The sequence below is a fragment of the Vulpes vulpes genome, chromosome 5, assembly GCF_048418805.1.
Source record: "Vulpes vulpes isolate BD-2025 chromosome 5, VulVul3, whole genome shotgun sequence".
Classification (NCBI taxonomy): Eukaryota; Metazoa; Chordata; class Mammalia; order Carnivora; family Canidae; genus Vulpes; species Vulpes vulpes.
Window position 1 is genome coordinate 76,358,122 of NC_132784.1, and position 72,089 is coordinate 76,430,210.

The 72,089-nt window shown below is 34.4% G+C and overlaps 4 protein-coding genes and 1 pseudogene across 4 annotated transcripts; 3 read left to right on the forward strand and 2 right to left on the reverse strand.

Annotated features, from left to right (window-relative positions):
* The first annotated feature begins 5,011 nt into the window (after positions 1 to 5,011).
* Positions 5,012 to 5,948, forward strand: LOC112911992 (olfactory receptor 4P4-like; annotated as a pseudogene).
* Positions 5,949 to 16,990: 11,042 nt separating this feature from the next.
* LOC112912014 (olfactory receptor 4P4-like) lies at positions 16,991 to 17,974 on the forward strand. Its single transcript, XM_025988741.2, has one exon. The coding sequence runs from the start codon at positions 16,991 to 16,993 to the stop codon at positions 17,972 to 17,974; it is 984 nt and encodes a 327-aa protein (XP_025844526.1).
* Positions 17,975 to 30,294: 12,320 nt separating this feature from the next.
* On the forward strand, positions 30,295 to 31,236 carry LOC112912013 (olfactory receptor 4P4-like). Its single transcript, XM_025988740.1, has one exon. It carries the CDS (start codon positions 30,295 to 30,297, stop codon positions 31,234 to 31,236), a length of 942 nt encoding a protein of 313 aa, XP_025844525.1.
* A 3,544-nt stretch (positions 31,237 to 34,780) lies between these two features.
* On the reverse strand, positions 34,781 to 35,719 carry LOC112912012 (olfactory receptor 4P4-like). Its single transcript, XM_025988739.2, has one exon. The coding sequence runs from the start codon at positions 35,717 to 35,719 to the stop codon at positions 34,781 to 34,783; it is 939 nt and encodes a 312-aa protein (XP_025844524.2).
* Positions 35,720 to 49,925: 14,206 nt separating this feature from the next.
* LOC112912011 (olfactory receptor 4P4-like) lies at positions 49,926 to 50,858 on the reverse strand. The gene has a single exon (XM_025988738.2). The coding sequence runs from the start codon at positions 50,856 to 50,858 to the stop codon at positions 49,926 to 49,928; it is 933 nt and encodes a 310-aa protein (XP_025844523.2).
* Positions 50,859 to 72,089: the final 21,231 nt, after the last annotated feature.

Genomic DNA, 72,089 nt, shown 5'->3' on the forward strand with positions numbered 1-72,089 from the left:
CTTGATTAGTTGACCCCTTTATCATATGACATGATTTTTTTTTACCTATGGTGATATTTTTTACTCTTAAATTGTCTTTGATAATTGAAAAGCCTTTCCATCTTTCATTGGTGTTAGCGTTATTTATTTTTTCCATCCTTTTACCTCTAATCTATTATTTGTATCTTCATATGTAAAATATATCATTTTCTGTTTCTAGAGTATAGTTTGTGAGACTTGTTTATTTGTTTGTTTTTGTTTTTGTTTTGCTTTGTTTTGTTTGGCCTTTTAATTTTATTGCTTGGATCATTTCCATGTAATGTGATTATTGATAAGGTTTAGTGTAAGTCTATCATCTTGTAATACCACCTATTAGTTCTATTTGTAATCTTTTTGTCTTCCTGTGAATCAATTGAGCATTCTTTTTTTAAAAAAATATTTTATTTATTTGAGAGAGAGAGAGAGCAAGAGAGCAGCAGAGGGAGAGGAGGAAGCAGGCTCTCCACTGAGCAGGGAGACTGATATGATGTGAGGCTCAATCCCAGGACTCCAGGGTAATAACCCAAGATAAAGGCAGATGCTTAACTGTCTGAGCCACCCAGGTGCCCCTCAAATGAGCATTCTTATGATACCACTTTATGTATAGTATAATAGCTTTACAATAATATCCTTCCATTTATCTCCTTCTAATCTTTATAGAATGTTGTTTTACATTTCACTTCTACAAAAGTCTTGAAAACTTGTTATTACAACAAAATTATTGTTGCTATTATTATTATTTTGTTAATAATAACAATAACTGTTGTTATTATTTTGGAAATCAGCACTGTTATCTTGAGCAAGCTATTTAATCTCTGAAAGATTCCTTTTTCTTTCTTTCTTTTTTTGCTTTAGGAAATAGGGACAATAATTGGCACAAAAATGATGTTTTTAAAGAATTAAATCAGGTAATGCACTTGAAATACTGTTTTTTTCACTTGAAATACTTAATACAGTGACTGACATACGATAATTTAAAAATTCGTATAAATATTTTGATTAGTCTACTAAGTGAATTGCTCTGATCTAGATGGGATGCTAAAAAACATTGACTTTTCTGAAGTCACATGAATATGTATGTATATAGATTTTCTGTTCAAGAGCATCTCCTGAACACCTGAATTTCAGTGCACATGATTCTGAGTCTATATACCTTGCAGCACTGCAACCACACAAAGGTTAAGTGTCTGGTAGTAATTAGAATAGAGCTGTATATATTTTGTTGTTTCCTAACTTCATTATCTGCTCCAATATTTTTCAACAAATCTGAGTCCTTTTCCAACCTACCAGTAGGAGTGGGAAATTTGTTTTAATTTTTAATTTATTTTGCTAATTTTTTTTTTCTTTTTCACAAACTAACCCTTCATTGCATCAAGGACAGTTAATTATTATTGGGTGTGGCTTCTGGTACAGGAGAATAGTGGGGTGACAGGTCAATGACTTGTTAACTAGCTGTTATGCATCTTACATTTCTTTGGTTAATGATTTTTGTTGGGACTCTGAATATCCCTCTCTCTGATTTCCTTGCACCTTATCCTCTCTAGAGATAGAGATTTCCTTCCAAACAAACCATTGTTCCCTTAAGGGTTACCAAGTTTCCCTCCTGCTTTTCAGAGGAAGAAATTCTCTGGCAAAATTTCTTTAGCTACTCTGGATCTGAATAACAATAGTGGCCTCTAGAGGCAGAGTGCCCAGAGCTTGGCTAATGCAAAAGTGGAAAATAAATTTAAAGCCTGTTAATTCCTAGGAGGCTAGGGAATATAAACTTGGACAACTGATTAGTGTTACTTGCTGAGGATATTTTGAGAAATACTTCTGGGAAAAACTATTTAACTTTTGAATTAAAAAATTCTTACGATCTCCTCTCACTTTATGTTTGGTTTGTGGAGAGAGAGTTTCCTGCAGGCATAGACCTGAAAGACCTGACTTCTAGGGCATAGACATGCAGGATACTTTAGCAGATAATTCAAAATGCTCTTGTTTACTTCTGAATATGAGGAGGTGTCAGGAAATTATATCGGCATTTAAAATCCTAGATCACTTTCTTGTGAGGTGATCACATATTTCTCTGTGAATCAGAATAGTTTGTGGTGGTATTTATATCTTCACCAACTTTGGGAAACAGTAGGACTTCCATTCCTGGAAACTCAAGGAATACTAATAAGATATTTTTAAAGAATTTACTGAGATTTGTTTGAATCACTGCTTTCTGGGCTCACATTTTCAGATGTAAATACCAGTAAAAGGTTAGCTAGCTGCATAAGTAAAGGGGGCATATGTATGACCAAAACATTTTCCTGGGTACCTGAAAACTAACTTGAAGACCATCCACACTTGATGTTCAGGTAATTGTCCTTATAATCCTTGTTTTAGGCTCACTAGATCTATTTGACATTCCATTATTTTAAGGGTTATACATTCTGATGTGGTATATCAAAATTTAGTAAGAGCAAAAAATGTGCAATACTTAGTTTTGTTGTGTATTACAAAGAGAATTTTTGTTTCTGAAAAACACACATAAAATCATAAAATTTTTAGGTTGCCAGTGACCTTCCAGCCTCCATTCTTTGAACAAATTCTCATCTTTCAAATCATCTTTTCTAGATTCATCAGAATCAGGTAAAGTAAGTTTGTAGTAAGGCAGATGCTGATTATATCAATTGAAATGTATATATTTAGTGTTTACAGACCCTAGTTGACCTATGGGAGAATGCAGTTTTGCATAGCTGGTGGTAACTCATTAGGGGGGACCATGACTGTTAAGCAATACTTTTTTTTTTCACTTGAAATACTTAATATGGTGATTGACATAAAGTAATTTAAAAATTGACTTTTTATTTAATTTTGGTAACATGAAAAAAGATTACTTATTTAAAATTAAGTGTTTAGAAACTCCTCCAGGTAACCAATGATTTCACCAGATCAATTTTATTTTGCCACCAAAACCTTATCTGTTGAAGTTTGTTCCACTTGTCCTCCTAAGATCTCAGCTGCAGTTTTGCTTTTATTTCAAGAAATTTGATTCAGAAGGTATATCTCTGGAGGACAATTTACTTTCAAATCCTTTCATTCAAAGACAGATGAACATAAGGAAAATATATATGATTGTTACATATACTAAATTTTCCCTGGCAAGTTTGTTTCATAAACTCATCCTTAGGTGATGTTTCTAGATCACAGTTATAGAGGTTGAAGCTCAAGATTAGGAAGGTTCAATGTCTTGTACCAGTAAGAACTACTTGTATGAATGGAGAAATCCAAAATAGTCTTGTTTATTTTTGTTAAAATTTCATTATAAATGGTAACACAATGTAAAATATATAAATCTTTAGGATTAAGGTGTGGCAATTAAAAAAAAATAAGGTGTGGCAGTTATTTAACTTCACGCTTGATGATGAGCTCCTCTGATCTGCTTAGATTTGGATGTCAGCTTCTAAATTAACCATAAATATCAAGATTGAAACCAAAAAGTAGCCACATTTTAGTTCAGATTATTTCACTTGATAATAACATCTGAATACTGAAAGCCTTTAGGCTTTAAGGAATGTAATACATTTTCATAAATTAGCTATTTTTTGCAGCTACAATTGTAGATATATGTGAGATATATATATATATATATATATATATATATATATATATATATATATATATAACTAGAAGAAAAACATTAAATTTGGGCAGCCTGGGTAGCTCAGCGGTTTAGCGCCACCTTCAGCCCAGGGCGTGATCCTGGAGACTCAGGATCTAGTCCCATGTCAGGCTCTCTGCATGGAGGCTGCTTCTCCCTCTACCTGTGTCTCTGTCTCTCTTTCTCTCTCTCTTTCTGTGTCTCTCATGAATAAATAAATAAAATCTTAAAAAAAAAAACACATTAAACTTTTTGAAGGAGTTATAATTTGTACACAATTTTGAGGGTAAGACCTGATATCTTCATGGTAAAAAAGGAGACTAGAATGTCTTCCATTTCTATTAGTGTTTTTTCTTTTTAAATTTACATTATTGTTTAATGGTTATGGAGTTTATCTTAAAACATTCTTTTACACTAAAACTTAAATAAAAGATAAACATCTTTTCAAATTATTTTTCAAAATTTTACTGACAAAATATCTACATTTTGCTGTAATTTCAGCTCTTTTTGTCTTACAGCAAGATTGGCTTTTCAATCTTAATATATAGCACCCATGTCACACCTACCTTTGTATTTCAAAGAATATTACTTGCAATCCTGATCACCCAACTCACAGTGTAGGCGAATGTGTCTTTGCTTTTTTTTTTTTTTAATGCAACTACATTCCTTGACTTATATCTACAGTCAACTTATGCAGATGTTCTATATCATACTGGGGAAATGGAGCATTACCTAGAATGAAAAACTTATTATGAATAAAGAACACAATGGAAATTATGAGTAAAATAAATTTCCTGCATTAAATTAATTCCACTAACATCTAAATGTTATAAATAACAGTAGAAGACCTTCTTTTTAGAAAATGTAATTTTAAATAATTATACTTTCAAAATTTAATCAGTGCATTTTTAGTATTACCAATATAACAGAATATTTGAAAAAAAAATAAAATCATAGTAAAATCAGGGGTGCCTCAGTGGCTCAATTGCTAAGCTTCTGCTTTCAATTCAGGTGTTGATCTCAGGATCCTGGGATGAAGCCCCACTTCAGGCTCCCTGCTCTGCTGAGGAGTCTGCATTTCCCTCCCACTCTGCCTCTCCTCACCATTTGTGCTCTCTCTTGCTCTCACTTTCAAAATAAATAAATAAATAAATAAAATCTTTAGAAAAACAATCATAGCAAAATCAGTTATGATTCTCAGGGGGGAAATATAATAATATTGATTTATGACTTAGCTTCTGTGATTGTTGAACCAACTTTATGCTTTGTTAGTAATTTTTATATGATTGTAATATTGTCAGTGTTTTCATCCAAATTGTTTTCTTTTCAGATACTCAATTATTTGTGCATAGCACACAACTTATGGAGAGTCAGAGGAACATCTCAGAATTCATTCTTTTGGGCCTTTCCTATAACCAGAACATACAAATATTTTGTTTCATTTTCTTCTTATTTTGTTATGTTTCCATCTTGGTGGGAAATCTTCTAATTCTTGTCTCCATTCTATGCAGTGGCCTTTTTTACCAACCAATGTACTATTTTCTCAACCACTTATCCTTTATGGACATTTGCTACACCTCCTGTGTGACACCCAAACTGATTGGTGACCTACTACTGGTTAGAAAAACCATCTCTTATGATTAACTGTATGTTACAGGTCTTTTCCTTGCACTTCTTGGGAATGATTGAAATCTTCATCCTTACAGTCATGGCCTTTGATCGCTATGCTGCCATCTGCAAACCTCTCCACTACATGATTATTATGAACAGGACAAGATGCAATCTCCTAGTCTTGGCTGCTTGGGTTGGTGGGGCTGTCCATTCTTTATCTCAGTTTTCTATGATAATCTGTTTGCCCTTCTGTGGCCCCAATGAAATCAATCACTACTATTGTGATATCTTCCCTTTGCTGAAAGTTGCCTGTACTGATACCTATGTCACTGGTGTCCTTGTGGTTGCCAATTCAGGAATGGTTGCTTTAGTAACTTTTGTTCTCTTGTTTGGGTCTTATGTTGTTATACTATTCACTTTAAGAAATTACTCAGCTGAGGGAAGACGCAAAGCTCTCTCTACCTGTGGGTCTCATATCACGGTGGTCATCTTATTTTTTGGGCCTTCAATCTTTGCCTACCTCAGACCTCCTACCACTTTCCCCGAGGACAAAATATTTGCACTATTTTATACCATCATTGCTCCTATGTTCAACCCCTTAATCTATACTCTGAGAAATACAGAGATGAAAAAAGCCATGAGAAGGGTTTGGTGTCAAAGGATATTTTCAGAAGATAAACACAATTGATTTGTCCTACTCAATATGCTAAATAAAAACTTTATGCAAGAGCAAAATTGGACTTGGAATCAGAGAGGTCTCTATTAGCTTTCAGATCATTGAAATCAAATCACTTTATGAATGTCAGAGATGATGAACTGAGGAATTATGAGTAAAGTGACTATTTTACTAGTGGAACTGAGATTGGGTAAGGGCATATGTATATTTAACATATGGCTAAAGGAATGGTGGTTATGTCATATACAGTAGGCAGTTTTGAAGTTGTGAAGCTGATTGTGAATTTTAACATTCATTTGCATGTGAAATTTAAACATAAAGATTTGACAACATTTTGGCATTCTGTAGAAATGAAGAAGATTAAAATGGTTTTCAGAAGTTAAAAAATATTTTTTTTTGTTATTGAAGTTTATTTCCTACAGAATGTTTATCTAAATCTTATGTGAAATAAATTATGTGATGAAAAAAAAATCCACACAGATAATTTAGTTCTAAACCAAAGAAAAAGGGAAGGTTATACTTGTCCTCTGGGACTGCAGCACCCACTCCTACCCCATCTCCCTTGAATTATCATAGGCAGGGACAATGGAACAAGCGGCTATTTACATTTCTGTTATAGTGTTTATTACATCACAGATATTCAGAATGTGAAAAGAAAAGATGAGAAAATTAATAGATCATATCCCTTTCCAGTACAGCTCACTTAGTTGAGGGAACTCAAGACTACATTTGGGAGAAACTGCACATATCAACTTGCCTTGATATGTAGACATGATAAATGAATTCCATTTCCATCCTAATAGACAAGGAATAAGGCCGATTGAACTCTTAAAAAATAAATTTTCCTTTAGCATAATTCTTGTATTCATTTTTTTCCTCTTAAGGCAAGGTATAGTCTGCTTGAGGACTCTCTTTCCCTCTCCCTCTGCCTCTCCCACTTGTGCTCTCTTTCCCCCTAAAATAAATAAAATTTTAAAAAACAATGAGGGGGAAGGAAAGGGAGAGAAAATATAAGAAATGAAAATCATAGCAAGTTTATGTGAAGAAGAATTATATAAATTACAATTTAGGCAAATTATTAATAAAAAATAATGTTGTGCTGGCTTACACCACATCACTAATATCAAGTAGCAAGAGAGTGTAGCAATGTCTAAGGTTTTGAGAGAAAAAGAATAAGAATGATAAGTTTTACTCTTAGTCTTATTGTCTTTAATTTATGCAAAAAATAAAAAGACACCTTCATATCAGCCTAATATTTACTACCCACATGTGCTCAAATATTTTACTTTACTGAAAAATTTCATACCACCATAAGTGATGAATTGGTATAAAAAACTTAAGGGAAAGTCAGAATACAGATAATTGGTATATTTTGTCTTCATCCTCAAGAGCCACCTTTAGTATCACTTAAGGAAAAGAATGAGCATCAAATCAGGAGTCCTTACACTTTTATTTGCATGGCAGTCTACCATTTTTTAATGACATGAGTCTGGTCAAATCAACAAACATCTATGCATCGTATACTCTTCATTTACAATATAAAACTGATAATTAAAGTTATTAATGTCAATTATAAAATGATAAATTGAAATGCATTTGAGATATTGATTATGGCTAAGATACATGGAGTAGTTATTGCTTAAGATATCAGTCATCTATAACAGAAGTCATATAACTATTTCCATATTTTTTTCTAAATGCCTCTGTATTCATGATGTTTTTTTTCCTGACCATCTTCTTGAAGAAAGGAACCCACAGAGAAGATAGCATGTTTTTTGAGAAACATAATTTTTTAAAAGATTTATTTATTTATTTATTCATGAGAGAGACACGGAGTGAGAGGCAGAGACATAGGCAGAGGGAGAAGCAGGCTCCCCACAGAGGGCCCAATGAGGGAGTCAATCCCGAATCCTGGGATCATGACCTGAGCAGAAAGCAGCCGTCTAACTGCTGAGCCACCCAGGCGTCCCGAGAAACACAATTTTTAATAAATTCTCCCAAAATATTAAAATTGATGCTTAACTATACAAGATAGGAATTAGCAAATACATATTTAATTAACCTTTGGAGTTGCCCAGATTCTATCCAAACTTAACCTATACAAAATATATTTTGTGAATAAAACCAGCTAGACTTTTTTCTAATATATCACAGCAGTATTTATGAGGAGCATAGTCTTCTTTCAACAACTTTCCTCCTGCTGTGCTTTATGAGTTAATATTCATTTTTAAGTCATAACCTATTTATGTTACATTGACCTCTCAAATGCTACTCTATTAAGACCTTTGTATTGAAATCAATTCCAAAGATGCCTTTAATTCCCATTTTGATCAATAATATGAGCAAGAAAAAAGATGTTATTGATTAATTGTATTTCTCATCAATGTCAATATGCAGAATTTTTATGAAATGTTTGTATTGTATCACCGAAGACCCTGAAATTTTCCACTAAGGTATTTTCCATTAAGAATTTAATGCACACACAAAAAATACTATAATTATAAAATTAAGGAATAAGAAATTCCTGATAAGAAGTCATAAAACACATATGATGTCCAAAAATGTAAAAAAAAAAAAAAGCAAAGACCAAAAATCATATTAAAATACTCCATCTACATTGAATGTAAATATTGCTGGAAGCAGAAGGAGAGAAATTGGTTTTATCTTGTCTTTATGCCTATTTCAACAGTTAGTGATACTATGATGACTGAAAAAGTGGTTTGAAAAAATGCATATGTATATATACATGATATATACTAATATATATACTATCTAGCTACAGGGATACTATGTTTGATAAACTTTTTAAAATTGACATTTTCGGGATCCCTGGGTGGCGCAGCGGTTTGGCGCCTGCCTTTGGCCCAGGGCGCGATCCGGGAGACCCTGGATCGAATCCCACGTCGGGCTCCCGGTGCATGGAGCCTGCTTCTCCCTCTGCCTGTGTCTCTGCCTCTCTCTCTCTCTCTCTCTCTGTGTGACTATCATAAATAAATAAAAAAATAAATAAAATTGACATTTTCTAAAAAGCCAGTAAAGGAAGATGCATTTGGATGTTTGCACTTTGGAGGATGATGAGTTCTTAGGAGCAAATGATCTTCAGTGGTGAGGAACTTTACTAGAAAGATTCAAAGGTAGGGGCTGTAGAGCAGAGCCTGGAGATGACCACATGTTTGGGAAATCAGAAGCTCAGAGGGGATCCCATGGACGTCCTGAGCTGAAAATAGGAATAACTGTGAAAACAGGACCTAGACTAGAGAAGGCATCTTTAAGCAAAATGTCAGAATGTCTTGAATAAGGTTTTAGTGGGGTAACCTAGGTCAAAGGGTAGAAACTTTCAGATATGAAAAGAATCCTGTTCTGAGGATGCCACCACAATATGGAGACTACAGCTAATAATACGATTTTGTATCCTTCAAAGCTGCTGAGGGTAGATCATAAGCCTTCTCACCCCACACACAAATAGTGGTTAATTATGTGAAGTGATGGTAATAATGCATTATTAATAATTCCACAATGTATATGTACATAAAATCATCACATTTTACACTTTAAATATATATGATATATTTGTGAATGATTCCTCAATAAAGTTAAAAAAAAAAAAAACAGATTTCCTTAGGAGGGTGGGGAAAAGACCAAACCAAATGAAATACCTAGACTTGCTTTCAAGTTAATTCTTTGAAGGCAAATCGAATATCACATTCTACCCTGGGCAACTACAGTGCCTTAGATATGTCTTGCCATGTATTTTCCCCATATTTAATTAATGAAATAGAACACACAAAGAAGGGCAGTCTGGGTGGCTCAGCTGTTTAGCATCACTTTCAGTTCAGGGCAAGATGCTGGAGACCCGGGATCGAGTCCCACGTCAGGCTCCCTGTGTGGAGCCTGCTTCTCCCTCTGTGTCTCTGCTTCTCTCTCTCTCTCTCTCTCTCTCTCTCTCTCTTGTCTCTATGAATAAATAAATAAAATCTAAAAAAAAAAAAAGAACACACAAAGAAACTTGTGTGTCTGTGTTTGTATGTGAGAGAGAGAGAGAGAGAGAGATGGGGGCCAGGGTGGGGGAGTGAACTGAGAAGGAAATATCACTGTAATCTCCATATGAATAAAAAATTAGAATACCGCTATCATCTCTAGAGTCAATCACCCTGTCCTCACTCCTCCCCTTCCCCAGAACTAGCTATTCTTTTAATATTTATCTGCAATCTCCTCCTTGCCTAGTGATCTTAGTTAGGCCAAGCATTTATCTTAGCTATTACAGAGTTTTCTCCTGAGTAAAATAAGAACACAATGAGTTCTTGTAGAGATTAAGCAGGAGTACTTAGTGTATGACACACAACAAACTCTCAGTATGCATTTGCATGATTTATTCTGCTCACACAACAAGCACATTGGAAATCAGCTCAAACTTTACATGCAGGTATAAAAATTTTGGGAAAAAATAAAATTTTTCAAATGCAAATTTTGTTCAAACACAAGTTTTCTTTTTCAAATTACTTTTTAAAAATCTTCTAAACCAGGGATGCTTGGGTGGTCTAGCCAGCTAACCATCCAACTCTAGATTTCAACTCAGCTCCTGATCTCAGGTTCATGGGATGGAACCCTTCGTCAGGCTCTACACTCAGTGGGGAGTCTGCTTGAGGATTCTCTCCTTCTCCCTCTGCTCTTCCTCCTGCTCATGCTCTCTCTTCTCTCTCTAAAAATAAATTATTTTTTTCTAAACTAAAAGTAATATGAAATAATACTAAGCTTTATTCATTTATAATTTTTCTAGAAATTATAACTGGAAAATTAAAAAAAGATAAAACAATTTTCTTAGAAAATACAATAAAGACACTTTTTGAGGAGAGATGAAGACCTTTGGCCACCAAGAGGGCCAGGGTTGTCCTACACTCCTGTCAGTTTATAGAGATTACAGAAGGGATAAGGCCCTTAAAGAAAAAAGTTCCCCAAATTTGTTTTCACTGCAAGATTCCTTAAGTGCAGGGGAATTCAGTCATTAGGGCCCAGGAGGAATTTCTAATGACAAATTCCTAAATCACATGCAATATTAATTGTGGCTTGCACACTGTTTATAATCCAGATCCTATTTTAGGGGCACTTGGTCTGATAACTTAGATCTAAAGGAAATCTGCCTGGTGAACTCATATTTGGAAAGGTAAATCCAAACTACTTGGAAAGAACAGTCCATGCTGTAGAATAAAAGAAATGTCATTTTAGAATGTATTCTCTATTAAGTATTAATTAACCCCATGAGCTTGGACATCTCTAGAAATAATTTTAATGATGAAAATACAGATTGTGATTTGATCTCTTTGGATATAAAATTATTCCACTTCACTTCAAGCTGTCACCCTAAAGGTATGGCTTCTCATACCTTTGTGCGAACATTGGTTAAGTGGTGTCAGTTGTCTCTAAAATAATACAAGCTTTCTTTCTGTGATTGGCTAATGAGTTATGCTCAGTGAAATGTGAATTCAAGAAGCTGAAATGAAATGCTCTGAACAGTAGGTGAGTGACCAGAATTTCAGTGAAGAGAGAGAGGACACTGGAAGGAAGAAGTAGGAATGAAGCCACAACAAAGTAGAAGAACAATGTATGGTAAATTATTTCTCCTCCCTTCCCATTATCCTGCGTGACTCTGTGATATCCACTAAATGTATTTTTTGCCTCCATTGTATAGCTAACAGACTGAATCCCAGTTCAAGTTACATACAGGCATCTTCTCTGATTTTTATAGATTAGTTTGTTTTGAGGTCGGGGCAGTGATAAATTCAGAGAGCTGACCGTTTGCCTGGTGGCTCAGTTGGTTAAGCATCTCCCTTTGACTTGGGTCATGATCCCAGGGTCCGGGGATTGAATCCTATGCCTGGCTCCCTGCTCAGCTTCTCCCTCTCCCTCTGCCTGCCACTCTCCTTGCTTGTGTACTCTATCAAATAAATTAATAAATCTTAAAAACAAAACAAAACAGATGCCCATTGAGAGTGTCATATGACATTCTAAAGAGATAGGCACACAGTCAACAGGAAATGATGCTTAGGTGGATAGCAAATCTCAAACAAACAAACAAACAAACAAAAAAACAAAAAAACACTTTTAGGACTTTTGGGGTAAAGTTAACAAAGTATTGATTAAGCAAAAAGTGATTCAGGTTACCAAGAAAGTGATAAAGCCAAAATTCAAAGGACAAATAAACTCCCTGCAGTAACCACTATCATGATTACTGATCCCTCCCTCCTCCTTCAGAAAAAAAGAAAAAAGTGCCCCAAGAATTAATTTAACTGAAGACCCTACTCACATTACCAAAAAATTCAGATGAAAGTATCTCAAAACTTGACTCTCTGTTTACCTTATCTCTGTTTATTTTGTTGCCTTCCCTGGTTTCTGGGAATCAATTTCAAGACAAAAATTTCCATTATGGAGTATATTATTTATAGACCATTTGAAATCATTGAAGTTTTTTTAAAATCATTTACAAACATTTACTATTAGTTAAATAAATGGTGGCCTATATTTAACAAGAGGTAGAACAAAGATAAAGTAATTAGAAATAGTTATCAAGTCCCTACCATGTACTGGGTGACTTACACATTTTATCCAATTAATTCTCACAGCATTGTCAGCAGGTAGATGTACTCGCCAGCCATATATTTATCCACTGCCAATATAGTGATCTGAGAAAAAAAACAGTACATGCCAAAGATCATACAGATCAGAGAGACATGGCTAGAATTTAAATTTGTGCAACCATTTCTTAATATTTCAAGGCAGAACGTAAGACAGTCTCTCTGTCCTTCAGGAATTTAGGATCACAAAAATTAAGAATGTATAGGGTTTATTTTGGCATAGATTAAAAATGGTCAGTTGGGCACTCTTAAGTACTGAGAGTATCAAATATCTGTTGAGTACTCACTAAGTGTCAGTAACTATGGTAAGTACATAACATTTTGCTAAGTGAGACATGTTGTTTCAGATCTTGACTCTACTAATTAGGTCAATGGTCTTGAACTAATTACTTAATTTCTCCATGGCTTGGTTTCCTTTTTTATAAAATGAGCTTATTAGTAATATTTACTTCTTAGAATTATTGTGAAGATTTAAAAGTTTTTGCTAGGCACGTGGGAACATTCAAATTGTAAGCTAACATAAAAATTATTAGACCTACTAATAGTGTAGTAAAGTAATGGAATGAGGCCATATATTCATTTACAGCAAAGCCATAATATAAACCCAACCTGGTTCACCCCATTATGTTCAAGGTTTTTCAGAACTTTAACAATAGCAGAGAGCCCAAAGGCTGTGCAAGATCTTAACTGAAACATATAAATTATCAAGACTAGATTTATCCTTTTTTAAGATAGGGACCCTAGAACAAGTGAATGCAAGTTCCTAAGCTGAATGAAGAGCTATAGCAGAGAAGAAATTATAATCTCTTTTGTCTAACCACTCTTCTTACAAAGGGACAATTTGTGGCTGTAATAGCACTGTTCATGTCTGAGAACATGACAAGCTTCAGTGCTTTTTATTCATTTATGTGAGCATAACTTTCTCACTCTTTATAAGTGTGCTACATATGCAGGATAGAGGAGTCGATTGAGTTTGTGGTTTTGTTTGAGTATTTTTGTATTTTATAGACTAAGAGAGTTTGGCTTAATTCGTTATCTCATTCTGTCATCTGCATATCAAAATTAGAATGGCTGAAATGGTTTAAGGACCATAATTTTGGAGGTTATCTAGTTTTGCATGAAATAATTAGGTAATGAGAGAAAAGGAGTTTTTAACATTAAATTTATTTTGTCACTTTGATACCATGTCTTTTATGTATGAACTCAGGCTCTAGATTCAGAAAACTCTGGTTTCAAATTCTATTTTGCTAAATACTAGTTAAGTGTTCTATGTATATTTTATCAGGAAAGCTTCAACTAATTTTCATTTCTGTAAGGTATTATTACCCTTGCATGTGCATCAAACTGGGCTTAATACCATATTCATTTAGATAATATTTTTTCAGAAGTACTCACAACTATTTTTAAATTTGAAACTCATAACTCTGATTTATTTAGGCAACAAATAACTTGTCTATATTTTAGACAAAAGTGTTGAGGGAAATGAAGTTCAGAGTTCACACTTAAAATTGATGACTGAGTCAAAGGTAAAAATTAGAAATCCTCTTGCACTCTGAAATTGAGAAGCTAGAGGAGTGCCTGAGTGGCTTGGTAGGTAAAGCATCCAACTCTTGATTTTGACTCAGATCATGATCTCAGGGTCCTGAGATTGAGCCCCAGGAGCCTGCTTGAGGATTCTGTCCTTCTTTCTTTGTCCCTCCACCTTACTGTGCTCTCTCTCTCTCTCTCTCTCTAAAATAAGTAAACAAATCTTTAAAAAATTAAGTAGGATAAAGTTTAAAGGCTAGAAATATAGACAGTAGTCTACACTTGGTGAACCACACAAGTTTGGAGACACTGAAATGAAAAAAATAGGGAAATTAAACATATTTGTGGACTTGAGAATGGAGAAAATTGGAAATTAAGCCCCATATTTAGCAGTATTGTTTTGTTAGGAGGTTAGACCACACATTTATTTAGTTGGAAAAATAATTTGGTATCAAATGAAGACAGAATGACTGGCTCTACCTGCATACTCTAACAACTAGTTTCTACTGAGGATTAATTTCATGTATGAAGCAAAATTTTCTTGTTTAATTTTGGGAGAGAGAAAGAAGAAAAACAATTCAGGTGGTTGTTTATTTCACCGCATATGATTAGAAATGGTTTCATTTATGTCCATCCAAATGAACAAGCAATTACTTTAACAATTTACCAAACCAGGGGATCCCTGGGTGGCGCAGCGGTTTGGCGCCTGCCTTTGGCCCAGGGCGCGATCCTGGAGACCCAGGATGGAGTCCCACATCGGGCTCCCGGTGCATGGAGCCTGCTTCTCCCTCTGCCTGTGTCTCTGCCTCTCTCTCTCTCTCTCTCTCTGTGACTATCACAAATAAATGAAAAAATAAATAAATAAAATAAAATAAGAATTTACCAAACCAGTATTTTAAGTATTATTTCTAAAAGACTGTGTATTTACTTATAGGTAAGAAGAAATTTACATAGTGTCATTGGAAGCATGAAACCTAACTTTTTAATCATTCTTTCTAAGTTAATTCTAAATCTTAAAATTGTACCGAAGAAATACATTCACTTGTTTTAAGGCCCCATTGCAAAGGAATTTTATATTTGGTGGGTTCTTAATCTCTAAAAGAGAGTAATGAGGGGAGGATTTAATAATTAATTGATGAGAAATTATAACTATAAGATTCAGTCAGAAGACATATCACAAATTTTAAAGAAAGATGGTAAGTATTGGTGATGCATTTTGAGGTCAAAATTTATAGAAAAAATAATTCAGTCATGTGGTTATCAGTTCTATTATATTTTTATTACCCTGAGGCTTAAACTAAGTTAGCAGAAGCTATAGGTCAACCACAACTAAACTACTCTTTTCACATATCAAATCCTGTAGGTTTAATATAATTGCTAAATGATGAAGAGATTGAAGCTATCCTTATTCATTCTATTTTCTATATACTTTTTTTAGCTTTTTAAACAATTTTATATTTTTTCAGTAATCTGTATGCCCAGCGTGAGGCTCAAATTCACAAGCCCCAAACCAAGATTTACATGCAGTGAGTAAGGCAGCCAAGTGTGCCCTGTATTATCTGTATACATTTAATTAAAATCCCTTCTATTTGGAACTAGGATATTTGGTTAGTGCAGATCTCAAAGTTACCTTCCTGCTCAAAATAATTTTATGATATTAAAATTTCATTTTCTACATGGGAGTCATAGTTACTGGGCATCAATATTGGCAACTTTACTAATTTGGTAACACTAGCACTAAGATTAAAAATCAGCAATTAATACTCCAATGTTAATAAAGCAAAGGTCATTTCTTGATTTGTTTGTTTCTCAACCACTCTGTGGCAAAGTTCTATCAGATTTTCTTATTTTACAAATGAGATAATTTAAATTAAAAAAAAATTGATTTGTATCCAAATTCACACACTGGTATTATTAGTATTGGAACCTGGGTCCCAACTGTTTGTCTTCATATAAACCTTTTCCCATGTGTTTTTTCTTTGAATTATGCAGCATCAAGAGTCTTTAAGGGTTTGGCAAAAGGCATGCATTGAACAAATATTGAAAAGAAAGTCATACTATTATTCAAAGCACTGTGAAGAAATTGACTTGCAAATTATGATACACTGAGTTAGGAACAAAACCACAAAGGTAAAATTGCCTTCTGCTCTTCTTCCTTTTGGATTTAACTATTGCTTTATTCTGTGGTTTGTTTAAATATATGATTTGTATTGATGTGCCTATAAAAATAAACTTTCCATATAAAACATCATCATTTTACTGTCACAAATCACTAAGAAAAAGATAAACAAGCAATTGAAAAATTATTCAAACCAACTCTGGGGTCTCCTATAGAGATTTTTTTTATCTTCTACTTTGTAAATATATATGTTTTATATAAATCTTTAGTTTTATTTTCTATCTCAGTATGTAACTATTTTGAAGAATAGATTCCACTAGTGAGCACTGTCAAGCTTTCCATTTGCTTCTATATCATTTAACAACTTTAATGACTTATACTTGCATCTTTAACAAATTTGAGTTTGTAAGAACCCAGAGAAATATCTCTTTCAAGGACTTTGTTGTATATTCCTTTAGAATTGGAAAATGTTTGGCAGTGAATAGTAATTTTTAGACTTTTAAAAAATTTACTGATTGAATTCACTCATTTTTATTAATGTTAAGATCAAACAAAATGTCCTGAAAGACTGACTTATAGAAATTTCATGAGACTAATCAGAAAAAAAAAAAAAAACATTAAATATCAGATTTTATTTTCTAAAGTTCTGTGATCATATCCATTAAATATGGCTTCAGGATACCAGTTTCATCATCCATATTCTCCATGTGCATGTCTGACATTGACTTGTACATTATGTCTTTTCAGGGGACTGTTACACATTTTTATTGCAGTGGATCATGGAAAATAGGAACAACATCACTGTGTTTATTCTCTTGGGACTGTCTCAAAACAAGAACATTGAAATCCTCTGCTTTGTATTAGTTTTATTTTGCTACCTTGCTATTTGGGTAGGAAATTTGCTCATAATGATTTCTATCATGTGCAGTCAGCTAATTGAGCAACCCATGTATTTCTTCCTTAATTACCTCTCACTCTCTGACCTTTGCTACACGTCAACAGTGACACCTAAACTAATGACTGATTTACTGACAGAAAGGAAGACCATTTCCTACAGTCACTGCATGACACAGCTTTTTATCCTGCACTTTCTTGGAGGTGTTGAGATCTTTATCCTCACAGGGATGGCCTATGACCGCTACGTGGCCATCTGCAAGCCCTTGCACTATACCATCATCATGAGCAGACAAAGATGTAATGCAATTATCACAGCCTGCTGTACGGGGGCATTTATACACTCCGCCAGTCAGTTCCTTCTCACCATCTTCCTCCCGTTCTGTGGCCCCAATGAGCTAGATCACTACTTCTGTGATGTGTATCCTTTACTGAAGCTGGCCTGCACTGACACACGTAAAATTGGTCTCTTGGTAATTGTTAATTCAGGTCTGATCGCTCTGCTGACTTTTGTGATTTTGATGGTGTCCTATTTTCTGATATTATACACCATCATGGCCTACCCTGCAGAGAGCCGCACCAAAGCTCTTTCCACTTGCAGTTCCCATATCACAGTTGTGGTTCTGTTCTTTGTGCCGGTTCTCTTCATTTACATTCGCCCAGCCACAACTTTTCCAGAAGACAAAGTGTTTGCTCTTTTCTACACCATCATTGCTCCTATGTTCAATCCTCTGATCTACACACTGAGAAACATGGAGATGAAGAATGCCTTGAGGAAAGTGTGGTGTCATCATTTATTTTTGGAAGGGAGGGAACTCATATTAAAAGCATTCCAGAATTTCACTTTAGGATTCCACCCTGAGCCCTAAGTTAATAAGAAATGATATATACAAGGAATGTACAGTGATTGCAAAAAGCTAGCTAGCCCCAGATTGGAGCTCAGAATCTTTAGCATTTTCTTAGACTCCCTTCTGATTGGACAATTGTATTATTTTTAAAAAATGTTTTTATTTCATTTTTAATTGAAATATTATTGACATACAATATCCTATTCATTTCAGGTGTACATACAGTGATTCAATATTTTTATTTTTATTTTTTCCTATTTATTTTTTTAAAGATTTTATTTATTTATCCATTAGAGACACAGAGAGAGAGGCAGAGAAAGAGGCAGAGGGAAAGGCAGGCTCCATGCAAGAAGCCCGATGTGGGACTCAATCCAGGCAATCTGGGATCATGCCCTGAAGGCAGACACTCAACCGCTGAGCAATCCAGGCATCCCAATTCAATATTTTTATACATTTTGAAATGATCCCCACAGTACTGTATCTCCCTGAAGAGTATACATGTTGGGCACTCAATGTTGGTGTGACAGACAGTAGCCTCCAAAGATGGTCATAGCAATATTTCCTAAGTAGTCCATATGGAGAGACCATATGTAGAGACTAGATGTAGAATTTATGGCCAACAGCTCATCTGATGTCTGGGTCCACAGCCAATATCAACTGCCAGAGTTATAAGTCAAAATAGTCCCAGATAATTTCAGCTGCAATAAGTCTAATTATCATCTGCTACTATACATAGTTGTTACAATATTATTGATAATTGGACAATTTTTATTTTTTTTCATGTCATTGTTACTCTATTCTCCTCACATACCTGTCCCAAGTCCTCCTTAAATTGATAATTTATTTTGAACATGTAATGAAGTCTTTTCCCACCTCCTCTTGACTTCCACTATCACAAGAGTATGCTCCTATTGACAGAAACTAATAGGAAACCAATTAGTAGATAAGAAATATGGGTAGATTTTACTCCCAACATCTCAAGGCAGAGCATATGAAGGTAGGTTTTTGAGCTGAGGGTACCAGTTACACGAGTATTTGGCATTCATAAACACTCTTCTGTATGATATTTGAACCTGATTAAGAAAGAAGATTATCTTCATCCTTTCACTGAACAAGATGGCTTCTACTAACGTAGTCTCATTCTCTTCCTTCCAGAAGGAAAAGTATCATCCTCAACATTCTAGACAAAGTTAATTTCAATGTTAGTTTCTCTTCTAGTTCAGGTATAATCCTTCCCCAAAAATCTGTAACCCTAAGAACAGAGTGTAAAATTACTCAATATATTGCTACAAGTGTCTTTTTTTCTGTAATTGATATTGAGAATTAGTTAATATTTATACCTTTATTTCTTCCACTGCCTCATCATTCTTGCCTTTCATTTCGGGCTAACTTTTATTATTGGAGTTCACTATCTACTCATGTGAACCAAATCTTCATTCCTGAAATTCTGAATCTTTAATGGTCCTGCCATTTTTTTTAAATTAACTTTTGCTATGTTATGGAAATTTTAAGAGATGTTCTGCATTCCAGATATTGATCATTCATGCTCTACTGTGTCAGACAAATAGATCTGATATTATCAATACCAATTGATCTAGCCCCCTTTTGTCTTTTGGTTTAGTAGAGGCATGACGAGCCCTCTGTATTCAGGTGATAACTTCAATTTCCAGTTCAATAAAACAATTTTTGTGCCCCTTAATGAAAGCAGAACCTCTATAACTGAAACCTAGATGCCAGCTGAGCTGAAAAATGCTGGCACAGGAAGCAAAAATTCTATAAAGGACTTTAGTATAATAATAAAAGAGGTATTTGCATATACATCTTTCTATTCCATAGGATTCTATAACTGTTTATCATGGCTATGGGAGGAATAAAATCTTGGTCAACCATCTTCGAAGTTAAAACTCCAGTTTTTCAAGGTGCTATTTCTCAGTTGGCAACTCTCTTCAGTAAGCCTTTCTTCGTTGTATCTAATCAGTTACTGTAGAGAAATGGTGTATGGATGAGTTTGCTAGGGCTACCATGACAAAATATCACAGACAGGGTGACTTAAACAACAGAAATATATTTTCTGTCAGTTCTGGAGTCTAGAAGTCCAAGGTCAAAGTACTGGCGGGTTTGGTTTCCCCAAAGATCTGTCTCCTTGGCTTAATAGATGGCTGCCTTGTCCATGTGTCCTCACATGGCCTTCTTTCTGTACACACACATTCTTGGTACTTACTCTGTATGTCCAGATTTTTTCTTTTGAAGATACCTGTCACACTGGATTAGGGCCCACCCTAAAGGCCTCATTTTAACTTAATTGCCTCTTTAAAGGCCCTATCTCTAAATATTCATGTGCTGACTTTCTTGGATTTATGTATTCAATACATGAATTTTCAGGAACTCCATTTAGTCTATAACAGAGTATATGGTAGGATCAATGAATTCCTGTGTGTATGTCCACTACCATGGTTCTTTTACTCTGATTACTTGATCAGAATCAGTCCTAAGTGAAATGTCATGATAGTTAATAAGATGTTCCATAAGTCTATGCATTGTGCTGCTCATACAAATATTATAAGCAGGAAAGACAAATCCATATCTGGAATAAATGTCTATTTCTGTGAAGAAAAATTCTGTTTTCTCCATGATGGAAGGTTTTAACTATAATCAACTTGCCACCACAGGACTGAGTACTGTATCTCCCTGAAGAGTGTACATGTTGGGCACTCAATGTTGGTGTGACAGACAGTAGCCTCCAAAGATGGTCATAGCAATATTTCCTAAGTAGTCCATATGGAGAGACCATATGTAGAGACTAGATGTAGAATTTATGGCCAACAGCTCATCTGATGTCTGGGTCCACAGCCAATATCAACTGCCAGAGTTATAAGTCAAAATAGTCCCAGATAATTTCAGCTGCTAGCTAGTGAACACTCCCAGCCTTTGAATTTTCTAGGAGACCCCAGACATCATGGAACATAGACCAGCCATGCTATGTATAAATTTCTGATCCATAGAACCCAAGGACATGATAAATTAGTTGTTTTACACACTAAATTTGGTCATAATAACTACAAACATTTGGTACTCAGTGTTAACAGAAGCCAAATGAAACTTCATGAGGTAAATTTCACATTTTTCACCCCTAACAACAGCCTTCATAGGGTGCTTCCTAAGCCATCTTGACTACTTGATTTTTAAGATTTTTAAAAGATTATTTATTTATTTATTTATTTATTTATTTATTTATTTATTTTAGAAAGAGAGAGTGGGGGAGGGGCAGAGAGAGACAGAGAGAGAGTTTCAGACTCCATGCTGAGAGTGGAGCCCCATGTTAGGGTTGATCTCATGACTCTGAGATCATACAACCTGAGCTAAAACCAAGAGTTAGATGCTTAACTGACTGAGCCACCCGGGTGCCCCACACTATGGCTGCTTTAGGCCTTGACCAATGTGTTAGAACTTGGGTAGCTGAGAAAGGAGGATGGCTGAGATCCATGAAACATATAATCTTGTCTACCACCATTGAGAATTTCCTCTGCAGTATATACCATGTAGTGAGCATTTGTATAACTCCATGAGGTCTATCCATATATTTTGTCCATGTGGTCTGTTCATATATTCACACCTAGTACCCATACATTCGAAATCCCTAAAAACAAGTGAAACCATTAGCAACTGCCATGAATTGGAATAGATCTATGCCTCTAGTTATCTCTTGGTGTGTACAAAGTAGACAGCTAAATCCATTGGTTGAAGATTTGCTGAGAAGATTTTCCTTAACCCCTATCTTTTTTTGAGACTTTTGTATTTGGGGCTTTAATGCCACAACATTCCATTTCAGTTAGTGTCAAAAGGAACTAAATATAAACAGATACAATCATGTATTTCTGCTTTGGCCAACTCCCCATAAAGCTCTGGGTATTGACTGAGAGAAAGGAGATTAAATTTTATCAAAATTTCTCGAGCCTATCAGACCTTAAGAAAATAAGCATCATTTTGCAAGGAAACAACTCAGGTGAAGTTATTAATTCATCTCCAGGCTATGAGAATCTGTTCCTTTCTAGAAAGGTGAAGGAAGTTAATTCTGTTTGTGCAGAGGTTTCAGGGCATTTGGGTGCTCAAAATTCTGATTCAACCCCAAACACCACTATCTTAGATTTCAGTTTCGTTTTTCTTTTTAGGTTTCTGTTGTTTGACATAAAAGACCACAGGGGCTGTGCTTTCTGTTACCTTTATAGCCTTGCCATACCTATGTTCAATCCCATGGCTTCAGTTTCATCAGAGTCTGTGTTTTGGCTTCTGGAGAATGAGCTGCAAGAGAAGACCTCTCATCCTGATGGTGTACCTTAAATTGTGTAGATCAAGTAATAACTACCCTATAGTTTATATTAGGCTTCTGATGCCACCAACAGAAGGCAGACCACTTCATAATCCTTGTAATTTTGTATTGCCCGCACACCATTCAAGCTCCACAATCATTGTAAATCCCAACACATCAATGTTGTTTGTGGAAAATCAGTACCTTTTTTTTGTGTAGAAAATAAGAAAAATTTCTTTCCAACAAAAGGTCAAATTTGCCATCATAGAAGCACTGTAAGAGTTTTCTCTCAAATTACTAACATATATTCTTCCACTTACAAATAATATTTTTTTCTACGGGAAAGAATAACCAGTTCTATGGTTTTCAATGTTATTTAGACTACGATTGCCCTGATACAACCAAATTCCTCACTTCTCTCCTAAGTGGGTCAGCATCCTCATCAAAACCTATGCATCATTTTCAGACATGCTCAGTTTGCCTCAAGTCTTTGCTCAAATAATTCATCCAGACCAGGAAGTCTTTCAGTTATACCTTTCATAATCTACAGTTCATCCTTGAACAATGTGGGGATCAGAGGCACATATAGCTTTTGACTTCCACCTCCCTGTCCAAACTTAACTATTAATAGCCTACTATTGACCAAAAGCCTTACCAATAACATTTAATAGTCGATTAACACATATTTTGCATGTTATACATGTTTTATGTATCATATGCTGTATTCTTACAATAAAATATACTAGTTGTTTGGAAAGTCATAAGGAAGAGAAAATACCTTTATAATACTGTACTATATTTATTGAAAAAACTCTACATATAAATCAACTCACATGGTTCAAGCTCATGTTCTTCTAGGGTCAATGGTGCTATTATGTGCAACTCAAGCTTCACTCATTATACATCCCTTTGTATCTATTTTAACCATGTTTTCCTTTGTATATCTCTTTGTACTTGATTGTGTGGGTTGCAAAAACATATTATTTATTTTAGATATTTAGATTATATATGAAAATAAGAAAATTATTTCTTAAAATAATAAAAAGTAAGAAATAACTTTATTTCTTATTTTCAAAGTTTTATTTAACCCAAATCTCATTGCAGTATTTGTGGGAGGAAGTGTTATAAACTTACACCTACTCCCAGAGTTAAGTCTATGGAAACTGTTTGCCAAGCGGGGGCCAGAGGAGGAAGTAGGGCCATTGGATGTAAAGTGGCACAGAAGAAGTTTGCCACCCACTGTTCAATTAATTTATTCTGCACTAAAGCAGACTTTAAACCTGACGGTAGGCTTCAATGAAATTTTCTAGTTTAAGCTCTGTTGAGACATTATTTCCTGCTGTTCCTTAGAATTTGTTTCAAAATTAAAAGCACATGATTTATGGCCTCTCAATACTGAATAGAAGTGAACTCTTGGTTTGTGCTCAAACTCCTCAGAGTATAAAAAGTTATGAACCATGGCATAACTTTATTTTTAAGGATTAGAAAGGAACTAAGCCATTTTCAGCTGATATTGGCCAACTTTTCTTCTGGGAAATATCTCATCCCATAGACAAAGTGAGGGAGGGTTTGGGGTTATAATCTCCCAGGTAATCTACTTTAAATGACACTTGGAAATTAAACAGAAAAAAAATATATATATATATATATATACACACACACACATTTCCAATGCTGAAACCAATGAATTTACAACTTTGGGTAGAAAAGAAACAAAAGCATTTTTCAACATAAATGCCAATGATGATTTTATTTCCTTTTAGTTTCAAAGATCAGGAGAGAATGCTTTGCTTATGAGGGAAATAGGAAAGTCTTAGAATCAAGACTCACTCACATGGGCTGCTTGGTGTGGTGAAATTCATTATCTTCCACAGCAAAATTAAGCATTTATTTTGACTGTATTGAAAACACCAAACACCACCTTTTACTCAGAGATAATGAAGTTTATCTAATGAGATAATCACCTGGTAAGTAAACATCCAACCAAACTATAGTAAATAAACATGACTTTCAAATTTTTAAAAGCATATATATATAATAAATTTAGTTTTTATCTATAAATATACTTATTTTATAGGTGCTTTCCCTCTTCAAGTTTTGCAAATATTTTATAACATAACTTTACATTTCATTAGTACAATTCAATGATTGATCTTATGTCCCTCAGCAGATGTCAAAATAAAGCAGACTTTTTTTGTTTTTGTTTTTTTTAAAGATTCATTTATTTATTTATTTATTTGTGATAGACATAGAGAGAGAGAGGCAGAGACACAGGAGGAGGGAGAAGCAGGCTCCATGCCTGGAGCCTGACGCTGGACTCGATCCCCGGTCTCCAGGATCCTGCTCTGGGCCAAAGGCAGGCGCCAAACCACTGAGCCACCCAGGGATCCCAGAAACAAACCTTTTTTTTTTTTTTTTTTTGGAATGATTTTGGGAAATTCATGAAGGAAATAATAATAGCATTCATGTTGTCTGTAGGATATATCTGAAAAAGAATTGGTAGATAAATCAATAGAGCAACTTGAATTTTAAGCAGAAGAAAGAAAAGTAAAGAGAAAAGAGGTACAACTTAAATATAACAAAAGGAATACACTAGAGTGGAAATATGTTACTATTCCATGCCCTTTGCTACTCTGTATGTACAGTGAGTGATTAAAAGTATGATTTGTTGTGATTTGGAAAACCTAAATACCAGAGGATCCTACACATCAATGTGGAACAAATCTAATGAGAAGGAATTGGAAAAGAGTAAACAATAAGAAAGAAAGGAAATAGAATTAGTTCAGTCAAGACTGGGGGTACTAGGCACTAGGAGAAAACTTTGAAGCTGTTGGCAGAAATGTAGCTCAACCTTGACTATTTTGGGTGAGACAACTTGGGTACAGAAAGAAATAACAAAAATGGTAATATGCCCCTGGAATAATTCTAAGAATAATTTGAACCTGACAACCAAATTTTTCAGTAGGCAGATAATAAAAAAGAATTAAAATATGCCTAAAATTAGTCTTTAGAACCTATCAGTATTTTTTCCAAATTGTAAAGAGACATGGTTTCTTTTTTGCAAAATAGCAATAATAGAAGAATCATTAGGACCTTTAGGATTCACAGCTGAATACATGTAGAAGGTTTAGAACCACCTGTAGAGTATGGTAAGCACTAAATAATATTAGATATTATCATTATTTCTCTTGTGTCTGTGCAAGACTGCTGATACTAGCAATCTATTTGATATAAATTGTAATAGCTTGAATTTTTATTCATTAACATTTCAGTGCTATTATTTCTATATGGGGTAGCTAATTTATACATAATGATATGAGGAAAAGCAATGTGAAAGAGAAAATAATTAGTGCCTATTGCATACTTTGTATCTGATTATTCAAACTGCACAACTATGGAATATATATATTAGAACCCCCCATGTTGAAAAGGGAGAAAAATTATCAGACAAGTTAATTACCTTACTCCGGACCATATGGCCAGATCATTATCCTGGTCTTTTGTATGAATCCAAAGTTAATCCACTGACCATAATATCAAAGTATCAACAACATGCAGAATACAAGGCACAGCCACTGCCTGATGAGCTACCTTGAACCAATTAAATGAAAATTAATTACCCGGATGTTCAAATTTAATTGTTAGTAATGAGATACATAGAATATTTCAGGGAGGGTTAATGAGATAAAGATTTCCATAGATTGAAAGAGCTAAAAGGTAGACAAGAAGGAGTAGCTTTTTAAATTTTTTATTCAAGTACAGTTAATCTACAATGTTTTATTAGTTTCTGGTGTACAATATAATGATACAATAATGGTATACATTTTTCAGTGCTCATCAAGATAAGTGTATGCTCTAATCCCCTTCCCCTATATCACTCATCCCCCAACTCACTACCCCTCTGGCAATACTCCTTTATTCACTGTATTCAAGTCTGCTTTTGTTTGTTAGTTCTTTTTCCTTTGTTTGTATGGTTTCTTAAATTCCATATATGAGTAATATCATATAGTATTTGCCTTTCTCTAAGTGACTTATTTCACTTAACATTGTACCCTCTAGGTCCTTCCATGGTGTTGTAAATAGCAAGATTATTCTCTTTTATGTCTAAGACTATTCCATTGTGTATACATGTATGTATGTTTGTATGTATATATACACATCTTCTTTATCCATTCATCTATTGATTGAGTCTCTTATGTATCTTGGCTTTTGAGAATAATGGGTCAATAAACATAGGGGTGCAGATATTTGCAAAAGAGTAACTTTTAAGCATGGAGTGACATAGGAAACCAAAATTTTAGAGGTTAATTTAGCATAGTATATTGAATGAACTACAAAAATACAAGAGTTACTAAAACAGAGGTGGAATATCTCTGTCCAACACAAGGGAAGCCTGGGTACTGTTGTGCGCCCCTTTTCAAATGGAAAGTAGAGAGGACTCAGAGCAGGAAGGAGTCTGAAATTTAACTCCAACAGTGCCTTGAAGTATCTATTAGTTGCAAATAAGGATGGGGAAAAGAGTCTATTATCCTTTTATCCTTCAAAAAAGGGATACATTATTTTTGGGATTTTTTTTAAGATTTTTTATTTATTTATGAGAGATGGAGAGAGAGAGAGAGAGAGAGAGAGAGAGAGAGAGAGGCAGAGACACAGGGAGAGGGAGAAGCAAGCTCCATGCAGGGAGCCTGACATGGGACTCAATCCCGGGTCTCCAGGATCATGTCCTGGGCTGAAGGTGGTGCTAAACTGCTGAGCCACCTGGGCTGCCTGATACATTTTTTTTTTTTCAAAATGAAAGAATCAATTAGGATAAGAACTTCAAGCTCTTTAAAAAAATGGTTAAGTTCTCACATTCTAAGGAAAAAGAAAGGTAAAGAGTCCAGGCAAGGGCTGGATCCCATGGCATATGAATTAAGATAGTAAAGTAAATTCAAATTAAAAATAATGATAATAATAAAAAAGCTTAGCCCCTAAACTAGCTCTTTGACTATATATAAAATTGCGATTGAAATATCACTGCTTCAGGGGTACCTGGGTGGCTCAATTGGTTAAGTGTCCAACCCTTGGTTTCACTCACGTCATGATCTCAGGATTGTGGGCTTGAGCTCCGCATTGGGCTCCTTGCTCACTGGTGAGTCTGCTAGAGATTATCCCTCTCCCATTGTGCTTCCCCCATGCTTGCTCTTGTTTCCTCTCTCTGTCTTTCAAATAAATAAATAAATAAATAAATAAATAAATAAATAAATAAATCTTTAAAACATTATCATTGCTCCTATTTAAGAAAGCCTATTATAGTTAATGCTTCCTACAAAAGCATATGGGCTGTACTTGCCAGAATTTTGATAGACTTTGTTGCAAAAATTAACTGAATAAATTAGGAAGTGCCAGTTTTGATTTTTCTATTTGTATTTCATATATTTATTGTGTGGGTATTTGTAAAAATAGAGAGCATTTATAGAATACTTCCATTTTTAAAACTATATTTAGGTAACAGGATTCCATTTTGTTTCTGAAGTTTATTTTGCTTTTCTCATGTCATCACCAAGGGGGTTAGTGCCTTCCATATTTAGTTTTATTTATTTTTAAATTTTTTCTTAAGATTTTATTTATTCATTCATGAGAGACACACAGAGAGGCAGAGACATAGTCAGAGGGAGAAGCAGGCTCCATACAGGGAGCCTTATGTGGGACTTGATCCTGGAACTCCAGGATCAATCCCTGAGCCATAGGCAGATGCTCAACCGCTGAGCCACCCAGGCATCCCCGTATCTAGTTTTAGAGAGTCCATTACACTACCTGGAATGGTGCATGTTACATGGTAGGAACTCAAAAAATGTTTGTTAAATAAAGAAATAAATTATTCATTTCTCTTTCTGCCCTCAAAATCTTTAAAGCCTTATTTCATGCAATTGATTTGAAATTTTGAAAAGCTCCACGAGGTGTAGAGAAGGAAAGCACTATTTTAGTTCACAGATTAGAGAAAGGAAGGCCCGAGAGAAAGTGAAGAAAACTGACTATAGTTATATAGCTCATGAATTTGCCTTTGCACCAGAATTAGTCCTTGTAGCTTTTGATACCAAGCTGTCTCTTTAAATCGCATAAACATGAAATAGGATCTTGTAAATCTAAAATTCAGGGACTTTGGGATGCCTGGGTGGCTCAGTGGTTGAGCCTCTGTCTGCCTTTGGATCAGGGTATGATCCCGAGTCTGGGGATGGAGTCCTGGAAGAAACCTGCTTCTCCCTCTGCCTGTGTCTCTGTCTCTCTCTCTCTCTCATGAATGAATAAATAAAATCTTAAAAAAAAATAAAATGAAATAAAATTCAGTGACTTTAATATTAACAAAGAACATTGTAAATAGTATGAAGATGTTAGAAATGTAAGTTCTAATAAATAGCATGATTGTGAATTCTTTGGGTATCTGATGACACTTTGGAGAATTGTCAAGAAGAAACATTCAACTGAGGGAAACAAGGGAACTGGGAAGTCACCAGATTATTTGCCCATCTTTCCAGTGTGAGATCTAGTTAAGACAGAAGGAGCAACAGAGACACAAGGAGTATCAAGCTATCCTGTTCATTAATTAATGAAATGTTTCTACTTGTATTTTTTTTCCTGTGAGAATCATGTTTTTCTTTAAGAGCTATATGAAAAAAGTATTACAAATTAGCTTAGGTTCTTGGAAAAGATTAAAGATATGCTATTCCTATAGAAACAATTGGCACATTAATTGAAAATGAACATACAGTTTAAAGTAAAGCTCTTTTTGAAAAAGAACTATATATTTTTTCTGATTATAGAAATACTGAGAATTTTGTGATAGCTTGAAAAATAGTCCTTGGGATTTTTTTGAAATTGTCATTATTTCTACAGGAAATAATTCAGTCACCTTTAAAAAATAACAAGGGAGGGATGCCTGGGTGGCTCAGCAGGTGAGCGTCTGCTTTCTGCTCAGGGCGTAATCCCAGGGTCAGAGATCGAGTCCCACATTGGGCTCCTTTTGGGGAGCCTGCTTCCCCCTCTGCCTATGTCTCTGCCTCTCTCTCTCTCTCTACCATTAATAAATAAAATCTTTTAAAAAAAGAGAAAATGGTGAAATTATAATTTCTTAATGCAATCCTTTATTAGAAAAAACAATGATTGAAGTCCAATGTATGTCAGGTGAGTGGCACTCATGTCTATGCATTGTTCTAGTTTAGTCTTGTAGAAAATCTTTCTCTCTCAATATTAAGTATCTAATTATTATTATTGTTTCATACATCTATTTTAGGTCAAAAGAAATATCACAGCCTCTTAGACTTCAGCTGGTATTATATTTTCATTATTGCTTTCTATAATGTTGGTTAATATTAAGAGATTTCAACTAGGTCAGGACTAGGGTGAGGCAAGTGAGTTACTCACCTCATGTGCAAACAACGCAATAATCAAAATAATAAGATTTTTATGCAATATTTAAAATTTAAAATTTAAATTGCAAATTCCATCATAATAATGGAATTTTATTTATTTTTCTAAGTTTTTTTAATACCAGTTAGTTAATATACAGTGTATTATTAGTTTTAGGTGGAGAATTTAGTGATTCAACAGAAAAATGGAATTTTAAACAAAGACAGGATTGTACTTTGTAATTGCACAATTCATCTCATTTACTTGGATTTAAGTCTGGCTATTTCAACCTATCAAGCAGGTGAGCTAGTCCAGGAAAATAAATGCTCCCTCCCTAAGCCTACTTCTGCAACCCCTACATAAGATGACTGCACATCTTTGTTTATGACTTGAACAAGTGTGACTATTAGTAATATTTCTTTTCACTCTACAAAAAAAAAAACCTAATCTATTATATTATATGGTAAGCCTATTTATACAAAGCTTATAATTATTTGAAAATGTGCTGTAGGAAACTGATTAAACAAATAAATTTATTTTTACAACACTTCCTCTAATTCATACCATGTTTAGTTCAGTATTTCTTATGCTGACTTATCTTTTTTTTTTTTTCTTCAGGCAAACCTTTGAGACTTAACTGCATTAAGCCATGGAAAATATTAATAATGTCACTGAATTTGTTCTGTTGGGACTTTCCCAGAATAAGAAAGTTAAAAACTTATGCTTTCTCTTATTCTTATTTTGTTACATAGCTATTTGGATGGGAAACTTGCTCATAATGATTTCTATCACATGCAGTCAGCTAATTGACCAACCCATGTATTTCTTCCTTAATAATCTTGCCCTCTCAGATCTGTGTTATACTTCAACAGTGACACCCAAGCTAGTCACTGACTTGCTGGTAGAAAGTAACATGATTTCTTATACTAACTGTATGGCACAGCTTTTTGTCATGCATTTCTTTGGGGGGATTGAAGTCTTTATCCTCACGGGGATGGCCTATGACCGCTACGTGGCCATCTGCAAGCCCTTGCACTACACCGTCATCATGAACAGAAAGAGATGTTATGCCATAGTCATTGCTAGCTGTACTGGGGCATTTCTGCATTCTTTTGTCCAATGTCTCCTTACCATCACTTTACCTTTCTGTGGCCCCAATGAGATAGATCACTACTTTTGTGATGTGTATCCTTTGCTGAAACTGGCCTGCACAGATACCTACAGAGTTGGGATACTAGTGGTTGCCAATTCTGGCATGATGGGCTTGGTGACCTTTGTGGTCTTGGTTCTATCTTACCTATTGATATTATACACCATCAAGTCTTACCCTGCAGAGAGCCGCACCAAAGCTCTTTCCACCTGCAGCTCCCATATCACAGTTGTGGTTCTGTTCTTTGTGCCTGTTCTCTTCATTTACATTCGCCCAGCCACAACTTTTCCAGAAGACAAAGTGTTTGCTCTTTTCTACACCATCATTGCTCCTATGTTCAACCCTCTGATTTACACATTAAGAAACATGGAGATGAAAAATACCTTGAGGAAAGTGTGGTGCCAGAAACCATGTTTGATTGGGAGGCAAATCATTATATAACCTACTTACGTGATAGTTACTGTACTTGAAAAACCATGAACTTTTTTGTAAGAAAAATAAGCATAGACATTGGTGTCACGGCATTAATAGGATAATTTATCTTGAAGTACTTTCTTCTTTCTTTATTGGTTTCTTATTTAAAATTTCCCCTAGTAATCTGAGCCATCATTTTCTTGTTGAAGTTCTATTACACTCTTCTTTGAAATATTTTTCCTTTGAACTTTATCCACAAGTTGCTAACTGGAGGTGTCCTTTCTAATCTCCTTTTATTTTGGATTCATGAATGAATCTTTAAGTACATAAGCTGCATTCACATTAATCATCCCAGACATAAAGGGTCATCTCTGCGTTCTCATAAAAAAGGAACATCAGAAACTTAGAATCATGTTTTTCACTCAGCTCATGAGTTTCCATATTCACTGCAACAATTTAAAAAGCAAAAATTATTTAAATAGGGTCTAAGCAATAAAAATACTATGTATGAAATAATGGTTCTATAAAAATTGGAAAAGTTTTTCTAAAATGACTTACTTAGATCATTTCAAAATCACAGCATTTTAGTATAGAAATATTTGCTGTAAAATAGTAATGAAAAAGTCGTATTGATGATAAATAGTGTAGCCATATAATTCATTCTCCAAACTGAGCCTTGAGTGTAAAAAGAGGGTCTACAGATAATTGTGCTGACATAACAGACGTAAAATTAGATTGTGTCAGGAGAGTAGGATGTTTGACTACTTTTAAATGTCTGAGAAGTGTGGATGCCCCAGTAGCAAGATTAGTGGCAGACTGTAGGATCTCCACTAACTATTACTGGGAACCAATGTGATTGTAAAAACAAATATAGATGCCAGTCTTGAAACCACTTGGTCTAGAATATGCTTAAATTTATTTTTTCCTTTGCCATCAAAATGAAAACTATTAATTTCCAATTTCTATGAAACTTCTATACATCTGGATATCTATAGATGTCTGTATAACTGGAAAAGCTTTTCAAATAATTGACGTAAATAACAGTTTTGTCTTAATTATTTAGTAAAATTGAACTCACTGGACATCATGAAACTAAAATGATGGAATGGAGAGCGGAATTATATTGCACAATTAGGGGTAGAAGTGAACATAAACCGAATATGTAACTGAATATATAAGTGAAGCTACAAATAAAAGTTCATACCACAGTGTGCAATGAAAAATTTTAGAGAAGTTCAAATAGAAAAATATGATTGGATAATTATCATTATAAGGGGTATGTTTGTAAAGGTATTAAAATTTCAAAAACTATTACTAGATCAGTTGATAACCTTATTGAATATTTAGCAAAATTAGTGTGTAGCCTACATCATGATACATGTCAGTTTGTACTGGTTCATTAAAGGTAACTATTGAAACAGTGAGAAAATTATGAACCAATGTTTATTTTTCACACTTGATTTTGGGTTAAACTCTTAAGTTTATTGCCTAATAAAATGATTTTTTATTTTATATAACTGATATTGCAAAGTAAACTAATAACAGAGATGACAATTAGGATTCAAATGATTTCTCCTAATGCTCAAAATAAAAAATTTGAAGTTGGTAACAGCTGATAATTAAGCATGGAGATGAAAAAAATCTTTCTACTTGAGAGATCCTGGAAAGGCAACTATGCTTTCCTCCTCTTTTTCTTCCTCTGTAAAATGGAAGAAATATTAACTATCTCAAAAGGTAATTGTAAAACTGAAAGGAAATGAGTATTTGTTCTAAGAATGGAAACTGCTTACCATAATTTTTTATTGTTTCTATTATCCCTCATATCTGTACATTAATTTCTGTGAAACATTCAAATTAAAATTCTCAACATATTTTATTTTATACTTTGAAATTTTTATTTTATAAAGATATACATAAGATTCTTGTAGCTTATGACTGTATATGTTAAAATAATATTATAATAAACAAGATTTCAATCGATGCAAGATAATTGTATTTTTTCTTTAAAAGCCCTAAAACTCTAATTTTGAATTAATGATCTAATTATCTGATTTATTTTATAGATGACTAAACTGACATTCAGAGGTTTAGCATTTTTCTAAGCATCAAACAAGTAGTTTGGTAAAGAAAAATAATTTTTATATAAACTGATGGCAAGTGTCAAAGTTTTATTTTAAGCTTGTCAGCAAGAAAGAAAGCTTCATAAAATACAGATCACATATTTCACTCTTGATAGTAACATGTATAAAAGAGTAGAAGATGGAGTCAGGTGAGATTTTCAAACTAGATACAACAGAAAATGTCTTCTTTAAAAACAAAACAAAACAAAACAAAAAAACTCTGAATCCACATAGTTGGATGAGTGAATCCAACTTCTCAAAGATGCACTTCTTTCCATTAAATTCCATTAAACAATGACTTAAATGTGCCATTCAATCCCCCCTCCTCTCACTCTCTTATCTATCTATCATCTATCTATCATCTATCTATCTATCATCTATCTATCTATCTATCTATCTATCTATCTATCTATCATCTATCTATCTATCTATCATCATCATCATCATCATTATCATCATCATCTATCTACTCCATCACTAAATCTACTCTATAGTTAATGTCACATAGCATTTTCAGGTTATCTTAAATTTGAATTTAGGGGAACCCTGGGTTGTTCAGTGGTTTAGCGCATGGCTTTGGCCCAGGGCGTGATCCTGGAGACCCAGTATCGAGTGCTACATCGGGCTCCCTGCATGGAGCCTGCTTCTCCCTCTGCCTGTGTCTCTCTCTCTCTCTCTCTCAATCTCTCTCTCTCTCTCTCTGTGTGTGTGTGTGTGTGTCTCATGAATAAATAAATAAAATCTTTTAAAAAAACTATGAATTTAGATAGTAAATGAAATTTTTTTACTTTGAAAAAATCCTTAATTTTGAAGGATTTATATTTTCTTCCTTTCCACAGGACTGCTAGTTATGGTTTAATGGTTTACTCCTTGATCATATATATTGAATTTCAAACTAGTTAAAATAGCATGAGTTCAGCCGTACTAATCTCTGCTACCCATACACTTTTTGGAGTCTTGTTTGATTGAACCCAGGGTGGAATTTCTTCTTGGCTGTATGAATCCAAAGTATATGGAAGTGGAGAAGTATGTGAAGAAGGATACCTATCAGCATAATGGTGGTGTCTAATGTCCAAGTGGGTCATTAAACCATGAAGGTGATTCCTAAGAGGGATGAAAAACAGAACTATGTGACAAGATGTTTATATATTCATTTAATAAATATTTATTGAGCACCTAATATGCATTATACCCTTTGATGGCTGCTGGGAAATTAGTAGTGAAAAACCTACAGCATGATCAACTACTTTCATGGACCTTAAAACTTAGTGAAGGATAAAAAAAGTGAAGCATATTCAGCAAAGGAATATGAAAGAGAAACCCACCAATGGCAAGCTGATGTTTAAGGTTTAGCCCTTACATATTCTGACTGGTTTTTCCATCGGTAAGGAATCAAAGAAAGGGGATGTGTGATGAGAAGATATCCATTCACATCCAAAGATGAATAGCCTTCAAATCATTGGTTTCCCTTTCCAAAACCATTCAGTGCACCAAACTTTCCTTATGGCATTTTTCATCTCTGTGTTTCTAAGTGTATAGATAAGAGGATTGAGCATGGGGACAATAATTGTGTAGAAGAGTGTAAATACTTTATCCTCTGGTAAAGTTGTGGCAGGCCTAATGTAAACAAAGATGACAGGTGCGAAAAACAGGATCACAACTGTGATGTGGGAGCTGCAAGTGGAAAGTGCCTTGTGGCGGTTCTCTGCAGAATATGCTCTCACATTATATAATATCATAAAGTAGGAGGCCATCAAAACCACAAAGATCACCAGTCCCATCAGGCCGGAATTGGCAATGACTAAGAAACCAATTTTGTGTGTATCAATGCATGCCAGTTTCAACAAAGGATATACATCACAGAAATAGTGATCTATTTCATTGGGTCCACAAAATGGTAAAAAAATTGTAAGAAGAAACAGGCCAAGGGAATGCAGAAACCCCCCTGCACATGATGCTCTGAGAATTGAGTTACATCTTTGCCTATTCATGAGGATGGCATAGTGGAGTGGTTTGCAGATGGCCACATAGCGATCATAGGCCATTCCTGTGATGATGAAGACCTCAACCCCTCCAAAGAAATGTGTAGTAAATAGCTGTGTCATGCAGTTTTTATAGGAAATGACCTTATTCTCTGTCAGTAAGTCTGTCATTAGTTTGGGTGTCACAGTGGAGGTATAGAGGAGGTCTGAGAGGGCAAGGTAATTAAGGAAGAAATACATGGGCTGATTAATTAGCTGACTGCATGTGATAGAAGCCATAATAATCAAATTCCCCAACCAGATAGCTAGATAACAGAGTAAGAAAAATAAAAAGCAGAGGATTTGGACTTTCTTATTCTTAGAAAATCCCAAGAGAATAAATTCAGTAACATTGTTCCTATTTTCCATGATCTGATGCTCCAGAAAGGTATCTGAAATGACAAAAGCAATGAAGCAAATCATTGATGAGAAAAAGGAAATCTACTATTCAATTAAAATGACCTAATGCATGTTTTAAGACATTAGCCGTTTTAATCCATTGAAATCATTCATTTAATAAAATCCTTTCAAATATCTAGTGCCAATATTCTTCCAGGAACTTTGGATATAGTGATGAATTAAACAAAGTCCTAGCTTTTGTGAAATTTAAATTCTTTTGGGAGGAAGCAGTAAATTCTACTCATAAAAAGTAAAAAAAGAGAGCTATCAAATTTTGTTAAGTATTTGTTCAAATACTAAGTTCAAAGTATGCTTATTAATGCAAATAGTGTTAAGTATTAATTCAATTAATATTAAGGAAACATAATGTAGCATCTTAGAATGTAAACTGGAGGTAACCATAGAACTTACCTGAACAGATGGTTTCTAATGAGACCACAAAAATGGTGGAGGGGCATGTGAGTGCTTGGCATATAGTCAATGTTAAATAAGGATTAACTAAAGAAAAAGCTTGAGAGCAAACAGTGTGCTATAGGCTTGAGGGAATAATACAATATTAGAAATAACCATTTGACCATTAATCAGGTAATTCATGATAGAACTAAAGAGGAAATTGTATTTCTAAGTGGACTTGTAATATTTTTAGATTTAAAAAAGAAAATAACTGGGATGCTTGGGTGGCTCAGTGGTTGAGCATCTGCCTTCAGCTCAGGTGGTGATCCCAGGATCCTGGGATCAAGTCCTACATTGGGCTCTTTGAGGGAAGCCTGCTTCTCCCTTTGCCTATGTCTCTGCCTCTCTCTTTCTGTGTCTCTCATGAATCAATAGGTAAAATCTTTAAGAAATAAAAGAAGAAATAACTACAGAAATTACTCCATGAAACTTTTATATTACTTAAGAGTTATTTCTAGCTTAATGTATCTATAGTTCTGCTTTTCCTATTTCTGTCCATTGAGGGATTATAGGAAAACCAACCTTAGTTTTAAAATTTTATTCTTGGGCAGTCCAGGGGGCTCAGCGGTTTAGCGCCGCATTCAGCCAGGGTGTGATCCTGGGGACCTGGAATCGAGTCCCACATCGAGCTCCCTGCATGGAGCCCGCTTCTCCCTCTGCCTGTGTCTCTGCCTCTCTCTCTCTCTCTCTCTATCTCTGGGTCTCTCATGAATAAATAAATAAAATATTTTTAAAAAATAACTAAAATAAAATTTTATTCTTGGTTCAGTAATTTTTAAATGAATTAAAACGTGTATACATCATTGATGTCTTCTGCTTTTATATAGAATTGGATTTATTCTACTACAAGTAAAATTAAACTTATGTTAATTAAGAAGCATGTAGTTGAAAAAATATATATACATATTTTACTTTTCTTAACTTTAGAATTATTAGTTAGGAGTGCAGGACTGCTTCTTTATAAGACATATATATCCAAAGTGCAAAAGTTCTTCAATTTATATTTAGTTATGCTATATCCAAGAGAAATTAATTAAATATTTAAGTAAATTAACAATGGCTATGTCATGATAATTACACTATGAAGATTTAAATTTTCCAATTTATACTTTTTTTGTCCAAAACTTTTACCATGAACTATTTATTTTTAGAAAAAGGTATATTTTGTAAATAAAAGTATATTTTACATTAGTAATGCTTATGATTAAAATTAATTTGAAGGTATCTTTGTAAATATAACTATTCATTTATCCTTTAGATCAACCCTAGTTCTGAACATAGCTCTGATACTTAAATGCAAGATTCTCCACTTCCTTATTTTCTTGGTTTTCATAGATTAAAATATTGAAGAATTATGCCCACTAGAGTCTGGAAACCCACTTAAATTTTTATAGGAAACTAAGACCAGGAGGTCACACTGAAAATTATTTAGTCTTAGCGAGAATTTATTGAGAAACAAAAGTACATTGATTTTCAACAGGTTTCTTTTAGTTGAATGGTTGATAAACCTGCAAATTCTGTTCAAGTTTGCTAAATTAAAAGGAATATTTCAATTCTCTGTGTCAATAATACCAAAGATCTTGCATTGTCAGACAAAACAAATAAGGACTCAGAGAATTAAAAAAAAAAAAAAAAAAAAAAAGACTCAGAGCCCAAAGCATTACAGGACTTTGAATTTTGTTATCAGAAGACTGTGACTCAGCATGGAATGAAGAAATGATTTGAAGATCAACATACATTTCTTTTTAATAATTCCCTATTTTTTCTAATTACCTACTCTTTCAAAATAGTAATTTTTCCAAAAAGTTATTTGAAAGACATTTTATCAAGTGATCAATTATGGTTGCCTAGGTTGGGGACATACAAAAAAGTGGACTCCTTTAATTTCAAAACAGAGCCCCCAAACACAATACAATATAATAATGGAGCTTGCTTTGCTCCATCATTTTCTCCCATACCTTCTTAGAGAATCTGCCCGCACAAATGATATGATCCTAGAAAATAATTTAATTTCTTTGTGTTCTGTCAAACAGAAGCAGTTATACTACATTCCAGGTAATTGGTAAATGCATTATAGCAGTAGATCTTAATTGCTGATTCCCTAGGATATGGGGCTCCCATCCATACAATAAAGGAATTGGAAAGATCTCTCCCCAGATTTTGACTATGTGACTCTTGATTCCCCATTAGTTTGGGGAAAACACCTGCCTGCCTCCGTTATGTCTTCCATGCTCCGTTGGTTAAATTAAAAGTGTAGAAAATATAGTATTGACAAGCTTATTACCATGTCTGTGCTTCAGTTTCCTTCTCTGTTAAATTGAAGTAGCAATAATACCTCTATGTCGGGTGGTGTTTGAAATAATAAAGTTCATAAACGAGAAATTTCTTATAAAAGTGCCTGAAAAGTATTATATATTCAATAAATGTTAGCCACTTTCTACAATTACTAGATGTAAGATCAAAGACCTAGAGAAATTGTAAGTAGATCAGATGAGAAATTGTACCTGGTACTATCCCTCTCTTCACAATATTGAAAATAACAGAAACTTTGGAGTTCGATCCTAGTTCTGAACATACCTCTGATATAAATGCAAGATTCTCCACTTCCTTAAATTTTTTCTTGGTTTTCATAAAATGAGCATCACAGTGCCTAACTTACGGAATTATTGTGAAACTCAAATAAAATAATGCATATGAAGCTCAATGTTCAAAAATCTACTACTTGCTCTTGTTTCCTCATTGGAACTTCTTATAATGTTATAAATGCAGGAGGTACTCAAGATAGAAAAATGGTAGGAGACTTAGAAATTAAGAAGTTAAGTTCCAGAGCTACATAAAATTATATAGGATCTTGGCTCCAAAATTCATGGAAAAATCTTGGGAAAATATATGTAACCACATTTTCTTCATTTATAAAATGAATAATACTATAACTCTGAGGTCTATTATAAGGATTCAATGAAAAAAAATAAGGATTCAATGAGCTCATTTATGTAAAAGCTTAGTACAGAACATAGTATATAAAAATTAGATGCTCAAATATTTTTAGCATTAATATTATACATTTTTGCCATACCAGTGGACATAAATATAAATTAAGGATGTCATATTATTTTTATTACAAATTTTGAATAGCTTATTAAAAACACATATTTCAACAAGGGTAAATGAAGGTAGGTAGATAAGACATAGCATAGATTCCCTACCATGAACAATCTGTTCTTTCTTACCTGAGGGCTGGGTCTCTCACATGGGGGATCACATTCTCTCATTTAAACAAAATATTTCCCTCCTTGTCAGCTGATCTTCAGCCCACAGACCTGAAGATCAATATCTTGCTTAGGACAGTCCTTTAATGCTTTTGTTTTCTTTCCTTTGAATTCATTCACTCTCTCTACATTACTAGAATGTTCACATCCCCCTCTCACCTAGAAAAAAATTATCTATATTAAACCTAGAAAAAATAAACATATCACACAGATATTAAAATTTTTAATAGGTTGATCAAAAATTTTGCCATACAATTTGCTTCTTCACAGTCTTAGAATCATATCCGTATTTTACTGCTTAATTGTTTTATATTCAGACCTCCTCACGGAAACACAGTCCAGTGACCTGCTTAGCCAGTAGATCCTTCTTCATATTCAACTGTTCTTGACCACAGAATATCAAAGGCTCATGATATGATTACATTTATGAATTTCTAAACAAGACAAAACAAATAAATCTACTAATACTTTGATAGCTCTTGAGAAAATGACCCTGATAACATCTACACACAAATCTCAAGCCCACTACAACCATGGTTTGCTAGAGACAGAAGACAAGACAGACAGAAGCTTTCCCCAAATTTTAAAAGTCATATTTTAATGATTATGGATTTTTTCCCATCTAACAGTTTATTAGAAACATTAGATATAAATTATAATCAGAATGACTCAAGTACTCTTTTAAAGTAAAATGACTAATCTATTTGTGAACTAGACTTAACTTACCAGCTACTTAACTCAGCAGAAAGATGTGTTGTAAAGCTGAGGCTTCACATCTAAGATAAAGTCAGAATAAAAAAAAAAAAATTAAGATTCTTCTGCAATAATGTCTCAAATTGCATAAAGTCTTATGAAATAACTCTTGTAATATATCATTAATAGAGATACATTTGGCAAACTGAGCCAAATTTGAGATTTTTAGCATATTATTTTTCCATTTCTAAAAAAGAAATGTGTCTCTCTGATATTCACCTTTGCCTCTCTCTCTCCCTCTCTCTCTCTATATATATATATAGAAATACACACACTTTTAGATATTTATATTTCTATATTTTATGTATTTTGATATATATTATATATATATGCTTTTTGATATCAAATTGGTATTTAAAGCAAATTCTGAGAAAATATATTTATAGAATAGCTAACATCTCTGAGGGTTTAAAAATTTCCCATCAGTATACTTTGCCAAAGATATGAACCATTGCTTAATTTTCTCCCTAACAGTTATGCCAAAGTCAATAATTATATTTCCCTAATGCATCAGTATCCAAAGCACTGAGATAACTAGATGTAGGACACAGGACTATAAGGAAACATTGTCCATAATGTTCAAACAGAAAAATATTACAATAAATAAAATGGTATCAATTCTTTCATTTAAAAAATATTTACTTTCACCTACCTACCTCTAAGAAGTGTCAGTTGGGGCACCTGGGTGTTGGAATCAATTGAGCCTCGTGCTCTCAGTTTCTGCTCGGGTTGTGGTTTAAGGGTTGTGAGATGGAGCCCCGTGTAGAGTTCCCTGATCAGTGTAGAGTCTGCTTGGGACTCTCTCTTCCTCTTCCTTCCCAACTCCCAAAATAAATAAGAAAAACTTTAAAAAAATCAAAATTAAAAGAGTTAGTTGGATAAAATACAGTGTAGAGAATGCATTAGGTAGACAAAACAGTCTCTGCTTCAATGAGGCTGGAGACTGAAGGAGGAGAAAGATAATAAACAAAACAAACAAATATATTACAAGCAGCATATTCAAAAGCAAAGAACAGGGGTACTGTTAGTCCTTTTTTTCTTTTAATTTATGGAAACTTTATTAAATAGTAAGCCTTTGATTTTTTTATGTTGTACAGGTATTGCTACTTGACAGTCTCTTGAATTAGTATTTTGTCTTTTTTATACCTAAAAAGTCTTGTCTTCGTATTTAATCTAAAACTGCCACTATATGATTTAACTTTAAAAAAAATTTACTTTTTCCTTATTGTGTACCTGAAAACTTGTTAAACCTTTTCATTTATTATTGAAATTGTCTTAAACAGCAGATGTCTATGAATGCATCTATTTTAATAGTTTCTTGGTAAATTTCCACAATATTTTAAGACATCTGCATGCTTAGATTTTTAATTTTTGTGTTTTATTCCTCATTTCAGAAAGTTATCTTTAATTTCCTTTATTATATAGAGAACTTATAAAGGGAATTTCCTTTAATCTATTTGTTTTCTGAATGTAATAACAGGAAGACTTAGAATTCTTATAGTATATCTCAACTTCTTTGATAGAAATATTAATTATAATCTATGTAGGCAACAGTTGTGTGGAGGCCGATGGGGAGCAAGCTCTAAATCCAGACTCTCTGGTTTCAAACAACAACTGTACTACTGTTCCAATAGACTTTACTCTAGTCTTAATGTAATAAAGGGATTTTACATCATAGTAAAATATTTTAAAACTCTTCAGTATTGAGGTGTTTCCTGCAAGTATCTTACCTTTACCATTTTGTTCTGTTTTCTTCAATATACTTCCTTCAATGTACTACCCTCTACTCTCTTCTGTGCCTACTTTTGCTCACTAAATTAAGTTTCATCAATTCAAGCCATCTGTATTCTGAATACAAAGCAATTCAGAAAGCTTTGAATCTCAATCTCCTGTCCTTTTTGGAAGAGAGAAATGAGTATGATTTGTTCATTTTTAAACTAACATTTGTTTTTGGTTTTCATATTTTTTTTTGAAATCGTGTTCAAGAGACCTGATAAAAAGGATGGTAAACACAGACTACATTTATATTATTCCAGACCCCATTTCCTCAGTTACTTGGTGAAAGCATTAAAATCTATGTTTCCTTAAGTTTATCTCAATGCTCTAACTTTACCAGGTGTTGCATTGTTAAAACTCCTTCCTTGTTTCCCATTTAGCATGCGGTCTCTTCCTTTCAAGCTAAAATTTTCCTGGTGAGATTTTTAGTGTTTATATGCTCCTTAAATAAATAATGCATAAAGTTACAATATTATACTTTTAGCCTATAAACAGTTTGCTTCATATTAACTTTATTTAAATCAGCCAATGGCTGCAATGATTTGGTGAAGCATGCCCTGACCTGGGAATTAGAGATAAATTTTTGGATATTCATTTAGTCAGAAAGACACTAAAATTCTGTGAAACAGCTTTATTCTTTTATAAAATAGGGTATAGAGGGTATATTGTAATTCCATAAAGTGGAAAAAGTGGTAAACTATCTAAAATTATTAAGAAAATTGCTAAGGGAGCTGGATCTAATATATATATATATATATATATATATATATATATATATATGCCAAATAAATAGACTCTATTTAACCTAGGAATAAAAAGAAGAATAGGCAATATGAGGTTCAATTTATAATAATAAGAAAACAATAAGTTATTTACAAATATATTTTACTAAGAGAAACTCTAGATCAATAGGAAATTGTATGACCTTAATTAAAACAATAAAATAAACACTGACAGAATCATATCTCAAAGATTTAGATCAGAAATAGTGTCATAAAAACAGTAATTTCCTGAATTAATATACAATTGTAATATTATTTTCAATTGAGATCCAAAGACATTTTTGTTTTCCTTTTTAATAAGATAATCCTAAGGTTTATAAAGAATCGGTGCTCAAGAAGAGGTAAAACAAAAACAAAAACAAAACCCAAATCTATATTAATTGAGATTGTCTTCAATCATATTTAATGAGAAACAGTTTAGGAACTTAAGCACATCTATTCTGATGTAACAATAAGTCCATAAAAATAGAGTTATGTATACAATGATAGTATTTAAAACCATGATACAGTTGATTGAATGATGTAGTTGCTGATATAGCTGGGACTCAGTCTTTCCAGGTTTTTGCTCTACCATGTTTTTCACAAACACTTGCCATTATTATTGCAAAGTGGCTGCTCTACCTCTAGCCTTTTTCATTTTCTTTTTAAGTAGGCTCCAAACACACTGTGGAGCCCAAGGTGGGGTTTGAACTTAGGTGCTTGAGATCAAGACTTGAGCTGAGATCAAAAGTCAGACACGTAACCAACCGAACCACCCAGGTGCCACAGTCGTTTTTTTTTTTTTTTAATGTAGATGATCCCATCTTTATTTACAAATAAAAAATATGAAATTCAACTAGATATATTACATTTGTCATAAATCCTATAGTTGTGAGGCCAGCCCTACATGGAAGACTGAATAAGTGAAGAGTGGGTTACATAATAAAGATGTCAAATAACATGCAACTTCTACATGAATCTCTATATTTTGTTTCTGAACATGAAAACAAAATAAGGCACTGTGTAGGGAATAAAACCAGGACCAAGGACAAGCTGTGTTAACTTTTGACAACCGTTCAGTTATAATTACCAAGACTCACAACATTTTCATCTCTCTTAAACTTGTTTTACCAGCCTCATAACCAAATGGTATGAACACTCTCTGCTCATCACATCACATACCCTCCTTAATGTCCATTTCCCAGTTACCCCACCCCTCTACCCACCACCCCTGCAGTAACAGTCAGTTTGTTTCCCAGAGTTAAGAGACTCTCATGGTTTGTCTCTCTCTCTGATTCCTTCCCATTCAATTTTCCCTCCCTTCCTCTATGATCTTTTGCAGTGTTTCTTATATTCCACTTGAGTGAAACCATGAAAATTGTCTTTCTCTGACTTATTTCACCCAGCATAATATTTCCAGTTTCTGCGAAGTATTCATCCTTTCTGATGGCTAATATTCCATCGTACATATAGACCACATCTTTTCCATTCATCTGTTGTGTACTTCTAAACACCTGCCAGGAAGCTCACAGTAGCATCTGAGCAAGAGTGCTCTTATGTAGACTTTGCAGACCAAGGTTAAACAGGTATGAGGAGCAAAGTGATTTGTACAATTTTAAACTACCCAGAAAATTTTTCCTTCTGCTTTTCAGTCATTGAAAGCTGCTAACATCATAACCACCTCATACAATCCATATTACACAGCATCTTCATAGAAATGCCAATTCAAGGCTGTTCAAAGACTTTTTGTGGATTTATTAGATTGTTCTTGAAAATCAAAAGGTTTTAGCAATTATTTCCAAAGGTTTTTGTCTAGTAAAGGATATTCTCTGAAAAAAATGCCATGGTCATCCCATCTGCTGGCTGTGTTTTTTTAAAAAAATAAGAGGCAGCCGGGTAACTCAGCAGTTTAGCACCACCTTCAACCCAGGGCCTGATCTTGGAGACCCGAGATCGAGTCCCATGTTGGGCTCCCTGCATGGAGCCTGCTTCTCCCTCTGCCTGTGTGTGTGTCTCTTTCTCTCCTCTCTCTGTCTCTCATGAGAACAAATAAATAAAAAGTAATAAAATAAATAAATAAATAAAATCTAAAAAAAAATAAGAATAACATGGTGTTAAGTCACAGAAAAAAACAACAACACTTTCAGATACGCTACGATGGAATTATTTTTGCTAAATGAATACAGTGGCTAAAATTTAGCTTGCAGGGGATCCCTGGGTGGTTCAGCGGTTTAGCACCTGCCTTCGACCCAGGGCGTGATCCTGGAGACCCAGGATCGAGTCCCACATCGGGTTCCCTGCATAGGGCATGCTTCTCCCTCTGCCTGTGTTTCTACCTCTCTCTCCGTGTCTCTCATGAATAAATAAATAAAATATTTAAAAATAAATAAAATAAAATTCAACTTGCAGATATCATGTCATGTCTGGGATATGTATTTGGTGCAGGTGGAATGCATAGGGGAAAAACATTTTTCTTTTAAGAGGCTTAGCCTGTCAGAAGCAACCAATAACATGCAGCTTGCTTATTCAGTTGTACAGTTAAACACTAGCTTTTGCTTGGGGATAACATTATGCTACAAAGTATTTTAATATCAGTAACAACATACACTACAGAAGTACATTTCCACTACAAATTAACATGGTGATATACATATTAAAACCACCCAAAATAACCCATAAATGAACAATAGCTAAAATAAAACATTTATAAAGAGCAAAACCAAATGAAGTATATACATTGTACAGACTTACCAATGAACAAATATATAATGCATCTAGGGAAGAGTAGTTAATGTGTTTCATATCACATAACATCTGAATGTGAGACATGAAGATACTCATAATGCTCCAAAAGTGTTGTAGGCTTTCTCCCACTTAATAGTCCCTTAAAGTTATCTTCTTTAGAGCAATGATCTTGGCAAACTATGGCCTCTTTAAAAGCAATGTTTACACTTTTTCCAGCAGGGTACAGTGGCCTGTCAGGACAGTAAATAAGAAATTTAGGTAGGCAACATCTGAAATATATGCAAAATAAGAACCATGAAAGTACATTTCCTTTCTTAGGCATTAATTCAATAAGGAATTCGTTTTGGAAAGGACAAATAATTTTGGGGGGAGAGAATTTGGAACCCAGAGATATTTCTGAATATATCCAAAGAATGTATTAGTGATAAATATATAGTTTTGTTAATATACTCCCTTTTTTAGGTATTCTCTGTCATTAGCAATTTTTCTCAATATATGTATTTAGTATTTATTCATTCCACACATATTTATTAGTTATTATACACTAGCTATTATTCCAGGAACATAGTGAAAAAACCCAGATACCATGCCTTCCTTGAGCTTGCATTTAATTGATACAGTCACTGAATAAGGTAAATACATAAAAAATATAACAGGTTAAATACTTTTAAGTATAAGGATAAAATAAAACAATGAAGAGAGATCAAAAGAATCCAGGTATGGATGTGAATGTGTATGGACATTCTAAAGAGATTGAGCAGTCTATCGACTGATGAATGGATAAAGAAGATGTGGTATATATCTATAATGGAATATTACTAAGCCATAAAAAAGAATGAAATCTTGCCATTGCAATGACATGGATAGAGCTAGAGAGTATAATACTAAGTAAAATTAGTCAGAGAAAGACAAATACCATGTGATTTTACTCGTATGTAGAGTTTAAGTAACAAAACAAACAAGCAAAGGGAAAAGGAGAGAGAAGGAGGCAAACCAAGAAATAGACTCTTAACTGTAAAGAACAAACTGATGATTACCAGAGGGGAAGAGGCAGGTGGGGGGAGGGATGAAATAGGTGATGGGGATTAAGTAGTGCGCTTGTTGTGATGAGTACTGGGTATTATATGGAAGTGTTAAATCACTATGTTGCACACCTGAAGCTAATACTACACTCTATATTAACTAACTGGAATTTAAATAAAAACTTTAAAAAAGAGGTTGGCCAGGAAAGAATTCACAGAGAAGTTGACTTCTGAATAATGAGTCAGGAAAATAAGTTGACTAGCTGTACAAATACCTGAATAGGGATACTTCCCGGGACCAGCCATGTGGAGGAAGTTCAAGATAATAGGCCAATGAAGGTGGATAGAACAAGCAGGAGATGTCATTAGAGAAGTAAGGGGTCCAAATTATGTGGAGTGCCTAGAACTTAGCTTTTTGACTTTGAATAATGTTGCCCAGTTGACAATAAAAAGTGAGAGCAAGTACAGAAGAAAGCAGACCAGATCGGGGTTTATTACAATAATTCAATGAGCATGGATGGGTACATGGAGAGAAGGAGGGGTTCAAGGGAGAGGTCAGTGTTGCAAGATTAAAATTTTGGGATCATCCACACATAAAGACTATTTAAAACCACTAGATTGTGTGAAATGATGAAAATAGAAAAAGAGTTTTAAGCCCCAAGCCCTGTGACAGTCTAACATAGAGTTTAGTGAGACAACCAAGTGTAATGAAAAGATTTTTGGTAAGAGGAAAACCAGCAGAGTATGGTGACCCCAAAGCCAAATCAAAATGTTTCAAGGTAAAAAGAGGGTTCAACTCTGTGAAATTCCGGATACATCAATGCAGAAACCATTGACAATCCTGAAAAGAGCAGCTTCAGTGAAGTGGGAGAGGAGATAATCTGATTTGAGAAATTGAGTAAATCTGGAGAAGGAAAATTACATACGGTGTAAGATGAAAAAAATCAGAACGGGGGAATTGGATTGGAAAACAAGGAACAAACGGGAATTTTTTGGTTTAATTTATTTATTTTTATTTTTATTCTAATAGGCTCCATGCCCAGCATGGAGCTTGAACTCAGGACTCTGAGATTTTACCCACTCAGCTAGCCAGGTGCCCCTGTTTGTTTTATTTTGGATGAAAGAAAGTTTATTTTGTTAAAGGATAAATTTTAAAAGAGGATATAATCATGATTTTTATGTAAATAATGAACCAACACATCAAAGGTTTTATTTAACTCAGTTTGAATGCAGAAACCAATAAGATGTTACCATTGGTTCAGACCACCACAATATGTTCCACACATTTATAGTCTGGTAAGGAATGCTGAAATGAACTTGTAAGTAGATGCAAAACTAGCAAAATATCCACAAGGTGCCAATCAATTGCATTTCATTGGACCTGTTTTGCATTTCTATGGACAGGCATTCTTGGCATTGCTATTATTTTTTATGAGTTAACTTCTTTATCTCTTTGTAAAATATCCTAATCAAAGACAATTGTAAAATATCTACATTGTAGATTGTAAAATATCCTAATCAAAGACAATGAAAGAAGAATAATCTGAATGGAAGTAAGGACATTCACTAAATTGCAAAGAATCTCATCATTTTTCCCTACAGTTTTATGTAGATATCAATGATTCCGTTGGAGAGAGGATAATTGCTCTTGCCGAGAAAGAAAGGAGAATCAATAAAGTGATGACAAAGATGTTCTTGAGAAAGTGAGAAGTTTTAGTTTTCAATAATACAAATCTGACTGGACTGGAGGACAAAGCTTCTGAAGCAGTGTCAAAGTTCACAGTTTTGCTGGTCTTTCCCAGAGCCTCTGCTCATTGTACAGCAGAAAGTGATCTTTCACATTTCTGCTCTGCGGCTGTTCTCTGACATGTACATGTTAAAGCCTTTCTTGAGGCCTCTGATATAGCTGTTGAAAGACCAAGAACAATTTAAAGTATATCAGTGTATTTTTCAAGAATTTTTGCAGTTGATATTTTCACTTCCACTTGTTGGCTATTTTAAACTGAGTCACAAAAACAAAACAAAACAAAACAAAACAAAACAAAACAAAACAAAAAACTGAGTCACAACACTGCTATTTTTCTCTTCACGCTCTCCACCCATTTTAGGAAAGCCTCAGCAACAGTAACCCATCTTTATTTAGTATGTCTCCTGTATCAATTTGAAACAAATTCTTCTGCAAGCATTTCATGTTCCAAGAGTTTACAAAGAATTTTCAAGTTTCTATTCTGTTCTAATCAATTATTCAATGGCCTGATTTTAATCCTAGATGTTTTTGATTTGGGGCAAATTTTAAATTTCTCCAAGGTGACTTTAAATTACCACTAAAAACAAAAACAAGGGACGCCTGCATGGCTCAGTGGTTGAGCATCAGCCTTTGGCTCAGGGCATGATCCCAGGCCCTGGGATCGAGTTCCACATCAGGCTCCTCTCCAGGAGCCTGCTTCTCCCTCTGCCTATATCTCTGCCTCTCTCTCTCTCTCTCTCTCTCTCTCTCACTTTGTGTGTGTCTCTCATGAATAATTAAATAAATAAATAAAAATCTTTATTAAAAAATAAAAATAAAAACAAAACAAAACAAACCCTGAACAAAACAAAACCTTCCTTTCAATCCTACAGTGCTAAAAAGTGCACCATTGAGTTTAAGTGATGTTTTCCACTTGCTCTTTCTCAGAAAAATGTAAGCTCACCAATAACAGGAATGTGACATTACTGTGAGTGTCCCTTAATTTCCTTATATCTCACTTATATCCTTATATCTCACTTTTCCAGGGAAAGGTGCTAGAATTAGCTGAAGAGGTACAATTTGTTTATATATGAACAGAGTTGGAAGAATAAGTGCCGTGGAGCAAAAGTAAAGGTTTTGTTGTGGGGCTTGGGATGATATGCTAGTGTTGGGCATGTGAGATGCTCCAGAATGCCACTGGCTATAAAAATGACCAGAGTAGAAGCTGAATTTGTTGAGAAATATCATGGCATATAAATTAGAACTGTTAGGATATTCTTTAATAGATGCAGGTAAAAGTTTAGAATTTTTTTAGCATTGTTTGGTGGCTAGAATTGGCTTCATTGAATGTAGCCAATACCCCAAAATGAGCTACATGGGCTTGCATTGTTAATCTGTGTGGCACGAAGCCTTGGGTTGTCTGCTGATAAATATTCTAAGTTAGTTGCACAGACAAGGGATCGATGGGGTAAAAGAGATATAAATAAGAAAACTAGAAAAAGTATAGCAGAGAGGAGTCAGGGTAAATATGGGGAATCTTAATCTTTTGCTCATTTTTAGGGCTACCCATGTTACATACAAGACACAGAGGCAAGCATTATGCATCTTAAAGGTTTCAGAGTAGAGAAGTCATATATTCAACAAGCTCTGTGGGGAAAAGAGGGATGCCTTTCAGTTTATGTCCTTACTTCCCATGACGTGGCACCAAAATTTCCTTATAGCATTCTTCATCTCCATGTTTCTTAGTGTGTATATGAGAGGGTTGAGCATAGGGGCAAAGACAGTATAAAAAAGAGCAAACACTTTGTCTTCTGGTAATGTAGTTGCTGGTCGAATATAAATAAAGAGTAAAGGAGCAAAAAAGAGAACCACCACAGTGATGTGGGAACTGCATGTGGAAAGAGCTTTGTGACGATTCTCTGCAGAGTAGGACCTGATAGTATATAGGATCACAGCATATGATACCAGCAAGACAACAAAAGTCACCAGACCCATTAGTCCTGAATTGGCAACGACCAGAAGACCGATTCTGCTTGTATCCTTGCAGGCCAGCTTCAGCAAAGGGTACACATCGCAGAAGAAGTGATCTATTTCATTGGGGCCACAGTAGGGTAAAACGATGGCAAGGAGAAACTGACCGAAGGAATGTAGGAATCCACCAATACAGGAAGCTGCAAGAATGGCATCACATTTCCACCGGCTCATGATGAGGGTGTAGTGCAGGGGTTTGCAGATGGCCACATAACGGTCATAGGCCATCCCGGTGAGGATGAACACCTCAATTCCTCCAAAGAAGTGCATGGTAAAGAGCTGTGTCATGCAGCCATTGTAGGAAATGACCTTCTTTTCAGACAGCAAGTCAATGATTAACTTGGGGGTCACAGTGGAGGTGTAACAAAGGTCTGCCAGGGATAGGAAACTCAAGAAGAAATACATTGGGTGGTTAATAAGTTGACTGCAGATGATAGAAATCATGACAAGCAGGTTTCCAATCAAAATTGCAATGTAACAGAGAAAGAACAGTAAAAAGCAGAGGACTTCTATTTCCTTTTTCTGAGAAAGTCCTAAAAGAATAAATTCTGTGATGTTATTTCTATTTTCCATGATCCAGAGCAGTTTGTGGCTACCTGAAATTAGATAAATTATGAATTCTTATGATATATATTTAAATATGGAGATACATATACCTTTTGTTGGTAAGGGGCAGATTATTTTTTTTATATAATAAATTTATTTTTTATTGGTGTTCAATTTACCAACATACAGAATAACACCCAGTGCTCATCCCGTCAAGTGCCCCCCTCAGTGCCCGTCACCCATTCACCCCCACCCCCCACCCTCCTCCCCTTCCACCACCCCTAGTTCATTTCCCAGAGTTAGGAGTCTTTATGTTCTGTCTCCCTTTCTGATATTTCCCACACATTTCTTCTCCCTTCCCTTATATTCCCTTTCACCATTATATATCTTCTCCAAATGAATGAGAACATACACTGTTTGTCCTTCTCCAATTGACTTACTTCACTCAGCATAATACCCTCCAGTTCCATCCACATTGAAGCAAATGGTGGGTATTTGTCGTTTCTAATGGCTGAGTAATATTCCATTGTATACATAAACCACATCTTCTTTATCCATTCATCTTTCGATGGACACTGAGGCTCCTTCCACAATTTGGCTATTGTGGACATTGCTGCTATAAACATTGGGGTGCAGGTGTCCCGGCGTTTCATTGCATCTGAATCTTTGGGGTAAATCCCTAACAGTGCAATTGCTGGGTCGTAGGGCAGGTCTATTTTTAACTCTTTGAGGAACCTCCACACAATTTTCCAGAGTGGCTGTACCTGTTTGCATTCCCACCAACAGGGCAAGAGGGTTCCCCTTTCTCCACATCCTCTCCAACATTTGTTGTTTCCTGTCTTGTTAATTTTCCCCATTCTCACTGGTGTGAGGTGGTATCTCATTGTGGTTTTGATTTGTATTTCTCTGATGGCAAGTGATGCAGAGCATTTTCTCATGTGCATGTTGGCCATGTCCATGTCTTCCTCTGTGAGATTTCTCTTCATGTCTTTTGCCCATTTCATGATTGGATTGTTTGTTTCTTTGGTGTTCAGTTTAATAAGTTCTTTATAGATCTTGGAAACTAGCCCTTTATCTGATACATCATTTGCAAATATCTTCTCCCATTCTGTAGGTTGTCTTTTAGTTTTGTTGACTGTATCCTTTGCTGTGCAAATCTTAACTTGATGAAGTCCCAATAGTTCATTTTTTCTTTTGTTTCTTTTGCCTTCGTGGATGTATCTTGCAAGAAGTTACTGTGGCTGAGTTCAAAAAGGGTGTTGCTTGTGTTCTCTAGGATTTTGATGGACTCTTGTCTCACATTTAGATCTTTCATCTATTTTGAGTTTATCTTTGTGTATGGTGAAAGAGAGTGGTCTAGTTTCATTCTTCTGCATGTGGATGTCCAATTTTCCCAGCACCATTTATTGAAGAAACTGTCTTTCTTCCAGTGGATTGTATCACCTTAATTCCAAAACCACACAAAGACCCCACCAAAAAGGCGAATTAAAGGCCAATATCCCTGATGAACATGGATGCAAAAATTCTCAACAAGATACTAGCCAATAGGATCCAACAGTACATTAAGAAAATTATTCACCATGACCAACTAGGATTTATCCCCGGGACACAAGGCTGGTTCAACACTTGTAAAACAATCAGTGTGATTCATCATATCAGCAGTAGAAAAACCAAGAAACATATGATCCTCTCATTAGATGCAGAGAAAGCATTTGACAAAATACAGCATCCATTCCTGATCAAAACTCTTCAGAGTGTAGGGATAGAGGGAACATTCCTCAACATCTTAAAAGCCATCTACGAAAAACCACAGTAAATATCATTCTCAATGGAGAAGCACTGGGAGCTTTTCCCCTAAGATCAGGCACAAGACAGGGATGTCCACTCTCACCACTGCTATTCAACATAGTATTGGAAGTCCTCGCCTCAGCAATCAGACAACAAAAAGACATTAAAGGCATTCGAATTGGCAAAGAAAAAGTCAAACTCTCCCTCTTTGCCAATGACATGATACTCTACATAGAAAACCCAAAAGCCTCCACCCCAAGATTGCTAGAACTCATACAGCAATTTGGCAGTGTGGCAGGATACAAAATCAATGCCCAGACGTCAGTGCCATTTCTATACACTAACAATGAGACTGAAGAAAGAGAAATTAAGGAGTCCATCCCGTTTACAATTGCACCCAAAAGCATAAGATACCTAGGAATAAACCTAACCAAAGAGGTAAAGGATCTATACCCTAAAAACTATAGAACACTTCTGAAAGAAATTGAGGAAGACACAAAGAGATGGAAAAATATCCCATGCTCATGGATTGGCCGAATTAATATTGTGAAAATGTCAATGTTGCTCAGGACAATTTACACGTTTAATGCAATCCCTATCAAAATACCATGGACTTTCTTCAGAGAGTTAGAACAAATTATTTTAAGATTTGTGTGGAATCAGAAAAGACCCCGAATAGCCAGGGGAATTTTAAAAATGAAAACCATAGCTGGGGGCATCACACTGCCAGATTTCAGGTTGTACTACAAAGCTGTGGTCATCAAGACAGTGTGGTACTGGCACAAAAACAGACACATAGATCAATGGAACAGAATAGAGAACCCAGAAGTGGACCCCGAACTTTATGGTCAACTAATATTCGATAGGGGCCGATTATAATGACAAGTGTCCAAAGGTCGAATAAAACAGAAATTTGTATTTAATTGATGAAGACTTTTCTGCAGATCTTTTTATTCCTTTCCTGAAAATATTAATTAGTGATAAACATCTTGGGTGCCTGAAATGAAGACTAACACTGTAAAATACAGTATATTTATGTAATCATTCTATTAACATATACTATAAAGCATGACTGAATATTATGCCCCAAAAGCATTACAAAAATAGTGTTTTTAGACAAGGAAAAATGTGTCTTTGCTGTTCTTATTCTTTAGTATTGAGAAAATACATTGAGAGAAAACAGAAAAAACTGAAAATTTATGTAGTACAATAAGTGGATAAAGTTATATGTGAGAAATTTCCTGCCATAAGTCCCATGTGGAAAGGAAACAAATATACAAGTCAACCAATGTATTTAGAACCATGAAATTTTATTTATTTATTTATTTATTTATTTATTTATTTATTTATTTAGTGTTTATTTATTTATTTATTTTTAAAGATTTTATTTATTTATTCTCGAGAGACAGAGAGAGAGAGAGAGAGGTAGAGACACAGGCAGAGGGAGAAGCAGGCCTCATGTAGGGAGCCTGACATGGGACTCCATCCCGGTTCTCCTGGATCACAACCTGGGCTGAAGGTGGTGCTAAACCGCTGAGCCACCTGTGCTGCCTCCGAACCATGAAATATTTTTAAGTAAGTGTAATCAGTTATATTTGTCTTATGCTTAATTTGTAAATATGCTTAATTTACAAATGAAGAATTGATTATATTTCATAGTCAAAAAATGGATAGCAAGAGAAGTACAATTATATCTATTTTTCACAACATTATGATCTCAAATGTCTTTGACACTCATCAAGGCATTGAGGATAATGGTGGTAAGTATAGCTTGGATTTTAGAGTCTCCCATAATGTCTTACTAACTCACATAAATTGGCTTCTTTTTCATTGATGTACAAGAATTGTTCACCTTTTCCTAACTATATCCTGGAAGTGTGTGCTCCCTTCACTTAGCACATTGCCTATCTTAACATCTCTTTCCTTCTTTTCTCCTTCATTCCCATTGAATTTAACTCCTGTCACTATAATAATGTACAACCAGCTCTATTAATATGTCTTTAGTAATAACTGTTAAACGTCAGCACAGAGAAATATCTTTGTGCTGGTAGACTTTCAAGTGTCATCGATAGACTAGGGAAGAATTTTTGACAAAGAAGCTTTCAACTTTCCACTCTATTATACTGCCAATTCCCTGCTTCAGCTCCATAGAACACTGAGCCTTAGTATTTAAAATATCTTATGTTAACTATTCATAATCCAATATATTTACAATGGATTTTCAAAACTATAACACTTTCCTTCCCCTTTTGCCTTTCACTGGAGCTACCATTCATATTTATGTACATAACTCTTTTAAAGAGATTTTCTTTGAAAAGAAAATCATATAAATCTATCCAGGGTATGAGAGTTAACATCAAATGACATGAATTGATATTTTGCTATCCTTTATGCCAAAGTGCCCCTGGACTGTGGGTGTTAAACTAGATCTCTAAGGAAACTTCTGGGGTTGTCTTATCTGGGATTCTGACCTAAATTTGAGTCAGTCTCTGGCTGTTGATGGCTAGTTGTCTTTCTTCCAAACACACCAGATTAATTTCACAACTACAGCTTCAAGGTAATTATTTCTCTTATCTCTTTTAAGTTCACCTGAGTTAATTGCACAATCTCAAAAAGATGGTCTTTCTCCCAACAAAAGCAGGATCCCTTTCCATGGATCCTTCATAGCCTGCTACTTTACACTCCCTAAACACTTTTGCCTTTATGTACTGGGTAGGCAGAAATCTTTAGCAATGCCTATAGGCTCAAACTTAAGTATCCTTCCCTAGAACTCCTGAGGGCTCTCTGCAGCACCAGGATGGGACCTTTACAATTCCCAATCAGGCTGTTCAATCCTGTCAGGGTCAGTTCAGCTCCTCTTATTTCCACAGAGATTTCACAGACTCCTGTAGCTGGTAATGCAATGCAATGCACATTCCAATATTTTAAATCCTTCCTACTTAGAACTACATTGTTTCATATTGTATTTTTTTGTCTGACTGTTAAATGCTTTGGCTTTTCTCTCTAAAGGAATCTTGGTAGGCGTTAGTACCGGTACATAAATGGACCCGGTGTAAAAACAACACAAAGAAAAAAAAATTATGCCTTTCTGGACAAATTATGTGAACTCTCTGAACCCTATTTTTTGATCTATCAGGTAAGGAAAATAAATTTCATCTCCTGTCAACTTGGAAAAAGCCACATGAGTGAATGAATCATGCTTACTATGTGCTAGGCATTGTGCTTTATGGGCAAAAACCTAAAGTCACCTCTGCTTCTTTGAAGTTCTTATATAGTAAGATAACTATCTGGTTCTTCCATAGTAAGACTGTGATTTGATAATTAAATCATGAATTGTGAAGGATTTGATGAAAATGACAATACATTCATAATTTAATCAACTAGATGACAGCTGGTCCCAGCATGTATTAAAATACTAATTCCTGGGGATCCCTGGGTGGCTCAGCGGTTTAGCACCTGCCTTCGGCCCAGGGAGTGATCCTGGGGACCCGGGATCAAGTTCTGCTTCGGACTCCCTGCATGGAGCCTGCTTCTCCCTCTGCCTGTGTCTCTGCCTCTCTCTCTGTGTGTCTCTCATGAATAAGTAAATAAAATCTTTAAAAATTTTTTAATTCCATTTCTTTCCTTTTTATAGCCATACATTATATTTTGATCATTTTAAGTAATTAGTATGTATTTACCAATTAATGAAAAAGTTTATTTTCAATGTTTAAAAAATGGAATGGAAGTTCATTTTAATTATGTATCAATTATCATTATCATGTTTTGTCTTATATTGGAGAGATACACAATACCGAATGTTAATAATCAAATTTACTTCTATATGATAAGAGATACAGAAGTAGCCATTTAGAAAGGTCTTTTTGATTTCTACCAGTATCATGTTAGTAAGAATTATTTGGTAGTCACATAAATCTCATCCCTGTAACATTCTCTCATTCCTTACTCAGTCCATTGGCTTACTGTGGAGATGACACTCTCGAGTGTAGTCTTACAGGTTAACATTCATGGCACTTTCCCCCAAACCCGTGGTCCCCTGCACTAATCGTCCCCCAAACCAGTTATAAACCCAGCCTTGCTTTATTTTTCCCTCTTTCACCCACACTGGAGGCATATTAAGATCAACTTTATTCATTTCCTATTTTAAGAGATAGCCCGGATTTAGCAGAATCAGAATACGTGGTGTTTAGATGCAAACTATGAATATGACATAGTCAGATGACTAACAAATAGGAATAGTCACTTGATACACTCTGTATTTCTTGAATTTTCCTTTTCAGATTTTCTCTGTATCATTCAACAAAATACAAATCATTAACTTTCTGTTTTATTTATTTCCCCTGAACTTGTCATTAAAAAAAAATTGAACACTATCATGTTTTGAATTCTTTTATGCAATTGACACAGAAAGGATAAATTATCATATATGGTTGTATAAAAATATGTAAACACAAGAGATGTTCTGTATTACCAAATAGATGAAGCAATAGTTTCAAAAGACTCTTGTATGTAAATTATGGCTGAAGTTTTCCAATAAACATCAGCCAAGGCATAAATAATCATTAAATTAATATTTTAACAATAAATTATAAAATAATATTTCTTATTGATCTAAGGACAGTGACTAATTGTGAGTTGGTTAAATAAAACTTAATGTGTGTCCAAGTCACCAAATATTTGTCTTATAAGTAGGGTACATGCCATTATTCAAAACTACCACACTTAGAATTAAGGAATAAAGTCAGTGAATATGTCTTAATAAATTTCACTTTGCAGATGGTTGGGAAGACTCTAAAGCTAGAATTTATCTGTTCTCTGAGGTAAGGTGTCCAGTTTTCTGCTAAAGCAAATTCAAGAGTCTTCCCAGTTGTGTTTTAATATTCAATAGAGGAATAAGCTGATATCTTCAGCATTTATGTTGGCAGCTATTTCTTATTGCTCCCCAAATAGCACATTTATGACATTCTCTAGGGGAAATGAAAACAAAGACAATCCATGGTTCTTTTCCGATTCCCAAACAACTTTACCTGGGAGATATTTAACTTGCAGAAATTTATTGCAGAATATCTGTGAGTTTAGAAATTCCCATTAGGATAATTTGACCTTTGTTATGCTGAAATATTTTTTAATTTCAAAAAAAATTTTTAACTTTATCCCAAGTCCTAAAAGTAATTCTATCAAGTCAGATTTTTCCTATACATATATGGAAACTAAGATCGGATCAGATTCCATTTAATATGGGAATAGTTATAGGGGAACTGTGATGATCTCAAAGAAAGGTCATATAACGGGCACTTCAGAAAAAAATTAGAAAGAGGAGAAAACTTAGTTATAGATAAAAATAAAGCATTAATGTTGCCTCAATTTGCAGTTTGTGGTGATGCTGAATATTCCAACAGACATCCCCTATTGTCTAGTAAAAACTTTTTACTAGTTATTTACCAAAGATACAATTGTAGTGATCCAAAGGGGCACTTGTACCCCAATGTTTATAGCAGCAATGTCCACAATAGCCAAACTGTGGAAAAAGCCCAGATGCCCATCAACAGATGAATGGATAAAGAAGATATGTTATATATACACAATGGAATATTACTCAGCCATGAGAAAGGATGAACACTTACCATTTAACATCAACATGGTTGGAGGAACCATGGTTGGAGAGTAGTAAGCTGAGTGAAATAAGTCAATCAGAGAAAGACAATTCAGTGCAATGGATTATAGGGAAGGAAGGGAAAACTGAATGAGAAGAAATCAGACAGAGAGAGACAAATCATGAGACTCAACTCTAGGGAACAAACTGAGTGTTGCTGGAGGGGAGGTGGGCAGGGAATGGGGTAATGGTGATGGGCATTCAGGAGGTCATGCGATGTGATGAGCACTGGATGTTGTATGCAATTGATGAATTACTGAACTCTATATCTCACACTAATGATGTACTATATCTTGGCTAATTGAAAATTAATTTAAGACTTCCATTTATTTTTATTATTTTTTAAAGATTTTATTTATTCACTTGAGAGAGAGAGAGAGAGAGCAAGCAAGGACAAGTGGTGTGATAGGCAAATGGAGAGGGAGAAGCAGAGACCCTGCTGAGTAGGAAGCCCAATTCAGGACTTGATCCTAGGACCTCAAGATTGTAGCCTGAGCTGAAGTCAGACACAACCCACTAAGCCACCCAGGCACCTCTAATAAAAAGTTTTTAATAAACTACCACAATCTGTTGTCCTTTCCTTCTCAAGGTCCTTGGCTGTTGATTTTTCTGTCAAAAATTCATCCAAGCAATTCCTTTATACACCTCATCCCCAGAATGGAAGGTATTTCAAGTCTTTTTTGTGGTTTATTTTTTTAAGATTGTATGTTTTTATTTATTTATGTATTTATTTATTTATTTATTTGAGAGAGAGAGAGAACACAAGCAGGGGGATCGGCAGGCAGAGGGAGAAGCAAACTCCTCCCTGAGCAGGGAGCCTCACTCAGGGCTCAACCCCAGGACCCTGAGATCATTACCTGAGCTGAAGACAGGCACTTAACATACTGAGTGACCTGGTGCCCCTTTGTGATTTATTTTGTCTTATAACTGATTTCTCAGTAACTGTATCTTCTCTGATGTAATTTTCCTCAGGAGCCATGGGCCATATTCCTCAAATTTATTTGCATATGAAATTTGGCAGCTCAACACATTTCAGTGCGTAATTCAATGGCATTAATTTCATTTACAGTGTTGTGCAATGATCCCTGCAGGTTATTTGCAAAACTTTTTCATCATCTCAAACAGAAACTATGTGCTCATCACCCTTCCTTCTGCCCCTAGTATCCTCTGATCTATTTGTCTCAATGAAGTTGCCTCATCTAGGTATTTCATGTAACTATTTATATTCTTGCAAATGGCTTATTTCACTTAGCATAGTTTCAACGTTTATCCATGTTGCAGCATGTGTCAGAACTTCATGCCTTTTAATGGAAGAATAGTAGTCCATTGTATGATTGTATGCATATAGCACATTTCATTATCCATTGTCCGTGGATGGACACTTGGATTGTCGTCACCTTTTGGCTATTGTGAATAATGCTACCATGAACATTGATATACAAACATCTCTCTGAGCCCCTAATTTTAATCATTTTAGGTATGTAACTATTAGTGCTATATGGTAATTTCACTTACAGCATTTTGAAAAACCACCAACCCTATTATGGTGGCTGCACCAGTTACATTCCCACCAGCACTGTACAAGGGTTCCAGCCAAATTCTAGACATCTTGGACCACACCTGTTCTTTTTCTTGCTCCTCCTCTTTCTGTTTTCTCTTGCCTTTTTAGTGAGTATGAAATGGTTTATTATTGTTGTTTTAATCTGTATCCCTCTAGTGAATAATGATGATGAACACCATTTCATGTACTTATTTTCCATTTACAGATCTTCTCTGGAGAAATGTCTATTCAAGACCTTTACCTATTTTTTTAATTGGATTGTTTGTCTTTTGTTGTTGAGTTATAGGAGTTCTTTATATCTTCCGAATATTGATCATCTATCATAAATAATTCATAAATGTTTTCACCAATTTTTTAGACTGTCTTTTTATTTTCTTGACACTATCTTTTAACACACAACAGTTTTTAATTTTGATGGAGCCCAATTTATCTATTTTTTTCTTTTCTGCTGCTGTGCCTTTTTTTTTTTCTAAAATCCATTGTCAAATCCAAGATCATGAAAATTTACCCTCCTCATGTTTTCCTTTAAGATTTTCAGTTTTAGAATTTGTATTTGGGTCATTCATTTTGTGTTCATTACTGTATATGGTGTGATGCAAGGATCCAAAGTCATTCTTTTACCTAATGGAAATGCAATTTTCCCAACATCGTCTATTGTTGAAGGGATAAGTCTTTTCTCATTGAATAGAAATGCTATCCTTGTTAAAAATTAATAGGTCATAGATTTATGGCATTATTTCTGGTCTCAAATTTCTACTCCGTTGGTCCATATGTCTAACATGATGCCATATCATATAGTTTTGATTATTATAGCTTTGTAGTGTGTTTTGAATTTGAGGAGTGTGAGTCATCAACTTTGTTTCTCTTTCAAGATCACTTTAGTTACTTGAGGCTCCTTGCAATTTTACATGTAATTAAGAATCAGGTTGTCAATTTCTGTTTAAAAAAGAAACTATTGGATTTTTGATAGCGATTGCACTATGTCTGTAGATCATCTTGGATAGTTTTGCCACTTAGCAGTATCAAATCTTCCAGTTCTTCAAAAGTGGCTATATTTTTCATTTATTTAAATATTCCTTAATTTCTTCTAGCAATGTTTTACAGTTTTCAACATATAAGTCACCTTCTTTTTTTTTAAGATTTTATTTATTTATTAGAGACAGAGAGAGAGAGAGAGAGAGAGGAAGAGACACGGGCAGAGGGAGAAGCAAGCTCCATGCAGGGACCCCGATGTTGGAATCCATCCAGGGTCTCCAGGATCAGTGCCTGGGCCGAAGGTGGTGCTAAACCGCTGAGCCACCGTGGCTGCCCTCAACTTGCTGTTTAAATTTATCCCTATACTTTTTTTTTGATGCTATTGTAAATGTAAATACTCTTATCTTTTTTTTTTTTTTCAATTATTCTCTGCTGGTGTAGGGAAACACAACTGATTTTTGTGTTTTGGTCCAACTTCCCTACTTTCTCTCTTTCTTTTCTTTCTTTCTTTCTTTCTTTCTTTCTTTCTTTCTTTCTTTCTTTTCTTTTCTTTTTCTTTAATGAGAGAGAAAATGTGTAAGTGAGAGAGGAGGATGGGCAGAGGGAGAAGGAGAGAGAGAATCTTAAGCAGGCTCCATGCTCAGTGCAGAGCCAAACATGGGGCTTGATATTACCACCCTGATGTCATGACCAGAGCTGAAATCAGGAGGCTGAGCCACTCAGCAACCCACTGAGCCAACCAGGCACTCGGTTCCTTCTTTCATCTCTGATTTTAGTTGTTTTGTGTATACTTTTCTTTGTCAGTTTACCTAATGTTTTATTGATTTGTGTGTGTGTGTGTGTGTGTGTGTGTATACATTTCTTCTATCTTGTTTTTAGGGGATTCTTAGTTTAATTTACTTATTATTCCCCCTCTTTCTCTTAACCATCACAACTATAAGGATACTGTCCTCTTAAAAAAAAAAAAAAGAAAAAAAAAGGATACTGTCCTCTTTTTCCTTCCCTCTTTTCCCTTATGAAGGCTTCCCCCCATATTGTTCACCTCAACTCCCATGTAATTGTTAGTCTTTCTCCTATAGCCAGTGCTATTTCTTATCAGGCTTTGGAATTGTTTGCAAATTTTTGTTATGTGAGCAGGAGTTTATTATTGATTTTATTTGGATTATCCTACTAGTAGAACCTCCACTTCCTTTTCTTGTTTCTAATCAGATGTTTCAGACTCTCCACTGTACACACGTGGAATTATGGTAATGTGAGGTCCAGAGATAGTTCTTAACTTTTGACATTGTTCTACTTCCGGGCAACTTCCATTTCATAAGATTTTCTTCCTCCAAAGTGAGGGTTATTTTCCTGGACTGAATGGTTTTTGGGACAATGAGTGGAAAGATTAAATTTGTCATTATCTTAAATGCCTTTTAAGGCCTGTTGAGTGGAATATTTTACTTGTTTTCATTTTATTGATATGACATGCAATGCCATGTAATTTTTTCTTATAACTAACTGCTTTGCATATATCCCCTATGGTAGTTTTGCAGTTATGGCCTAGATTTTTCCCTTGTTAATTTTTAATGACATGCTTTTACATTTTTTAATGGAATGCCTTATTTTTTGATAAGCATTTTTATTAATTTATACTTTGCTAGTGTTCAAGGAATGCTACTTAGATTTTTATTGTTTTGTTGAATTTATTGTGTTCTACTCATAGGTTAAAATATAATCAATTTTTTTAACTGCCCATGGGCAATTGAAAAGAATTGTATTCTCTCCTGCTGGAATTCCGTAAGATATATGAGATTGTATTTTTGGGGACTGTAGGATTGGTTAGTCATTGTTGTTTTTCTTTTATCTTGAATTGAGAACCTTTGTTTATTTCTCCTCTCAACTCTTTTAGTTTCTGCTTTATTGAAATTATTGCTTTGGTCATTACATGTAAACATATTAATAAGTACTATAACTACATTGTGAATTCTAGCTTTTGTAACATAGTGTTTCTTTCAATACAGTTAAAACTTTATGGTCTGCATTCTCCTTTTTCAGAGATCATCACTTTGGCACCTTTTTTCTTTTTCCTTTTCTTTGTCCAATACCTATTATTCAGTTTTTAATATTTTCTTATTTTAGCAAATACATAGAAAAGGCCACAAATAGCACCAAGAATTTTAACAAACTGAGCACACATTTGTAACCAACAGAGATAAAAAAGTAGGATGTTAACAAAACTCAGAAAAAAAAAACTATCTTTTTTCACTCATTAGCCTTCCTTTCATTAAAATAAAATTCAAATTTGTAATACCAATATTTTACCTGTTTTTAACTGTATATAAATCAAACTATATAGAACATGTCTTTCTAATTTAGTTTAATTCAAATTTCATTTTTTATACCTGGCTTCTTTTGATCAGCATTGTTTATAACATTTATTCATCTTGTTTGCAAATTCCTGTATTCTCTTTGCTTTATCACTGAATAAATAGTCCCCAAATTTTATACATAAAAATGTTGGTGTCTTTCTAAGTTTTGTTTTGTTCTATTTTTTTACTTTTAAGATATTATAAACAATGATATTATGAAGAATCTTGCCATATTGTTTGGTGAAAATAAATAAATATTTCTGTGAGTTATATACCTGGGTAAATTTTTGGGTAAATTTTGCATGTGTTCATCTTAGATATTATAAAAATACATACCAAGCAAACTGTCTAAAGAAAGGTCATGAAGTTATAATAATGTAAGATATTATAGGTTTTCAGTAAAATAAAACTACTAAAGATAAAGGATTATTTCACAGTGATACAGGGATTGACCTAATAGGAAGAGGTAACAATTGAGTGTCCATGCAGTCAGCAATAGGTCTTCAAAATAAGTAAAGAAAAAAAAAATCCAGGGCTATAAGAAGAAGTAGACAAGTCCTTCATCATTGTGTGGAATTTTAACATATTTTTTCAATTGATGAATAAATAAGCAATATGATGTCTAAAAATATATACGTCTATTAATGGCATGATTTGCATATTTGTCCTAGTTAACTTTTATAGACTGTGACTCCCAACAAAGAGAACACACATGTTTCTCAGTGCACATGGAAAATTTATCACAATTGAGCATTTGTTGATTTCTATAATAAACCACAACAAATTTCAAAGGGCTCAAATAAATCAGAAGATTTTCTGTGAGAACAATGAAACTAATTTAGAAATCACTAATTTAATCCTTAATTTTAACTTTACTGAATCTCTTTGCTTATGAGTTTCTCATGTATGTAGCCCAGTGTCGGATTTAACTTTGTCATGAAATCTATTAATATAAGCAATATGTTCTATTTTCATTCTGTAATATTTTATGTCAGACATGATATTTTACATGCATATATATGTATGTAGATATAACACACATGTATATATAGAAATAGATAAATGTTTTTTCACCCTTAATTTGTTTTGTTATCTTTCTCCCTTTAGGAAGTTTATTTTTTTATAAGGATTTTTATCTTTACACTAAAATTCTTATATATTACTAACCCCCTTATGCCTTTTGTATTTACTCAGTACAATTAAATTGTATTAAACTGTTAATGTTCTTTATTCCCCAAACTCTGTGATTGTGTAAGTGACCAAAAGTCAACACACATTTCTTCTAGCTCAAAATTAATGACTGTTTTGAAAACAAAGATGAATGAATTAATGCTTGAATGGGGTCAAGCGATTTACCATCTTTGATCATTTGTTCCCTTATTTCTGAAAGTAAGGTATGTGGATTGAACAATCTTTAATATTCAAGCTATGAACATACTTTCTATTTGTTTCTCTTAGTCTCTTTAAAGCAATAAATACACAAAGATGCTAGTGTCTCGATTTAAATTATGGTATCACCCTGCCATCTAGTGGATATTTCATTTGTTTCACTTGTAAGGAAAAGAAACTCCGTTATTTTGACCACATATATATATATATACACACCAATTTATTTATATATATATATAACATATATTTATTTATAAATATATGTTATATATATAAATATATTTATATATATATAAATACCAATTACAATGCAATTTGACTGTAAATTAGATCACAAATCCAATCTGAGATGTTGGAGGAAATTGAAATCTTTCTTTTTCTTCCTTCTCATTATGTCAAACTAGGATAAACTTTTAAAAAAAAATGCCTCCCTTGTAGTAAGAAATAATACTGGATTGGAATTTAAAGGATTCATTTTCAAGGTTGCCTTAACTCTTTAATCTTTTCTGAAATATATGCCATGCTGGAGATCCAGCTTAGATCACGGAAAGATGAAGAAATTGCCTATAATTAAATTAATTAAGAGTTATCTATTTATGTCTGCATCTATATATCTATATCATCTATATATCTATATATCATAGATGAATTCAGGAGGATATTTTGAATTGAATTTCTTACTTCTTATAATATGCTATATTTATATACTTATTTGCATTTGTATGAATGGTCTTCTCATTTACAGACAACAATTAATAAAGCTTGAATTGAACCACATCCTTATGTTAGCAAGATCAGAGGATGCCTATGTAGTTACTGTAATAGTTACTTTTATTGGATGGGCAGTTAAACCAACCTGTTAAATTTATATAAGTTCTGGGTTTTGAGAAGCATAATGGTAATTTAAAAACAATAGAATATTTTCTATTCTATTGAGCAGCAAAAATGAAGTGGCCTTAGTGAGAGAGATCTCTACACCAATATGAGGATAAGTCACAGATAAGGAAAATACAGAAAGACATTGTGGAGTTTTATCAGCATTCTTTCTCAAGAAACACTCCTTTCCTTCTCTTTACATCAAAATTTTTATCTTTATAGCCCCTACCAATACCCTATTAGTGAATTTAGCAACCTAGGGACCTAAGAGTCATTTGTACTATTCTGTTTTTGGACAGTATGGAGATAAAGTTCTTTTTTTGGTTCCAAAATTGTTTTTTCTGTGTTCTTCAAATTAATGGAATTAGTTTTCTCTCTTGAAGACACAGAAAACAAAGCCAACTTTTAAAAATTACATTTTTGCCTTGATATACTTAAAGATCATTGGTCAGAGTCCCATTTTGTTTTCTTCTGTATTCTAGACATCTTTAGGCCCTTGACTGGTTTATGAGATGCTAAAGTTCCTATTATACATTATATATATATATAATATATATATATGCATATTTGTTATATATATAATATATATGTATATTTATTATATATAATATATATGTATATTTATTATATATATTGTAAATTACTTGACATTGTAAGGGACCTACACCAAAAATTATTGGAAATGTTGGCTTTTCCTCAATGAGATGTTGCCAAGAACATAAATTTTCCTTTCAAACTAAGATGAAAACAGGAGTTACCTCTATCTGTCTACATAATCTATCAATGCAGCCAAATTGCTGTGATTATAATGTTAGAATGGAATCAGTTTCATTCACAATGTCTCTACTTTCAATGCCAAGCTCTTCATTATTCCATTCTTGTCCTATTGGCATGGAACCCTATTGCAAGGTTCAACAACTCACACTAATCCCAATTGCATTCTTAACACAATCTGGCTCCTCTGATGTTCCAATCTTATCTTGTACTGCTACTTGAATAAATTCTATTTCTAAATGATGGAAACACGAACATCCAAATTCCTACCTTGGTTTAGACTATCTCTTCTGCTTAAAAAGTTTTTTGTTTTTCTCTTGTCTCTGTAATCTCATCCTAACATTATAGTTTAGACTGAAGTTCAAAGTCCTATTATGATTTTGCCAATCAGAAAAATCTTGGAATTATTCAGTTATCTCAGCTTCTGAAGAATACCTCTAATGTGCTCAACAAAAGCTTAAAATAAAAACCAAAGCAAACCAAAACAAAACATAAAAACCTTATGCATAGTAACAATGTAGAAAAGTGCAGTATCTTTTCAAGTAAATTACTGTTTCTTTCATTATATTATAATTACAATATTATAAGCCACAATCTAGAAGCAGCCTAGTGTTGGACCCTGGCTCACGGGTGCCAACGTGTCCCGGTGGACGCCCCAGAGACTCAGACCCCAGACAGGCGGATGCAACAAGCAACAGGGTTTATTGGACGTTTGCGCAAACAGGCTCTCCGCCTCAGAGGTGGCAGAGCCCCCGGATTAGCAATTACAGGCATTTTTTAAAGGCAAAAAACCGCGGGAGTAGCATAGCATTAGGGTTATGACATGATTGATTTCTTTGAAGGTCAACACGACCATGTTCAGGGACTTTTCCAGTCAGGGCGGGGGGGGGGGGGGGGGGGGATAGTTTTCTTATCTCGGAAAAACAGAATGTTTTTGTTGCTTGAATTCATGGGAGGTGCCTGGATGGGCTGCCTCAGGGTTAGGCCTGGTCCCACTCACGGGGGCGGGGGTGTGGGGTTTCTTCACTTAGGTCTATCACTATGGAGAGGAAATTTGCTTACTGATCTGTAAATAATTTTGGAACTTACATAAGCTAGAAATAAATTTCTGTTGCATGGTTTTGTAAACTATGTCCCACAAATCAAATCTGATTTACTGGTTTTATTTATAAATAAAATTTTCGGGGTGCCAGACTGGCTCAGTCAGTGGAGTGTATGACTCTTGGTCTTGGGTTGTGTGTTGGAGCCCCACACTGGGTATAGAGATTACCTAAAAATAAAATCTAAAATAAATAAATGTATAAAATTTTATTGAAACAGAGTCAGACCTATTTAATTTATGTATTTTAATGGTTGCATCCATGCTGCAACACTGATTAGTGGGGCTTGAGACTATATGGCCCATGAAGCCTAAATTATTAACTGTTTAGCTCTTTACAGAAAAAATTTGCTGACACTTGTTCTGTTATATCAAGTCACTGAGATTAAGAGGTTTATATGCTAAGATATGTCAGCTTCTTAAATAATAGATATATTACTCTTTCCATAAACCCAAGATTACAAAATGAAAAATAGAGTAATAGCTTTTTCTTTTCAATTTTAATAATAAATGTAAACATTGAAAAGTACTGTGCTCAGATTTGGAAGAGTGATGCAAACTGTATTAGCCTAAGAAAATCAATGGTTTTCATAGAAAATGAGATCACGATATATTGTTACATTTTTAAAAGGATAATGAATAACCATATAATATGATACTGATTGCATAAATTTTATATCCAGACACACACTGATAAATAGATAACATTATAGAGAGGGAAATCCACAAATACAACAAAGATTAAGAGTAGTTATCTCTGGATTGTTGCACAGCAGCTGATTTTACTTTTGTACATTTCTGTATTTTATAAATATTTAAGGACAAAATATATTGTCTGGCTCAACATTTTAAAAAGATCAATGGAGGAGCACTGGGGTGGCTTAGCCTGTTAAGTGTTTTGATCTCAAAGTCATGAGTTCAAGTCCCACATTGGGCTCCATGCTGGGCATGGAAACTATTTTAAAAACAAACAAACAAACAATGGATTAAGGTTCATGGTGAAATAGCTCCCCAGTCTTCAGAAGAAATCATATACAACCAAAATAGCACATGGGACATTACTTCATCTAATTGCTATGTTTATGTCCTCGAAGGCAATAAATACTTCAATGATATTCTCAAGGGTTGACATCCCTAAGGTCTTGGTGGTATATATGTAGGGTAAGTTTGGTGTTAGGATTCAGCTTTTTGCTCTCCCTGTCTTTCTGTCATCTCTGAGTTTATATTTAATAGATTAGATGAAAAAAATCATTTCCCTGAAATATTCATTGCAATATACTGTAGACTTCTTTAACTATTTTTCTCAAGTTTGTTACTATTTTTTTTTTAAGTTGAATTCTCAGCAGAAAGTTTCCTAGAGTTCCTTAATTAGAACAGAGAAGCTTCAGTAAATGAATAGGCCAAGTTATTCTATGCTCAGGTGAGTTGATTCCATCCTTATTTTATATTAGCAAGAAAATAATGTGTCCCCATATTCTTTACAGGATACAAACATATGTGTAAATCGAACAGTCCTGAGACTCAGTTCAGCTAACTAGAAATACTCAGTTCTTTATTTTTAACCACATTTATTATTATTCACTAAACTTTATCATTAGGAAGTATTTTCAGTTTTGTGGACCACAGTATTTTCTATCTTGATAAACACAAATTAAATTTTAATACCAATAAGAATTATATGTTGTAATATATCATTTGTAATATGTATCATTTCTCAGAATGATTCTCAGAAGGAAAACAATTATGAGGATGAGGCCCATATTTTATATTTTTATAGTTTCTAAATTGTCCCTTACAGTGCTAAGTATGTAGTGGTGATGCAACGAGAAAGCATGACATGTCATTGGAAAGGAGGGAGAGATTGCACACAGCATGTTGTACTGTCAGCTAGCTGAATAGGGGGCTGTGAACTTTGACTCCAAGTCTGTTGGTATAAATACAGAGTGTGGGAGGTGGAGTGGAAAGCTACCTGTGTGGAAAAGATAGGTGGGTAAGAATGAGCTAAATATACATCAGACATTAGATTTGTCTATTTAATATTTTTATTTGAGTCTAATTGACACACAATGTTCCATTGGCATAGCTTCACTTGTACAACAGAGTCTACATCTCTATATGTTATGCTGCACTCACCACAGTGTAGCTACTATCTGTCACCATATAATGCTATCACAGTATTATACATGGATGCACCTAGAAGGTATTATTCTAAGTAAAATAAGTCAAACTGAGAAAGACAAATAACAAATAACATATGATGTCATTGATATGTGGAATCCAAAAACCAAAAATGAGTAAACAAACAAAAAGCAGAATCAGACCCATAAATGAAGAGAACAAAGTGATGGTTGCCAGAGGGAAAGGTATGGACAAAATGGATGATGGGAATGGGAGATACAGACGTCCAGTTATAGTTCTCTTCATGATGATGGTTTCTCCCTCAATTCTGAGTTGCTCAGATTTTCTTACCATAGCCATATAGAACTAATACAGATTTTGGAAAAAGCGTGTTCAGTTATGGAATTTGCACTTTCTATTAAATTGAAAACTATTTTCAGGAAATTATGATAAATGTGGTGGGAGATTAAGTCACATGTATCAAAGGACTCTTTTTTTTTAAATAATAAATTTATTTTTATTGGTGTTCAATTTACCAACATAGAGAATAACACCCAGTGCTCATCCCATCAAGCGCCCCCCTCAGTGCCCGTCACCCATTCACCCCCACCTCCCGCCCTCCTCCCCTTCCATCACCCCTAAGGACTCTTAAGAGCAATTGGAGACACTCAACTACTGAGCTACCCAGGTCCCCCTCCTGTACTACATTAGATTTCAATAAGAGATCAGGAAGTGGCTTTTAGAATAACGAATTACATTGGTAGAAGAACGTAGTTCAGGCATTTTGAAGGCATATGGGACAATTTAAGAAAAGAATTCAATGCTTCCTTTATTCCTTCAAATGTCTTCATTTCATGCAAATTCAGGAAGTTTAAGTGCCTTGGCTTTTCATTATTTCTACTTGTTTTGTAGGACTCAAGCTGTGTCTCAGTGCATTATGTGTGGGGCTGATTTAATAGGCAAGCCTAACTTTAGCATTATTATAAGCTTTTGCCCCAATATGTGTATATTATATGCCTAGAGTTTACTCATTCACATGCTCATATTTTATTCATTCAGTAAATATTATTGAGTACTCACTCTTGTTTTAATATCCCAAATTTACTTTCATGAATTTTATTTTGCTGTGGAACAGGCAATGATAAAATGGCAATTGATTTAAAAATAAGTAAAATATGAGTATGTTACAGATGTGGGTGAAATCTGTATTTTTGAGGGCTTACACTTTGATAATAGCAGGAAGAGTATGACTGTGGCCATGAGTAAAGGATCAAGTGGAGGCAAAGTTATTGTAAGACATCAAGAAGTTGAGAAAATAAAGTATTGGAAGGATTAACTTTATGTTTATGAAACCAGCTCAATGCCAAAAAAATAAAATAAAATTCCCTAGTCAAATAACAAATACGCTGTATACTTTAGGAAGCAGTGGCCCTTATTCAGAGATTTTGATGATAATGTAACAGAAGGATCTCCAACACAATAAAAATAGTCTGTACATATCATAATTAAGTATGTTTCTACCGCACATCTTGCTATATACTTAATACTGCAATATACCAAGAAAGGACAGTAGAGTTTTACAATATTTCATAATTAGGTAAGTATGGCTAATAAGTGCATTATTCATCTGCAGGACATAGCTAAAATATGGGGAGAGAAATATGTGACTGAGTATAAGTCCACTGGAAAAATATTCAAAAATAATTAAGCAATAATAGTTAAAAAAAAAAAAGAAGAAGAAGAAGAAGTAACTTGGTCATTTCTCTGGGTCGTTAATTTTTTTTTTTCAAGTTCTAAGTTCTCATGCTTAACCAGGTTAGGCAGGGAAGAGATTATGGAAATTTATGATATGTGTTTTCTCCAAGACAAGCATTTTAACTACACTTTGCTTCATGAGAAAAGCTACACTTATCTTTCTCATGAAGTGGAAGCAGAAGAAGGGTAGGTTCTTGTCTCACAAAGTCAAAGGATGAATCTTGTGGACAAAGGAGAGTGAGTAAAGTGATAGAAGTTTTTTAAATGAAGATACAGAGGAAGCTCTCAGAAGTGAGAGGCGTCCTGACAGGGTTGCCACTGAGGGTTGGTCTTTTATTGAAAGCTAACCTGGTTAGGTTTATTCCTAGGTATCTTATGCTTTTGGGTGCAATTGTAAATGGGATTGACTCCTTAATTTCTCTTTCTTCAGTCTCATTGTTAGTGGATAGAAATGCCATTGATTTCTGGGCATTGATTTTGTATCCTGCCATGCTACCAAATTGCTGTATGAGTTCTAGCAATCTTGGGGTGGAGGCTTTTGGGTTTTCTATGTAGAGTATCATGTCATCAGCGAAGAGGGAGAGTTTGACTTCTTCTTTGCCAATTTGAATGCCTTTAAGATACCTAGGAATAAACCTAACCAAAGAGGTAAAGGATCTATACCCTAAAAACTATAGAACACTTCTGAAAGAAATTCAGGAAGACACAAAGAGATGGAAAAATATTCCATGCTCATGGATTGGCAGAATTAATATTGTGAAAATGTCAATGTTACCCAGGGCAATTTACACGTTTAATGCAATCCCTATCAAAATACCATGGACTTTCTTCAGAGAGTTAGAACAAATTATTTTAAGATTTGTGTGGAATCAGAAAAGACCCCGAATAGCCAAGGGAATTTTAAAACAGAAAACCATAG

What these genes read in the sequence shown, in the direction of transcription:
- LOC112912014 (XM_025988741.2), top strand. Translation starts at nt 16,991, where the DNA reads ATGGAAAATAGGAACAACATCACTGTGTTTATTCTCTTGGGACTGTCT.
- LOC112912013 (XM_025988740.1), top strand. Translation starts at nt 30,295, where the DNA reads ATGGAAAATATTAATAATGTCACTGAATTTGTTCTGTTGGGACTTTCC.
- LOC112912012 (XM_025988739.2), bottom strand. Translation starts at nt 35,719, where the DNA reads ATGGAAAATAGGAACAATGTTACTGAATTTATTCTCTTGGGATTTTCT.
- LOC112912011 (XM_025988738.2), bottom strand. Translation starts at nt 50,858, where the DNA reads ATGGAAAATAGAAATAACATCACAGAATTTATTCTTTTAGGACTTTCT.